The sequence below is a fragment of the Neospora caninum genome, chromosome XII (genome assembly GCF_000208865.1).
Source record: "Neospora caninum Liverpool complete genome, chromosome XII".
In the NCBI taxonomy this organism is placed as follows: domain Eukaryota; phylum Apicomplexa; class Conoidasida; order Eucoccidiorida; family Sarcocystidae; genus Neospora; species Neospora caninum.
The window spans coordinates 4,365,710-4,417,039 of record NC_018398.1 but is presented as its reverse complement, the minus strand read 5'-3'; the positions used below and the strand labels follow the sequence as shown (position 1 = coordinate 4,417,039).

The following is a 51,330-nucleotide window of genomic DNA, read 5'->3' as shown; positions in this document are numbered from 1 at the left end:
GGAGCAGGTGCGCCGCTTCCGATTGCTTCCGATAGAAAGTCCGAAAGGACGCTGGTCAGGGCTGCTCTCGGAAATCACAAGTCAAGAAACATCCCCCTTTCAACGAAGGGAAGGAGGGATTGTGATTTCGAGACAAAGCCTACACAGCTCATCTGCTGGAGCGCACCTGTGGTGCGTAGAGCTGAACAAACGCATTTCAGAATCCATCAAAATACGGGGAGAAAGCTTGTGTTAACACGGCGTGAATATCTGACGGCACCTAGACATACGCTTACTGGGAAAAATCTATAGTATGCCAGGTAGACAGTACTTCTTCAGGAGCTGTCCCGTGGAAATCTACTACCTTCGTGGTTTTTCCAGCAACGTTCGTTCTCGATGTGAGGCTTTCGCCAAGATGGCAGGAACCCGTTCTGTGCTGGGATTCCGGTGCGCCATGAATGGCAGCGCAGTGTATCCGGTGTACGGTAATAGTGGAGACAGCTTTCAGTCGCCTACGACAAATGCGTGCGTCTTCACGGTTGTCTTTACCCAAAAGCAGACCAACGTGCACAGGTCGCCAAACGTGCACGTGTATGCATGCATATAAGCCACAGGAGTTCGAAAACAATCGTGAATGTGTTTCTCAAGCTGGAGAAAACAGCTCTCAACACGGAAAAACAAGACAGACACATGCACCCACAGAACGGGGTTTTCCCCGCCTGATATGAGAATTTCCCCCCAGACTGCAAGCTATTCAATTCAGGAAACAGCGACGGGCAGTTGCCTACTTGGTTCGCGTGCGTCAACAGAACAATCGCCGACTCCACAGTCAACAGAAAGATGGAGTTCGTGGAGCTTAGCAGCAAGCTGTTTGGTTCGAATTTCAAGAAGAGTGGAAGCAGAAACTGCGACACTTGGGGGAGGGTCAACAAAAAGAGATCTCTGTCGAGAGGCAGACCAGAGTGCTAGCGTCAGAACGGCAATGCTGGCGAGGACGAGAATCGCAACACCGAAGGCACGGCCTGGACAACGCATGTCAAACACGCGATAGATGTACCCATGACCCCCATCACCATTTGGGAGGTCTAGGAGGAACACGACCACTTGCAGAGCCAGATATATCATGATGAAGATGTACTCGAAGACGACATGGCGAATCGGGATTGGAATACGCGAAAGAAGCAATGAATGCATGAGCGTGACAACCACAATCATAAGATGCTTCCATACGGAGTACCAGGACTCTGGAAATGTATTTCCGTTTTGATTCAGAAGGGAAAAGAAGATGACGCACACTCCCACAGATGCAACGAGGTGGACACTGTGAAGAACCCATACAATCGAAACCAGGAGGGGCGTGCGAGGTCGTTCCGAACACTCCGTGTCTGATTCTTGTTTGGACGCATCTGGTTTTGTTTCGGCATCCTGCTTCGCACTCGCATTTTTTTTTCGAAAACAGGTCCATGCCAAACTCTCTGGATATGAAGGATTTGGTGCCAAGAGGATTCCCTCCACACAGTAGACTTCATGTGACATGAGCTCGTGATATCCAGGAAGCAGTACACAATCTACAAGCTTGCGTCTTATGGTGGAATGAGGCGGAAGCGCGGGCGCAATGTGGCGGTGGTGGATACAGAAACATCCCCAAGGGCCTTTGCTTGGGTTGTAGTGCCGATGCGGATACTTGTGTCTTGACTGCTGGCTTTCTGTAGACGCCCGCGTTGAAATTCGACTTTTTGTGGTCCGTTTTTGCGACTGTCCAGTCACCTTTGCAGGCATCTCGAGCGAGGCGTTGACACTTGGCAGCTCATTCTCGTTCACCTCATCGGCCTGGTCAAGGTAGCATTGCGCGGAATGATCATCCGGTATTCTTTCTGTTTCTACGTCGCGAGAAATAAGTGGCGTTCTGAACGACCAGGCAGCCCTTACTGACAAGAAACAGAGAAGGCAAAAATAGATTGTCGTCAGGTACGAATTCCAGTTGGTGAAATACAGAAGCATAGGCCAGCCCAGATCCTTCTTTACGTCACGGGACGCAAGGACCTCGAGTACCAACAAAACAACACACAGAAAAAGTCGGATGACGACCAGCGAAGCTACATCAATTAAGTTGGGGAAGTATGAGGAAACAAAAACCTGCCGCCAGTCGCGGTGATGTAAATCACACGACCAAAAGCGCTTGGTGAGGCGGATCTCGTAGCGCAGGTGAGCACAGTAAGAAGGGTAGGATATCGCAAATGGAACTCGATCCAAAGCCGGGTTTTGCGAAATGGAGCTCGACTGTTCATTCTTTGTTACGTTTTCTTCTGGTGATCGTTCCACATCTCTTGCCCCTGCCCCATCGTCCTCGCCCTCATTGGCTGACCGGCTGAATCGCCGAGGACTCGCTTCCGTGGATGAATTTTTCGCAATATTCTCTTCCCAGCCCCAGAAAATCCTCGAAATATCCTGCAACGGCAATACGGGGTTGGCGTTTCTGCTTGCTTGGTCGCTGCAATCGACACCGCCGCCCAACGATCCGGGTTCGCCCTGTTGAGAAGAGGGAGTTCTTTCCTCCCGATAGCGTGACAATTGTTCAACTGGCTCTCCGTGTTCACACAGGCGCGAGGTGTTTAATTCTTCATCTGCCTCACTCTCCCCTATCTGTACCAGGCCGGAGTCTGTCGCAGGCATGCAAATCTCGGCAGCGGCCTCCAGCATTTGAGGTTGTGCCCCGAGCTCGTGTTCGCGATCCTCCATCGTCTAAAAAAGGTCGGTTCGTATGAGAAAAAACAACTCGGACAACGTGTTTCACGATAGAATGTCTCGTTTGGTAGGGAAGGCTTGTGAACGGTGTGGGTTCTCGCTAGTCGCCCAACACAGAAACCAGAAACCTGTATTCACTCGACAAGAACTGGATGTTGTGGGCTTTCTTTCCTGTTCAGCAGATTCTCATTCAAGTCACCTGCTGTCCAACCGACGTCTGTCTATGTAGACCGCAGGCGGATCGGTTAGAACAGTCTGATTAGATCAATCTGAGTGTTGCCTCAGGTGTTTTTCCAATTGGAGTCTAACGAACAGAACCGAAAAAACCAAGAGACAGGGAACGATTTTTTCCAGATAACAGTTTTCCGTATTGCTCTGCTTGCCAAGCAAATGACAAAAGATGACGGACAAAGAAAGAAAAAATGTTGAGGCAGATGGTGTAACACATTCGGAAGACAACGATCGATCCAAGACAAAGGCAGGAATGTTCAAAGCATTTTCCTCCAGACTACGTTTGGCTCGCGGTCGGTAGAGGCAAGCGTATTTACCAAAGAATGATATATATAATGCGGAAGACCACACATGTCAGCCAAGCAAATCCGGACCAAAAAGGTTAAGCTGTCGTTGCCTGGTGTCTTGCATCGTTGGTCAAAAATGCAGCCAAACACACATCGTTACTAGAACGGGATGTATATGTTGCACTGCCAATGCAGAATGTTCTCAAGACGCTCCCAGGCATCAGCAGCTAGAGAGACCGGAGAACGCTGAAACTGGAAAAAGAAAGACACAAAGTTGTTACCCAACGAATGCTGTTCTTCTTCTTTGGTTCACGATAACATTTTTGTCTAAAGGATGAGCGTCAGGGTGCCGTTCAAAATAGATGTTCGTTCTACCGTGGCCCGTCAGTGGCAGCTAGCCGACCGCAGATTCGACGGTCTCGCCACGCTGTGTTTTCTCTTTCTTCGATGCCCATCATTATGCCCGGTCACACTCCAGAAGTTCGAGAAACAGCCTGCTGATTGCGAATATGGTCCCCCAATCAAAACGGATGCGGTGGGAGCATCATCGTTTTTCCCCTCAACGCAGAGTCGAACGACTCCCGAGACTTCCTTGGAGAACTGGATTTCACGCTACCACTGTCTGCGATTCGGTTGGTGGAATATATTCAGAGAACAAGGGAATGTGCCTTAATAATTCGAAAAACCGCAGTTCGTACTAAACCTGTCTACCAGTTGACAGGGTACTGAGTGTGTTCGCTAAAGCAAAGCCGGTACGATTTGTTTTGTTTCCAGTTTTAGTTCCGGCAGCGACTGCTGCGCGAGCCACAGAACACAATCGTGCCTCAACACAACCGGGCTGGTTACCGCGTGCGACCGATACGAATGGAAAAAGGAAAAGAGTCAAACACTTGCCCCAGGCAAAGACATCCAGGATATCGCTTCACGAGAGTTTTGGCAAAACAACACCAGGGAAAGTGTAAACGAAGTGTGTGAGAGCCTATCTCGATTCGGTGGCCTTTCTTTCTTCTGCTCGTAGAACGGTTCTGCATCGTCACAGGCGCCGCTGTTTGGGTCACCACGCTTTTGCCACTGTTGAGTTCTGACCGATGAGGGAGTCGCTGGAATAGACTGAAGATGGATTGCCCTACGAGCCACGGGAATTCAAAGACTCGCGAGCGCAACCAGTTGCCGCACATAGAGCGGATCAAATGAAACTCACACTGCCGCCACACAGAAAGAATCTATCGCCAGTTGCACCAATGCGCCACAGCTCTCTTCTTTGCGGAAAACCATTTGACGTGTTCTGTCGGATCCAACAATGTCATTGGACACTAAGCGACGCACGGCTCGAACCTTCTGACCACGGATCCATGTGGTCTTCCGTCGGCGCGTGCGAATGATACGTGGTATTGCCAAGTCTTGGTCGACTCTTAGATGTTAACGCCATCCCCCCCTAGGTGTGGCAAGAGTGCGCGAGAAAGAAAGTGTGTCTCGTTTCCGCCCAGTACAGCTTGTGTCTCAGCGTCTCCCTCAAGCAGCTCAGAGTGAGCACCAGTGCCGTCGGTCAGTGCTTTTGTGAGGCCGAACGACAGAAACGTTCTCGGTGAATCCAACCGCGCTCACCCGCATTGCAGGTTCCCTTCCCAGCTGAACACGTAACTCTACCGGTACGAATACGCAGGGTAGTTGTGTTTCCACTGGTGCAAGCCGCATCTCCACGGATGCAAAGTGACAACGTCAACAGGCTGTGGACGTTCTGCGATCCGATGCCAGAACACCGGGACGGACGAAGCTGAACAGGACCTCTCAAAGTCTTGGGATGAGTACGACCCGAGAGCCAACACACCTGCATGCTCAATACCTACAGAGTTTCTCTATAGGTATACATTGAACTGCAGATCGTCGCGGCTCTTTGTATTTATATACGCAAGAGTAACCGTGCGCACCTAAACGTAGACGGAAAAGCACGAAGAAGGTCGTGCCGGTCTCCTGCCTTCAAAGCAAGCAGAAATGGAATATTGAACGATCGTGACTGAGCCGTCGGCTCCTGTAGAAGCGGGGACTGCACAGCATCACTCTTCGGTGCCTCAAACCTACAGAGCTCTACATGCATGCAAGCATCCACATACAGCTATCCATTCCGCTGTAAATGCACATATCAATACACACTAAGACATCGCAAAATGCCTGTTCCCTCCACACGGTCTGTAGACGGAATTACGTCCACAGATCGAGCTTGTTTTGATTTTGATCCGCAATGAAATAAGGGAATGTCGCGCGCAGGACCGGCCCCGCGAGATATTTCTACGTCCAGTCGTCGCGGAAAGAACCTTTAGCTCCCTATCAAGTTCCCGAGGGGGTGCGGCATTTGGGAAGAGGCACAAGCGTCAAACGATGTTTCGATTTCCTCGACAGTCAGAAGCTGAGACGCATCCCAAGTGTCTCGATTTGAGCAGCCGCCATCGGCTCGTCCGGGGCTACTTAGTCGATACGGACGACCCCCTGAATGCCTTCAAACACAACCCACAAGACAAGGACATTGATAAATTTCCTTCAGAGAGCCGTCTTTGTCCTGGCTGCTTACGCGTTCTCAGTGGGAGCGGCGATTGGCGTCCACTGCGTTTGAGGAGAGACGACTTCTACACCCCAGACCAAAAGTGAAACGAAGACAAATGCGGATCCCTCGATGGGAACCTTCATGCTCGCCGCGATTCAGGACACGAAGCTGGAAACATAATATGCCACAACGACATACGTGTCCGTGAACACATACATAGGAATAAGCGTATCGACATATATAATGTATATTGGCTTATGGCTACGGTTCCTGTATGCTCATGGATTAAACGGTTTCGGGCATCTACTGTAGATGTGCTGCTACGCATGTACAACGCGACACGCGATAAGAGCTCAGGCACTCGTCTCCCGGTGGACAGGGCAAGAGAGGGTAAGAGAGATGTGGAACAAGCGAGGGAGAGGCCTATCCGGGATGGTAGAGAGGCAAAACACCAGAGGAACTGCAAGAGAGAGCGCGGGAGAGAATCCAGAGAGACAGAGGTCCCAGGCGGCTGCACACGGTGGATTTGCCTCATGCCCTACCTGGGTAATCAGGCAGAACCAGCTGATACTTCTCGACCATGGACCTGGATGCATGAATGATGCACAAGACTCCGAATGTGTAGAGAAGACAGCCGGCCCCAAAACTCGATGAGGGTTTTGGAAACGGTTCCCGTTATGAGCATGCACATACCGGTCGCGGTCTCGCCGTGCTTTTCTACTTGCGCTGTTGTCGGTTTCTACGTCCCTAGGTCTGCTCGCCTGCATCGCTCCTTCCAGGCGTCCATCGGTCCCCCGTAGCCCGTTGTGTTGTTTCCCTGGCTCCACGCTCTGCATCTCCCTGGTGGTAGTCTTTTATTCGTGACGGGAAAAGACCTTTCGACACGAGACGGCGGTCTCACAGCACAAAGAGAGAACCGAAAACTCACTCGGGCACAAACCGGCCTCCAACAAAGTGGACTTTGCCGAAATGCTTTGCGCAAAGCTTCGGCGCGGTGAGCGAAATCAGGTACTGGGGCTCCAGGCCTTCTCCTCTCACATTGCCTGCTCCGAGAAGCAGAGGAAAGCGAAGGACGGGCAAAGAAGCAGTGACCCAGGGCCGGAGAGACAGGACAGGGAACCCGTTCCCACAGACTAGACAGCATCGCAAATCGTGGTAGGTTCGCACGCGAAAAGTTCCCGAGGGCCTCTCTCATTCATCCCTGCGCAACGTGAAGAAGGCAAGAGAGAGCGACTCTCGGCTTCCACCCTCGACACCGTGCGCTGCTCTACCAGAATCCGACTCTTCACCGCGTCGTTCGCCCCCCTATCTGCATGTGTTCGGTTTCCGCTTTGCCCTAGTCTCGTGTCCTCACGCGCCCTGCGACAGTTGCCACGACGCTTCGAACTCATCGCTGGTCGCGTTCGGATGGCAGCCTCACCCTTTTCCACGTCCCATCCCGAGGGAATGTCGACAGACAGAATTGGGATGTTTGACGCTTTCAGCCTTTGCAAAACCTCGTCAAAGGGAGGGCGCAGAGCGCCTTTGAAGCTGAACCCAAAGATGCTGTCGACAATCAAGTGAAAATCTGCCAGACCTACAGGCCAGCAGATTAAAAACCAAACAAGCAAAACCCTTCACGGTCTCTGTACGCCGCATGCGTCGACCCCGTACCCCGATATCTTCTTCACCCACTGCTCTCTCCATATATATATATGTATATATATCGCACGGGTTCACCGCTGGCGTGCCTGTCTCTTGCGTTCGTTTCTCGCTGTTTGCCGGTCTCTTGTGTTTGCGTCAGTCTCTGTTCGGCTCGGAGGGCTGTCCCGTCGCCAAACACACACACACACACACACACACACGCAATTGTTTCCTTTGCAGTCGCAAGTCCACGCGTCTACCTGGAGGCGCTTCGAAAGTCACTGGAACGCGATGGTTCTTCAGCTGCTTCATCAGGCCCTAAACAGAGAGAAGAGAGACCACCCGACAACCCAAAAAATGAGAACCGCCGCTACAAAGAAAAGAGGAACGCCACCTCGGGATCTTCCTCCAAATCGACGACAGCTCACCAAACAGATATATATACTCACATAAACATATATATATATATATACATTCACATAAACATATATATATATATATATATACACATTCACATAAACATATATATATATATATATACATATATATTCACATAGACACGCACATATATATATATATATATATATATATGCATATACGTATACAGGGAGAGATAACCGGCACCAGGGGGAAAAGCAAAGTGTCGAGGGTTTTCGACGAGTCTTGGTGACACTGTGTTGCGGTGGAACCACTCATGATTCGCCAGGTGTTTGGAGCTTCTTCCGATGCAAGCGCACACTCAAGAGACACATTCGATGATCTCCCACGGGTGTGCGTGAACTCCTGCCGACTCGCGCAATAGCAGGAAGTCTCTGTTGCCACCTTTGTCGATTTCTGTCGCCTGGTGCTAACTTTGCAGCCCAACATCCGCAGATCCTGAGCTGTTACCGTCCCTCCTGGAACCCCGCCTTTTCCCTTTTCCACGCATGCAGGGTTCACCTCAAACAGAGGCTTGGCTGTTGGGCGAGGGTACCAGACGTGGACCTGGTAGCCGAAGAGCTTCAAATGCCTCGCAGCAACAAGTCCGTCGCCGCCGTTGTTGCCTGGAAACACACGCGAGGGTCCAACCGCGTTCGTGAGTGGACGGGACCATTCCGACGGGCGGCCTCTCCTCAGTGGCACAGACAGTCCCAAGTCCTTTGTGATTGTGGTTTTGCCCCTAGAGTGCGGATCGCGAGTCTTGTGCTTCACGAAATTTCTTTCGCAACTGCTCGGCGCTTGTCAGATGTGGTCTGCACGCTGCCCCTAAGAGAGATCTCCAGAGAGAGGCGCGCGCGGCCTTGCTTCCTGCTTTGCATGCGGATTCTCAGAGCTCGAGAAGGCGCCTCACCGGGGCCAGCAACAACGAGCACGCGTGCGAGACGCGTGACTGCGGGCGAAAGCGGAATCGCCTCGGCCACTGCCTGGGCGACGCTGAGACCCGCCAGCTCCATCAGCTGCAAAAGCGCCGAAAAGAGAGAGACAGAAGCGTCGCGGGTTTGCCGCTCATGGAGCGACGCAAAGAGAGCGATGAGAAGGCAGAACCCGAGGCCGAGACCAAACGGAAACCGGTACAGCTGAGAGGGAGGAACCAAAAAAGGGGCGAGGTGCGCGACGAACGACGGCATAGAGAACCGGACACGGTTGGTGTCGTCGAGAACTTTCGCGCCTTGCCTGGTCAACAGAGTACCCCACCTCGGGGCCCATGAGGTCCTCGTCGAGCGCTTGAGCCTGCGACTGCGTTAAATACTGAAGGCATACACCCCGGGCGCATGGAAGCAGAGCGCATTTTGCAACACAGATATCCACCTGTATCTAACCATCATCGCTATCTATCTGCAAACACCTATCTGCATCTATTGACCCCGATCTGCCCATCCACTCGTATCCAGTTTCATGTAGTTACAGGTCAGCCTTAAACCGCCAGCTGATAGGCGCTGTACTTTCGGGCTCCTACTTGTGAGCACCTGGAGATGGGTTTGCACCTATTTGCCTACGGGGCTCGAAATCCCCCCCCCGCAAGCGTGTTTCAATATCGACGCCTGAGAGATGCCTTCGCAGCGAGGCCGACGGACAACGCAGTCAGAACTGAAGCGTGCACATCTGTCGCGCGCATGCGGCAGAGATCCCCTTTGTTTCGTCTCCACTAAAATTACAAAAAAACGGGAGAAAGGAAAACGCGACTTACAGTCAAATTGCAGTTCGCCTGTGCCATGGTGGACGGAGGTCGCGACGTCGACGAACAAAGAGAAGACGATACAGGTGATAAAGGAGAAGAGAGGGAAGAAGACCGGGAAGAAGACAGAGAGGAAGACAGAGAGAAAGGCAGAGACGATGACGGGAAGAGAAACGGGGAGACGAGGAAAGTGCTGCCTTTGTCTGGACGGGTGAGGCAGGCGCCGCGGGAACGCGGGTGGGGGCCTATATTGTTCGCCACAGAGTCACGTCCGGGCTTGGAGACGCCTAGGGCGACGGCGGTACGCGGGGACAGAGAGGAGTGGCTAGTTGGGCTCCAGACACCGGGAAGGAAGCTGAGGGAAGATACAGCGACACGGAGGAGCACGAAACGGCCGCGAGTTCTGCTCCTCGGCATCGTCTCATCCCAAAATGCGCGAGGGTTTCGCACATGCGAGACGAAGGCTACTGGTCTGGGGTTCCCCTCGACAGAGGGACTCCAGGTGGTTCTTCGAGTCAGAAAATGCGAAGGCGACATACAGCTGCCGTGGTTGTTCTCCCGCGGAAAAAGGCAAGAGAACAACAGAATTGAAAGTCTCCCAGGGAGGAGGACAGCACCCCTGAGACCAGGAAATACCCGCGAGTGCGTGACTGGAAGCCGAGAGGCGACGCGAAGCGAAGACCGAAGCACTGGTTTCGAAAAACGCAGCTCGATGCGCAACTACGTCCAGGGACTATCAGACGCTGAATAGGACACAGTCAAGAATGAGCACCGGAAAGAGAAGACAGAACAAGAGAGAAGGAGAGGGAGAACGACGACCAAGAGAGACGATGAGACGGGCGATGAAGTTTCAAAGGTGACGTCGGCTGAGGAACGGAGAACAGAGGCTGCACTGAAAGAGCTGTCGGGCAGTCTGAAAAGAACAGAACGGCAGCCGTGAATTTGTATGTGCGGAGACAAGAAGGGGAATTCGTCTTGCCACAAAGTCACGCGAGACGGCGCAATCGTCCGCCAGCCGTGCGAGTCAAGACGCGATTAAGCGCATCAAGTGACCCAGAGAAACCGGAGAAGGCCATCCAGTGTTGATGGTGAGAAAACTCTTTTCCCGTTTTCCGTTCCCTCTCCTTCATCTTCTCCGCGCTCTAACAAAACTTACGAAATGGGATGCGTTTCGCGACGGACGGCTGCCGTATTTTTTCTGTGCGGAGACGCGACAGGCGAAAACAGACAGCGTTCGCCTTGGCTTTTGCGGCAGCGGTCGCGGCTCTCCGCTCGGATTCTGTGTGACGCGAAAGGGCCGTGACGCAGGGAACCCCAGCCTGGCGACTCCTTGATATTTGGTCCTTCGGCGTTGCGTCCTGATTTCTCCGGAGCGCCTCAGAAAAAGCAGAAACGAAGATGAGGCGGGACGTTCCTTTGACGCTGTCAGGTGTACATACAGCTGAACGAGCGGCGGGTAAACTGCATGCAGTTCCGCGCAGCCCATCCGCAACGCTAACACACACGTGCCGAAAGAGAAGAGTGCTGGGTGTTTCTCCGCTTCCAGGCAGACCCTGAATTGGAGTCCCAAGAAGGTGTATCTCTGTCACGTGATTCTTCTCTTGTGGACGCGGGGTCTCCTTCCCAACCTGGCATCGCGTTTCAGGGATTTCTTCTCGCCGCCTGCTTCGGCTGTCTCCGCAGCGCCTGGGGGTCGAGACCGGCGCTCGCCGTAGCTTCTTCCTCCTGCGTCTCCTTCTTCTCTCTTTGTCCCTCGGCGATGATGGCATCCGCCTTCACGCCTCGCGTTTCCTCCAATCTTCTTTCTTGCGCCTCGGGGGGTAAAGCCTTCGTGCGCGGCAGGCAGGTTGCTGTCCAGCGTCTCGGCGGCAGGCAGCTGTCCCACGCAGGCCCCGCTGTCTGCGGCAGGAGACACCCCGCTCCCTCCCTCTCTTCCTTCCCCTCTGTCTCGTTCTCTCGCTCGCTCTCGCCTTTCTCGTTTTTCTCGTCAGGCGCTTCGTTCTCGCCTGCGTCTGCTCGTGTCGGAAAAGTGAGTTCCCGTACCTTTGCAACGGCGCAGGCGACAGGATCGCTCGAGACGACAGAGAAGGATGAGAAGGACGCAAGCGTCGCGACTCTCTTTCAGTTCACAGGTGAGCTCTTCGCCTCAAGCAGGAAAATCCTGTTCTTGCTTCACCCCCGCATGGCGAAACCAGGCTGGCAGTCCTGGGAATCTGTCGCGGTTCAAACGGAAATAACGACCGACGCACAGAGACTCAGGCCGCTTCTCCATATTGAAAGGAAAGCCTTGCCATGCCTCTGTGCCTGCCTGTGACTTGGGGGGGGAAAAGCCCTTCTTTGTATTCATCTCTTTCCCATTCTTTCTCATTCGCTCTCTCCCTCGCTCTGTCCTGGTCCCTTCGGTGTCACGCGAAATGTCTCGGAGACGTCTTGCCTCTTCTTCACCCCCTGTTTTCTGCTGTCTTCAGTTTGCCCGTATTGCACCGCCACGCGCACAGTGTTCGACTTCTTCTCTCTTCCCTACGAAGCCGTCGAGGTACGGAGTTTTCCGGACGCTCATAGGGAGGCGAATCTTTCAGCTGCGGCTGTTTCCTTCTTCTCTTCTTCCGGTGTCTACAGACATCTTTCTTGCCTCGTTCCTCTCCCTGTGTCCAGGACTGTCCCGCTGCATCTGCCGTCCTCTCTTCTCTCGCTTAGTCCCAACTTTTTGCCCCCGGTGTTGTCTTCTCTCTCTCCCTCTCTTTCTCTCTCTGTCCTTCTCTCTGTCTCTGTGGTTTGCTGCTCTCACGGCGCTGCTTCTTCCCTCCTTCCCCGCTGGCGTTCCGCCTGTCTGCCGCTTTGCCTGGTCTGCGCATGTGCGGGGTTCGCCCCTCGCTTTCCTCTCGCTTTCCCCTCGCTTTCTTCTGCTTTTTCAAATGAGTTGCGTCACGTTTTCCGCCTCGCAGGTACATCCCTTCAGCAAGAAGGAACTCCTCGACGCTCGCCTAGACCAAAACTACAAGAAGGTTCCCATCGCGCTGCTGGACGGGCAACAAGTGAGCCGCGAGAACTCCACAGGCAGACAGCGAAAAAACACACAAAATGCGAAACATCAACACCCTCTCAAACACTCCGACATTGGCATGCGTGCGTGCACACTGTTTCTGTCACTCTCTCCCTCCTCTCTCTCTCTCTGTATATATATATATATATATATATGTATATATATCGGCATCTATACAGCTGCATATAAATGTATGCGTATATATAGATATTTATATATAGATGAACATATGTGAAGTCTATCTCGTAGCTGCATTCCTGTTCAGATTGGATCCAGAGGCGTGTGCTGATGTGTCACAAATACGCGCTGTCTCGTTCATTGAAGCGCCTCGGATTATCTGCAAAGCAATGCTATCCGACAGTTGTCTTCGCCTCGTCGACGTTAGACGCCTCCTTCGTCGCTGCCCGCTCTCCGTCTCTCTTTCTATCTTGTTCTGTTTCTCGTTCTGTCTCTCAATCTCTCTCTCTGTCTTTTCCTCGCCTGCCAGGTCAATGACTCTCGAGAGATCATTCGGCGGGTGTGTGAACTCTGCAAGTACACCCCGCGGGCGGCTGAGGGCGAGACAGCTGTCTCCGGAAAGTTGAGCGACCGGGAGCAGCGCGACATCGATTGGGCGTACACACATCTCACGCCCATTTTCCCAGCTTGTCTTTATTCAACGCTTTTATCCAGGTGCGGCATGTCCACGTCTGGCCGGCACGAAAAACGCCCTCCGTCTTCCTCTCTCTCCCGTCCGTCTCTTCCCGTAGCGCTTCTCGTCCGTTTTCGCTCTCTCGCTTCACGTTCGTCTCCTTATCTTCTCATCTTCCCTCTCTTGCGTCGCGTCCTTTTCATCTTCTTTGGCGACGCTTTCTTGTCTTTCTGCGTCGTTCAGCTGGAAGGCCTTTAGTTCCATTTCGGCCCTCAGCAACTTCTCGCCACTCGAAAGACTCAGCGTTCGCATCGGTGGGCCGCTAGTGATGTTTGCAGGTACGCGCTATCGGGGATGTGTGTCGCCTCCCGGCTCTCTCCAGCGGCACAGGCGCTGCATTCCTTTTGCCTTTTTTTGCGTGTCTGTACACCGGCCGAGAGTACTGTGTCAACCTGGCTCTCGCTGTTGCTCAACAAAACGCGCAGAGCGCGACTTTCGCAGCGCGTCAGCGGATGGACTTGGCGCGCGCGCTGCTGCAACGCTGCCGGCAAGAGAGAAACAGATGAACGGATGGACGCTGAGGCGCCCTGCCCCAGCCAGTCGGCCAGCCCGTTCTGGGTCATCTGGTGCGACCTCGCGTGTTTGCCTCGTAGACAGTCTGTTTTTATCGGCGTGGGAACGTATCTGCTGAGGGGTGCCTTCCTGGAACTCTCTCGAACTTCGGCGATGTATACATGTCCCCGCGTGCTTCTGTGAGTCGGCGTGGTTCGAGGCATTTCCCGTCCTGTGGCGAGGGACAGCTGTACAGAGTGTACAGAGTGTACACCTGTCCCTCGCTAGCGCACCAGCCCGGTGACCAGAAAAGGATCTGTTTCCAAGCATGGCTTTTTCACTTTTGGGGGCGCTGTGAAGATTTTTTTGCTCGTGGGTCCACGTCCTCGTCGCGAGCAGTTGACGTCACGGTGTGTTAATCATCCTCGTGATCTCTGGACCTCCTGTCTCGCTCCTCTCTCCTCCCTCCTCGCGCCTTCTGCTAGCACGCACTCCACGCCTTCATTCGCGCAGCGTTGGTCTCCCTTGCTCTGCCTGTCGCTCCTTTTCTCTGCCGTGCTCTCCTTTCCGCTTCGTCGCAGTTACCCGGATGAAGAAGAAGAAGCTAGGCATCACGGACCCAGCTCAGGCGCTGGAGAGCGCATGCAGCGAATGGATGCAGCGCGTGCAAAACGCCGGCGGACAGTCGGGGCCTTTCCACGGGGGCCAGGAACCCGACATGGCCGACGTCGTCGTCTACGGCCTGTGCCAGTAAGGCAGTACAGAGACTCGATTTCGAAGCTCTCAAAATTCACACCGAGCCTGAGTTGAACGCCGCTGTGTGCGCGAGATTTCCGCTTCTCCCGCTTCTGGCCTTATTTTTGACTGCTCGAAAACAGAAGCTCCCACACACCGCAGGTCGAAACAACCACGTGTGCGCATGCAAAACAGCCATGGCCAGCGTCGCAATGCATGCAGGCGGTGGCCCCTATAGCAGATGTCCAGTTCTCAGCTTGAGCTCAGACCCCGGACAGACCTCAAGTTCCACGCGAAACGGAGGCCGAGTCTCTGCGTCCTCTGAGGTTTTTTCTCTGTCTCTGTCCTCTTCTTCTCAGGGCTCTCCGATCCGCAGAGGCGCTGCAGGCAGTGCGGCAGAAGAACCCTGCGCTGGACAACTGGTGAGACACGTTTGCTGCCGATTTGTCGATACACTTCCCGCCTTCAGTGGCAGATGTCGTCACGCTCGGTGACGGCGACGCTGCTTGCAGAGCCGTGGTTTGCAGCGTTCTGTAAATCGGAGTCGCCACGCCAATCACAAACGCTAGGTGTCCCCCTCCCGTCACGCATAGTCCCGCTGACGAAGCAACCTATAAACCAGTAGACGCATATTGGCACACTGATACATTCATATATCTGTATACGGAAAACCTTAGATTTACATCAATGTAGATTCCTATCGATATATATATATATATATATATACGTTGATGTGTAGACTGAGCGTGGTGCACTTGTGTCGCGCTACAAGAAGTGAAAATACTGTACGCAGAGATGGGTCACTGTCGCTGGTTCATCAGAGGCTCTTTTCTTCCTTTGGGCCCTTGATGGGGACGGACCGGTTTTGAGGGGTGTGAACAGTTTTTTTTTGTGAACAGCGCTCCCTACGGGGGGGGACGTGATTTGTGGCTGCGGGTGCATGCAGGCTTCTGAACACCGCGAACGCCGTGAGTCGGCGCGAAAAAGCAAGCGCACGTGCGTGAGAGAGGAACTTCTTCCTCTCGGAGCCAGCACGCCCTCTCTCTCCCTTCACACATGCATATTTTATTTATATATATATTTATATACATTATATATCTACGTGGTTGAGTCTGTTGAAAGACCCGGTTGTTCCTGCAGACACTCGGGTTTTTCTGTCCGTTCCTGCATCAAACGTGTCGCGACACAAGGGCCCTGGCTTGCTCCAGGGGAAGCTCTGAGCCCATTCTTGGCTTCGAGGATCTAGAAATGCTTTAAAATACGAATCATTTAGACCGGCGAAACGCGACCGTCGAGTTTTCTCGTGGCCGCCGCAACCCGTCGGTTAACTTTAGATGCACCCGCAGGCGAGTGCTACGCACTTTCCAGAAACATCAACATACAGTTATGTAGCTTCAGTGGATTCTAAAGAGAGAGGGATAAAGCGAGGTGGACCTGCATATAAATAGAGGTGTTTATATTGACACATATCGGTTGCTGGATAGTCTAGCTCCCGGTTTCCGTGGACCGCTGGCAGCATTTTGGCCGTTTTTCTGAGAGTGCGCTACCGGGATTCGATGCGAGAGGCCTTTTCCCGAGGTGGGTTGACCACGTCAACGGAGACACACCGTTTCCAGCAGTTAACGTTTCTGTCAGAAAAATTGATGGGCGTCTCGGCGTGTTTGCAAATAAGATCTGAGATTTCAACGTACGGATCGTCTGATCCAGGGCCGGAAAACCCGCGGCGCGGTTTTGAAGAGAAGGAAGAAAGTCGTTCGCTGAAAAGCAAAAGGCGCCCTTGATTCAACCACGCCGCCTCGCCTCTTCCAGCTCTCTGCCGCCCACCGCTGCAGGGTGCTCAGCGAACTTCGCCTTCAAATTCCCCCTTTTTTCGAATGCTTGTTCTTTTCCACGAGAAACCTGCGTTTTCTCGAGCCGTGACCAAGAAACGAAGAGCGGACAGACAGGCTAGAGACGTCATACCTTGCTTCCTCAAGCGCGCTTCACACTTCACCCGTCTTTCTCCTCACATTGAGTGTAGTTTCTCCTCACATTTAGTTAGTCCTGCCCATCAGACATGACCTCTTTCTTGTCTCCGTTCTCTTTGTTTTTTTCTCTCTGTTTTCCTCGCGCTACCCTGTTGTGATTTCCTGTCTTCTCGTCTGCGGCGTGTGAGGTGGGTTGTGCTGCGTCGCGCGCTTCGGCTGCCAGGCCCTCCCTTGTTCTATCCACGATTCCTGTTTGAGACGTCCTCGAAGAGCCCCACACCATCCGCCTCCTCGCCGTCTCCACTCGAGTCCACTGAGAAATAGCAGGCAGCGGCAAAACGTGCAACAAACAAAGACGTAGCAGAGAGAGCGACACGGCGAAAGAAGAAGAAGAGGCAGAGAGAATGCAGGGAAACAGAGAGAATGCAGGGGAGGAGACGACGGCCAAAAAGGTGATCAGGCACTCGAGCAGGCGGCAACAAAACAGAAAGCCAAGCGCATGCAGATATAGATGTAGACAGAAACGGATAGAAACGGATCCGGATAGAAAAGATACAGGTAGATAGCTGGATACAGACAGAAATAGATACGAATACAGGCAGACACGTCGAGAGCTGGTGAGACGAAGAGAGCGAGACGGGCAGACGCCGTCTCGGCAGGAAAGAGACGAGCGGCGCAGAGATGGACGTTTGTTTTTCCACGTACTCGCTTTCTCTTCCTCTTTGTCGGCGAGGAGTGCCCGAATTCGCTCGCCCTTATCCATGACGCTTTCGTCCAAGGAAAAGTCTAGAAAGGCACAGAAAGAGGAAACGCGATCTTCTGTCACCTTTTGTTCGATTCGTCCCACCAAACTGCGTATGCCTCTCTCTACAAATGTGCATACATATACGAACACATACAAATGCATGCACATATATCTATATATGAGTTGTGTTTCTGCAGGTATGCATATGGTTATGCATAAATGCACACACCGCTTCCTGTCTTGCAAGCGTTCATGCGCATGTCTTCGGTTTCCCGCACCCAGCGTTTCGACCGTCCCGCTTGCGTCTCCTTCAATGTGGGGGTCTATGCAAACAAAAGTATCCTCCTCTAACTTTTCCCCGCATTTCGTGTATTTCGTTTCTCCGCGCTTTTTTGTGCGTTGCGCGTCTTTTCTGTCTCCTCTACTCGGGTGTTCTTCCTCTCTAAGTTCTCCGTTATTTCCAGCCCCGTTGCTTTCCTCTCCCTTCACTGCTCGACTTACTGGCGCTGATCTGAGCGCCGACAGGACGAACGTGGTCCTTGAGCGTCTGCGATATTTTTTGCCTGAAAACGAAAGAGAAGAAACCAACTGTCGCCTGTCCAGAACGACGAGCAGAGACATCCAGAAAAAGAATCCACGCCACCCACAGCTCGGCGGGGCGCATGCAAACAGGAAATCTTGACGACACCAGGCGTCAACACAGGCCCTCTCCAACGCAATCGCGAAATCATACTCCCCATCAGCGATTACAGACAAAACCATCGCACCACAGTGTATACGTATATATATATATATATATGCGTGTTGCGTGCAGATGTATACACCTATCGCACGAAAGTGCGTATACATCGATTACGCAGAGACGCATGCATCTCTACACATAAATACACCCATCTACATACGTATCAGGTCACAGTTGAAGGCAGAGATAGACACCTAATACCCCTGACGGCGTCCTCCTACTCCCCCCCCCTACTCCATGCACAGAAGAGCAGAGAGACTGTTTGGTCGCATGGCATCCAAGGACGCCGGAGGGTGCTGCGCAAATGTGCATTCGCGCCTGCATTGCTGCTGTATATACACGCGAGTGGGACCTCGAGAAGAAGGAATTTCTGCACATGTGCCAGAGTGGCGCGGGTGGTGAGTCTCTCACACGACGTGTTGAATGTAGCCTTCTTCATTCCGATTTTCCATGTTCGAGGTCCGCACGTGAAGTGTTGAGTCTGGGCCGTAGTAGCCGACGTATTCGCTCTCTTCTGGGATATCTGCATTGGCGTTTTCCGCATGGCATTCCAACAGCCAGCAAGCGCGAGAGACATGTGCAGATGAGCGCGCAGAGAAAAGATGGAAGGTGCGAGGGGGGTAAAACCGTGGAAAGAGGGAGGGAAACAGTGAGGTCTTAACGTGCGACCCGACACACCACGCAAAGGGTAGCCCCTACTAGTAAAACGAGCGAGTAAAGGCGACAGCCGAAACCCCCTGCAGGCAACGCAGTCGCCGGCGCCTGGGGGTGTGATGTAGGACGCCTCGACGCTTCGTTTGTCGCGCATGCAAAAGGCAGTGTGGCGGGTTCTTCCGCGTCGAGCACCGGCAAAGAGGGCGCCGAGGCGAGAGACGAGATCGGCGGATGGGGTGAGAGGAAAAACAGGGAGCAAGGGGGAGACGCGGCAACCGAAAAGACGACAGAGACGGGACAGAGACGACAACGCGAACGAACACGAGCACACGCGCAAGGCGATTTGCACGCGAATTTTCTAAAAGGCGGGAAACATCGGTTGTTTTTTCGCGATGCAGCGGCGTTTCTAACGCGAAGACGCTTACTGGGATTCAGCGACACGCCAAGAACGTGGCCAGTCTCCGTCGCCCAGCACCGAGGGACATTGCGCAGCGTGTACCCCCCGCCGCCAAGGAAAACCGCTGGAATGTTTTTGCTGCGAAAGTACCGCACCGCTTCGCTATGGCCTACGTGTTTCCAAAAAACAGGCACAAAAGCGGTCTGTTTACGAACTGCCGAGCTGAGGGGCTCGCGCCGAAACGGACGGCACACGCATGCAGAATCACTCGAGATTTTAAACACAGCAGTATCCACGCATAGAGATGTATCTGAAGACTTTTCACATACAAATCACTACACACACATGTATATATACATATATATACATATATATATTCATATTTAAGAAGAGATGCATTCCTACGCTCGAGTATCACAAGTGTAGATATGTCGGGGACTGGAAGCCTTGTGCATGCTTGGACGGCTGGAAGATCTCTCCCCAGATGGGCAGATTTGCGTCTATTTGTAGGCGGGACACTCTATATAGAACTGTGTGTACGGGCCTGAGGGTTTCCTACCTTCGATGGAGAGGTTGAAGCAGCCGAGGCGGTCGCCTGAGAGCGAGTCCGCGCCGCACTGGAGGACGACGGCCTCCGGTCGGTATGTGTCTATCACCATGTCCATAACCTGCAGAGACAGATTTATCGACACGTGTCTCCGTTTTTTCCACGTTTTTCGTTTTGGTTCCGTATCTTCTTCGCGGCCCGAGTCGAGCTTTTCTTCCTACCTGTCGAAAGAGCCGCGTGTACATGGCGTCGTCGATGCCGTCGCTCAGCGGCACGTTGACTGAGTAGCCGAGACCCTCGTCGATTCCAACGTCGTCCAGCGCGCCGGTTCCCGGAAAGTAATCGCCGTACTTGTGGAAGGAACAGCACATGACTCTGCATCAAGAACGAGAAACGGTGAGAGAGCAACGGTGAGAGAGAAACGGAGAGAAGTTGAAGCACACATGACACAGGTCCGGGTGAGATTCAAGAAACGGGGCTTAACGGTACCGCCGCTGCTCAACTTCCGAGAGGGGGGGGGGGCCGCGCCGCCTACCGGCCTCACCTGGGAGAGGTGTAGAAGGCCTCTTCGACGCCGTCGCCATGGTGAATGTCGACGTCGACGTACAGGACGCGGTGTTTGAAGCGCAGAAACTCGAGAGCCGCCAAAACGCAGTCGTTGATGTAGCAAAAACCACTCGCTTCGTGCTTCTTCCCGTGGTGGAGACCGCCGGCCCTGCGGAGGAGACAGGCGCGAAGCATGAGCAACCCACCCTAGATGCACAGAAGGACATAAGTGTTCCTTGGCGACGAAAAGGAGGGGAAACGGCCAGACGAACGCACGAAGGCCGAACGTGAGACACCCGAACATTCTCCAAATTCTCCGACAGCCCTCTCCTGTTGGGTGATTTGCCTCCACAAGTCGAAAAAAGGCGTGGAAGCCAGTGCACACGGAAGGTACGCCGTCTCGGTGTTCACCTCGGCGTCTGTTTTTTTGTTTTTCATTTCCGCCACGTACCAGTTGATTGCCCAGTCGTACTCGCCGTTCACAACGCGGCGCGCTCCCTCTATGCTGCCGCCGCTGTACGTCTGACAGTATTCCCACAACCCGTCAAACACGGGACAGTCTTCGCCGACGTTGAATCGGGCCATCTGGTCAGCATACGACGACGAGACGGGCATCGGAGGCGCCTCCACCTCGTCGAAAGCGGCCGACGTGAGCAACCCATTGGTGTCTTCGCCCTTCCGTGGGGGCGGCCACGCGCCGGAGCCTCCGGGACCCCACGCCGGAGACTGCCGTCCCGTCCCGTCTGCCTCCTCGCCCGCGCCCAGGCCTTGGAGCCCAACGGGCCCGCGCGCCGCGCCGGCCGCCCCCTCGCCGGCCGCCTTCACGGCCTGCTTCTCGCCGCCCTCTCGGCTCCAACCGCCCGCTCCGAGGTCGATGGGCCGGTTCGTCGGCACCCCTGCTGGGGCGCCAAGCGCCGACGCCGGAGACGCCCGGCCCCTCGCGGTGGAGCCCAACGCACCCGTGGCCGTCTCCCGCGGCGCCGCAGCGTCGGACGGCACTGGCCGGGTCGCAGAGCGCGTGAGTTGGTGCGGAAGACTCAAGCGACTTCGCGGGCCGGAGCTGCTCTGAGCGTCGGCGACGGAGACGCTGGAGGGCGCGCCTGCGCTGGAAGAGGCTCTCGATGCCGGAGCGGTCTCCGACCGCGGTGGAGGCGAGGCCCGCAGCGTGGACCGCGTGGCAGCCGGCGAGGGAGAAAAGAAGAGAAAAGGACGAGGAGACAGAGAAGCCTCGAGACGCGACTGGGCGGATGAGCGGAGGAAGTCGACGTAGTCGTTCGCGTGGAACCGGGTCAGTTCCTCGACGGCGGGACGCAGCGGTTTCTGCAAAGCAGTGAAAGTGAGAAAAGACCCAGCAAAAAACCCATCGTTTACAGCGGCAAGAAAAAGTCGCCGAAAACGCTCTGTCGCCCCCGCGTGCGCTCGTTTCTTCCCACGGTTCGGCACACTCACACGCGCGTCTCTTCTTCACAAAAGCAGTCCCCCGTAGCTGCTGAGACAGAGGGACACACACATCGACAAACACATCTGCGCCTGTCCAGAGAAGAGCCTCTCTTCTCCCGTGAGGATTCTCCTTTCTAACCGCTCTTTTGCTCACCGCCATGTCCATTCTTCCAAGGAGGCCGTAGCACTGAATCAAGTCGTGCGTCATCCGCACTCTGTGGGGCTTCATCGGGTGCGATGGCCCATAATGGAAATTGCCGATGTTGTCTGAAAAGGACAGGCAAACACGGCCAAGGTATCCCTCACAGCGGGCCTCAACTCTCCAGTTAGGCAATCGCAGGGACGCAACACACGCAACTGTACCCTCGTATCTGCACTTTTTTTGGACACCCAGATAAAAAGAAGAGATGGAAAAGACAGATAGAGGTAGAGGGATACAGAAACGTAGAAAGGAAGAGTTACAGAGAGACAGCGGCAGAGAGAGATAGAAGTAGAGCGAGACAGATAGACAGGTCGACTGACACAAAGAGGGAGAGCTAAACGGTGACATAAATAGAAAGGTACATACACAGAAAAGACAGAGAGATAAAGAGAAGGAAATGGACAGGTGAGGAGATAAAGAGTCAGATAGATATGGGATAACCGAGAAGAAAAGCAGCGATACCGATACCGATACGACATGGTGTGTGTCTAGGGAGAGAGAGGTTGAGAGGTAGATGGAGACAGGCAGCTCGAGAGACGTGTAGAGGCAGATACAGGGAGCTAGATATCGGCATGGACGTCTGTGTGTGCATGCCTACACAGTCCAAAAATGTGGATGTATCCGTCTGTTTTGTTATAGCTGCGCGGGATAGATGTTTGAAGTGGGCAGTCAGGGGTAAAAACATTGACGCGTGCAAATGAAGACAACCACCTTGATGTGTGCATGCAAAGAGATACGTAGATGTACCACTAGAGTTGTCCTGTCGATGGTGTTGATGCGAAGTGTGCATGCGAGAGGCGTTTTCGATAAAAGCATCTCACCATCGTAGAAGTAAAGGACGCTTTTCCTCCTCCCCATGGTGGAGAATGCGAGGAAAGCGGCGGAAGAGAGCGAGGAAACGGAAAAAGAAGTGGCCAGAGAAAAGGGGCTGCGTCAGCGAAGAGAGGAAGAAAAGGGCGAGGCCAGAGCGCGAGGAAACGAAGACCTTCAGGGAAGGGGACTCTCAACGACGATCGGCTGAAAGAGAGGATCGAACAACCAGACTGGAGATTCCGGACAGAAGAGGAGAGAAAGAGAAGCGGGGAAGAGTCTCGGAAGAACCCAGAGACACAAGACACGGAGGCAAGGAGTGGCGACAACACGCGAAAAGGGAATTGGAAGGCCCTGCTCTGTCGGGACAGGACAGCCGAAGGAGGGGACAGAGGGAAAAAAAGGTAGGGACCGACAAAGGAAAGGTGTAGCAGGGAGGAAAGGGAGGACGAGAAACGAGTAAAGAGAGCCGTTCGAAAGAATCCGAGGTGACGGTTGCTGGATGGGCAGACGAGCAGGTCTTGTGCTGCGGCGCCCAAGGGAACGGGAAGAGCCTGAAATCCTCGAGCGGAGAAGGCGACAACGTGCAGAAAAGTTTTCCACTAAAGACACCGAGTAGGACGGCGAGAAGGGGAGAGAGCGGAGAAAAGACGCGGAGGCCGAGAGAGACAAAGGCGAAGGAGGGCCAGGGGCACAAGCCAGAAGCTGAGGAGTGAAGACGCGATAGGCTTCCCACCTTCGAGGGCAAGAGGGCCTGAAGATAGGCACACGAACGTGTGTTTGTTTCTTGCAAAAAAGCGCTTTTCCTGGAAAACCTGGAGTGAGAAGCGCCTTGCCGAGAGCAGCTGGCCGCCGGTGTCTCGCGAGAGGGCCGCTGTCTTGTTGGGGCTTTGAAGAGACGGGAGGCGAAGGAAGGCGCTTTCCGAGAGAAGAGACGAGGCTGTTCTCCAGAGTCTTTCTTCTTTCTGCTCGCCGAGGACCAACGCGAGAGAGAGATCCAGTCCTCGGCAGAAAATCGAGGAAACGCGCGTCTCGACTCGGCTTATAGAGAAAAAGGCCTGACCCGGAGCGTGTGAGCGCAGCCAGCGTGAGCTGCATGCAAAAAAAAGCGAGGCTGAGAAGAAGAGCGACAGCTTGAGTCGGCGCCGCCGATGCCGTGACACACAGGCGGTTCTCAGATTCCGTTCTTTTGTCTTTTTCCGCGCACCTACGTGGAAACGTGAACCCGCGGGGGCTCGGTCCGATACAGTGTCGGAGAAAAGAAGAGGCGAAAACGAACGCCCTCGCTCTGCGTTCCGGAAATCTACCGCCGGGGACCGCTCTCCCGTCGTTCTGCGGAGACAGCAAACTGTCGTCCCTTTCGGCCGACGAGAGTTCGTGCGTCTTCCAGCGACTGAAGAACGTTCTCGCCTTTTCCTTCCTTCGCTGGCTCTCGCTGTTCTCGCCGCTGCGACCGAGTCTTCTTCTCGCTCTTCCAGCACTCTCTTCCGGCGCTGGTGCATGCGCTGCCACGCGAGGCGCCCTTGGAAAAAACAGCTTCGTAGAGCGCGGTCCTCCTCTGCAAGTCACACCGGTCTGGAAACGTGCATCTTCCCTTTTTTTCTAGGTTCGGCTCGGCTGCAGGGCCAGCTAGGATTTTCGAGGTCTTCTTTCCGACTCCAACGCCTCTCTCTCCTTCCCCTCTTGTCTCCCTTTTTCTTCTCCTTTCGCTCTTCTACCTCCGCCTTTTCTCTCTCCTCTCTTCTGCCTCTCTCTCTGCCCTTCGCTCTCTCTTACTGTCTTCCCTCTCTTCCCTTCGCTCTCTCTTACTGTCTTCCCTCTCTTCCCTTCGCCCTCTCTTACTGTCTTCTCTCTCTTTGGTCTGTCGCTGTGCAGCCGAGTCCACCTCTGGTGTGTGCTGCCTTTCCTCCCTTCGGGTTGTGTAGCGTTTCTTTCCTGTTGCCCGCCTCAAGACTGTCGCTGCGCTTTCTCCGCGCCGTCCGTCTGCTTTCGCCTCCCGGGCGCATTTAAGCACCTTTCGCGTCTCGCGCGAGCCTCCTGCCGCCCCCTTCCGCTGCTTTCGCGATGGACTTCGCCGGAACTCCTCCGGTCGACGAGGAGGCGGACCCCACAAACTGTCTCTCCGAGGTCGCGGAGACAGTGGGGCGCGGGGACCCGGCCGAGCCAAGCCACGCGGAGGAGCAAGGCGGCGCCGCGCCGGAAGAGAAGGGCGAAGACGCCCTCGAGGCTGAAGGCGCGGCGACCGCAGAAAGTCGCGAACCAGGACAAGGCGGCGAAGAGCGAGGGCCATGGGCGCACATATTCCGGCGGGGAGGCGCCGAGAGGAGGCGCGGCGCGCCGCGGGGGGGTTCGCATCCCTACGCGCGTCGCCAGAGAGGAGACGGCTCGGGGCACGTCAATCGCCGGCGGAGTGATCGCGACTTGCCTCCCTGGTCGCAAAGCCGGGGGCCGAGCGGGGGCCGTGGCCGAGCGGGAGGCAGCCGCGATCCCCGCGAGGGCCGAGAAGCGCCGCTCAGCGTGAAGGAGAAACGCTGGGTGTGCGTGCGGACGCTGTTTGTGACGATTGGCGACGACGTCGCCCTCATTCCGCAGCAGATCCAGAAACTCGCACGCGAGTCGGAGAACGCGATTGTTCAGGAGCGGGAAGAAGACCGCGAGAGAGAAGAGAGGAAGTTGAAATTGAAGCAGCAAGCGGAGCGGCGAGACGTGGACGGGGATTTCGGTGCAATTGACGAGCTGAAGAACCCAGGCGACGCAGGTCACCGCGAAGAACTCGACGCGGATGGGGCGGTGGAGAGCCAGGGCGACTCCGCGAACCGCGGGAATGCTGCAGGCGCTGAAGAGAAGAATGAACAGAATTTGGAAGACCGCCTTGTCGAACTCCTCGTCGACTGTGCGAGCCTGCTTCCTCTCAAAGTCGGTACGTGCGAAACTTGGAACACGTCTCTTTTTCTCGTCGGCTCTCCATGGTTTCCCGTGCAACCCTTTAGTTTGTGGGTGTCCGTTGCCTCATCTGTCTTCTCGGTTCTCTTTTTCGAGGGGGGTGGTGTGGTGAAACTCTGCGACGCCGTGTCGCCTATGTCTCGCGCGCGCCTCTTTGGGGCCTCCTTATGCTGTCTCTTCAGGCATCTACTCGTGCGTCGTCGGGCTCTGGTTCAAGAAGACGCGCCTGCGACCGCTGTGCCTGCGCATCGTGGAACGGAGCTTCGAGCGCTTCGAGGAAGCCGTCAAGAAAGGAAACTTCTTGGACGCGAAGCTGCTCCTGCGGTTCTTCGTCGCTCTCGCTGGAAGCTTTGTTGTCTCGGCTGTACGTACACCCGTCGATGCTTGCGCAAAAAGCCGCCCACCGTTCCGCGACGGCCCCGCGCTTTTGTCAAGCGGTTTCCTCCACACAAAGTCACAGCGGGGACGCTGCGGAGCTGGGCGAAATCACCCGGGAGACCTTCCAACATTCCCTTTCTTTAGGTTTCCGCCTTCGCAGGCCAACGCGCGTCTCTTGCTCCCCGTATCTACCTCCTACACAAACCTGCGAAACCAACATGAGCGCAGGTCGATCTATACATACAACTGCATTCGTATTTTCATGTATTTTCATATATATATATATATGTAGGTATGGACAGCTGTATGCTTTGTATTCCGAAGCGAATGTGTCGAATTTTGGTTTCTTCCTCTCCTGTGAAGATGCACACTCTGTCGCCTTCCGCATGTGTGTCTTGATGCATGCGCACACGCATGCACACAGAGGATTTCGGGTGGCGGTGCTGTCTCCTCGTCTGTCGTGCGTTGCGCGGAGCCGTCACTGCGAGACTCGAGAGTGCATGCGCGGACCGTGTTTTCAGGAGAGCGTTTTTGAGACCATGACGGCGCTTCTGTCGCTCACTGCGGAACTCACGCCGAGCGCCGCGACGGAGCAGCTGCTTCTTCTCACTCTCGTAGGCGCACGGCGAAGGAAAACACGGCGTCGGAGGATTTCTGATTTTTAGTCAAAGGAAGGAAGGGCTCGCGGGGCGTGTGTGTGTGTGTGTGTGTGTGTGTGTGTGCGGGGACGCGATGCACTCACGGCGAGGGGGCGTGATTGAACGCCCCGTTTTGGGCCAGGCGTCTTTTTTGCGGGAACCAACCCGAGATGCGAGCAGTTCCTCGGCCGCTCTGAGCGGCTTCGTGCCTCGCAGGGTATATGCGACAAGGTCCACGCCGAGGTGTCTGCGTCGCTCTTTGGCTGCATGCGCGTCCGATGTCTCGCGTGTGTGCGCGCGTTTCCAGGCTGCCTTGCCGTGGCTGAGCTCGCGTTCCTGGGAGACGCACCGCCGTGCTGTGGAAGAACTTCTCGCTCTCGCTCACCAGATGTCGCCTGCTTCGCCAGAGGCGCTGCTTCTTCGCCACGCCACGCTGCCGATTCGCGTTTCCGCCGGGGGCGTCCTAGGCGGAGACGAGGCCGACTCGGCGATCCTGGCCTCCCTGGGCCTTGATAAGAACAGAGTCCAGTCCCTCTTGGAGGCGCTCGGGAGCATGGAACAGGTGCGATTCTGCTTAGTTTGCCCTTCGGGTTCGCGGGGACGGGCGAGTCGCCCGCGAAAGCCCAGGGTGTAGGTCGGGGTACCAAAGCAGGGATCACTTTCAGAGGCGTGAGACAGAGTCCCCTGCTCAAAACGAGCCGCTGCTGAGTCTATCCGACGAGCTTCTGGGTGTGAATGAGGTGCGTTTCCTTTGTCGCCTTTCCACTTGTTCGTTTCCGCCCGCAGAACCGATCCCTTTTTGGGCGTGTCAGCAGCAAGGCCACGGGTGCGTTGACCTGCGCAGCTCTCAGAGTGTTTCGGGGCGGGAGGTCTCCTGGCTTCGAGTTCTTGCACAGAGTAGGAGCGTTTGCGCTTTTCTTTTCTCAGGTCCAGTGGAAGTCGAAGGCTACCCTCCGCTTTTACCAGTCCGCGGATTTATTTCCTCTGCTGAAACCGCCCAGTGAAGCCGCAGCTGCACTCGCGCCCGCCTGTTCGCTTCCGGCTCTTACTCTCACGCTGGACGATTTGCGGCAGATCCGAGCGCTCCCGGTGGCGAGCGTCATTCGCCTGCCTGTTTCAATCGAAAAGGTCGACGTGCCTCTCTCGCCTCACGATCGATGGTAAGCGCTCGGGGGCTTCAGCGTTGAAAAAGCGCCGTGGAAACCAGAGGCAGGATCGCCCTTGCCGCGCGCGAGCGTGAGGCAAGCCAAGACAGCAGAGCAAATGGGGCGTGAAAGGAACCACGCCGCAAGTGTGGACGGACGAGCGGACCTCGCCGTTCTCTCGCCCTTGCGAGAGAGAGGTGCGTAAGAGCTGCTCGGGGGCATGAGGCGGGGGAGGAGACAAGAACCGTTAGGGTCAGGAGACAGAGTGGCGAGGAAGAAAAGAGCGAGAGGTCGGAGCGTCGCCGGAGGCAGGGAAGCACGCACAGAGAACGGATGCGTTCGAAGAAGAGGGGGAGATTCAGCAGACGACCGTTTCTTCCACCTGACCTGTTTTTTAGGGCCTTGCGATCCGTGTTCCTTGCTAGAGCGTGGGCAACGGGTCTGTCGCAAACCGCTGAGACTCCAAAGATGTGCTTTTCGGCTGGACACGGGAAGTGGGCAGAGTGTTGCTCCCGTTTTTTTTTGAAAGTCACGCGTACAGCCCAGTCGCCCCGCCGCGTTCTTCTCCTTCTTTCTCAGGATCCTCGAGGACCACTTCCTCACGATTCTCCACAACTTTCGAGACAACGTAACCCTGTGTGCTGAAGCCCTCTTGCGAGTGCCTGTTGACCACGACCAATTCGACTACGTCCTCGTCGAGGTGAGTTCGGAGGAACGAAAGGGGCGCCGCACAGAGAGAAGCACCAGCTGGAGACAAAGACTCGGGAACGCGTGGTCCTGACCCCGAAGGGGAGCCCGGTGTGCCTATCCTTTCCACGCGCAGCTGTGCGCATGGCCGTCACGGGGATGCAACCTATGCACAAGCGTGGCAAAATGTGTATGCGTGGAAACAGATAGGCATACCCGTGTAGACATGCCTGGATATCTAGCTATGCATCTGTCTATATATATATATATATATATATATATATACATATATATTTGCAGTCACCCAAAACTGTGCCTGCTGTGTGCAAATGTAGGTGTGCACGTGTGGTTCGGCTTTTGTTCTTCTGTTCTGTGTTTTCAGTGCCTGTTCAGCGCGATGCTGCGCCTGCCTCGCGCGCCGCTCGCCACGGACGTGGAGGACACCTCGTTCTTCGTCACGCGCGTCTTTCAGCGCGTGTGTCAAATGCAAAACTCGCTCGTGGGCGTCGTGGAAGCTGGCCTGACGTCGCTTCTGAAGCACGCAGCTCACCTTGATTTCCAGTCGATGCGTGTAAGCGAAGCCGCGAATCGCACGGGGCACGCTGGCAGGCACCCTGGAGAAACGAGAACACGGGAGGCGCTCGCGAGGTCGGCGGCCTCTCGCGTGTCTCCGGATCTGCGAACCTAGCCCTTTGACGAAGCACACGGCACCGTTTTAAATAGGGGTTCGGGGATGGTAAAAACCCTAGATCGGCAGGCTGCCGGGAATTTGCAGTCGGGTGTTTGTGTCTCTATATCCGGGTCTGTCTTGCTTCCAGGTTTTGGCGGATTTCTTCGCGTACTGGCTGAACCTGTGGGAGGGCCGCATGAGTTTGCTGGAGGACTGGCTCAGCTTGTCGATTCCGCCTGCATGCGTCAAAGTCTTCGTTCGGCATGCATTCGAGAAGGCCTTCCGCTTCCGGTACCGCCCGAACCTGGTAAGCCCCAACCAGGCGCTGCACGCGTGGCCGGGGCATGTGCCGGGTGACGGCTTTTCACGGCGCGCGAAGCCACCCGCAGCCCTCTCGCAGCAACACCCAGCGGGGACACGTGCATCTGCATGCGCGCACTTACATGCACCACACGCCGACACACAACGGAGGCGGGGACAGAACAGCCTTCTTCCGCGTCTTGGGGATCCAGTGAACGCGCTCGACCATGGAGCGCTGTGTGCCCCCAAACGCTGGGGAGATACTTTTTCCTATAGAACGACGAGCTCTTTTTCTCGCAGCGCATGTGCGTTCGCTGGACCGTGTTCTGGAACAAACCACATAGGTTATGTGGTTCTCTGTACACTTATCCTCGTATGTGTAGATACAGATATATATCTATATCTATATATATAGATAGATATAGCTGTATGTGAGAAACTAGCCAGCTCGCGTTTGCTCGAGAAACCCCGGGGTTTCGGCCTGTCCACCTGTCGACTGATTGTCGAGGGCCAGGCGTTTTCGTTCGCGCACGGGGGTGGGGCGCACTCTCCATGGATGTATGTTCGCTCTGCAGATTTGCAGATGCGTCTTGCAGGTGAAGACGTCGTGTCTGGTCGTCCACGAGGACTGACGTCTGACACACAAGCAAATGGGATCGGAAAGCGGCGAGCGCATGTCTTGTGTGTCGTTTTATCAGCTGGAGCTTCTGCCTGACTGCGTTCTTCCGTACATCCCGCCGGAGCCGACACCGGCGTGTCCGTACACTGCTGAGCCGCCGCAGCAAAATCTGCCGCTCCCCGGCGCGCCGCCGCCTCCGCCTGCAGCTGAGCTGCCGCTGACGGTCACTTCTTATCCTGGCCACTTGGAGTTTTTGGAAGTTCAGAAGCTACTGCTGTTTAGTTTCCGGAAGCGCGAAGGCGCTGGTCCCACCCATGCCCGTGCGCTCGGTGCGGGCGGGCGGGGCGTGCGCGACGGAGGCGCTGCGCGGCGACCGGCTCGAGGCGACGCAGACGAGGAGACCGAGGAGGACAGCAAGCCGGACGGGGAGGAAGGCCATGAGGAAGGCGGCGATGGAGCGATGAACGAGGCGCACGACGACGAGGAGGCTGGCCAGGGGGGCGAGGGCGAGAAAGAGAGAGAAGAGACGGAGGGCGGCAAGCGCGACTGGATGCAGTACGGGTTGGCGCGTCTGTTGCGCAGTCGACTGCACCACAAAACGTGGCGAAAGCGAGATCCGCATGCGTTCTCGTCTTCCGACTCGGCCGAGGACCACGACGCGGCTGTTGACGCGTCGAAGCGGGGCACTGGCGAAGACCAGGACGGCGAGGAAGAGCCGAAGGCGAGCAAAGGCGGTGAAGGCGAGGCCTTTCGCGAGGGTGCGTTCCCGTACGAAGACGACGACGACGGCCACGTCTGGTCACTCACAGACCTCGCGCAGGTGCTTGTCTTTGCGCTGCTGGCTCGAGGCCTCAAGACGCTGACGCACTCCGAGCGACTGGTCGAGAACTACTTCCCCGTCTTTCGATTCCTCAAGGAGGGCGCGACGCAGAAGGCGCTGCGCGAGATGCAGCCGGCGGCGCTGAAGGCCCGAGGCGACACGCGCGAAGAATGCGGCGAAGAGAGCGATGTCGAGATGGACGACGAAGAGGAAGACGAGGATCCCGCTGACGAGGAAGGCCTGACCAAGGCGGAGCGCCGCGCGCAAGAAGTCGAGGAAGCGTTCCTCAAAGCCGTGTTCGACTTCTGGAAACACTCGCGGCAAAAGTGGGTTCCGGAAAACGCAATCCCTGGAGCCGAGGCAGATCCGCGAATCGCGAGTTGCCGCGCAGAGCGGGAACCTCCGGGAAGCTTGAGGGGTGTTGCCCAGGGGGGGGATGTGCGACGTAGAAGAAATCTGCGGGGGGGTACATATACAGTTCTGGGTCGCGGATATCATTTGTACAGAGACAATATATCCTTATGATGCGATCATCGTAATACATGGTCTAGCGCCGCAGCGGCGTGTCAGGCTCGAAGCTTGGGGCCCGCTCACCAATCAGAGGTGCTGTCGAGGCGAGAACGGTGGGGTGTCTGCATGCACGTGTCTCGGTCGCAAATGCACAAAGGCAGAGCTTGAGCTGTCTCTCCATCTGTATCCATGTATGGCCCCATGTGAGTACGTGCGTTGACCCCGTCCCGATAGGTACATATTTGTATAAAGGTAGCTCGATGGACAGGTAGACGCCTAGGTCGACAGACAGATGGAGATCGATGAGTGTCGCGTGCACGGTCGTCGCTGTGTCAAACGCGCTCCCGTCTTGACTTGTTTGTCGGTCCTTCGTAGAACGGTTTTGACCGTCAGACACTTTGAGCGTTTTGGCGTCGTGTCGAAGGAGGGGGTGATTCGCTTCGTCTTTGAATCGCTTTCCCCCGGGGACCGAGGTGAGGACAGCACGCGGATTCGCCTTTTTAGCGCAAGAAGCTTCACGCAAGAGGGAGGCCAGGCCGAGGCGGCCAGGAGACCGGAGCGAAGCGAACTGTGGAGGCATGCGCACCAAAGAGGTGAAAGAGACTCGCACGCACGCGTCAACAGGGTCTGTTTTGACCTCGACACTCTCGCCAAATTCTGCATGCGCGAGGACAGTTCCCCTCGGTTCTTTCTCTCTCTGTGTGTGCAGACGACAGCCGCGTCATGGAGCTCTTTGACCTCCTCGCACAGCTAAGCATCCAGGATTTTGATGTCAAGTGAGTCTTTTGCGAGGGTGTCCGTAAAACCGGTCGTTTTCTCTGTCTGTCGGCCTGGAGGCGTTGCACTCTGCCGAGTTTTCGTTCACCGTTGCGTGCGTCTCTGCCTTCTTCGTTCTCCGCAGAAAAGAGACGGCTCTTCAGTTGAAAGACGCTTGCGGAGAAGACGCGGAGAAGATCGCTGAGGCCGCGCAGGCTGCGACCGCTGCCGCCGAGGCCCTCGAGGGCGTTCATACTGTAAGTGGGGCGAGACCCAAGGGACAACGCGAGACTTTTGGAGGCCCAACGCGGACCCGGAAGACGGCGCCGAGTTGTTCGCTTTCTGTGTGTCTGTGTGTTTGTGTGTGCAGCTGTTGCACTTCATTTTGATCGGCTTCATGCGCGAACTGCTGAGAGAAGAACAAGATGCGCGACGTTTGACGCTTCGGGCGAGGCTGCTCTACCTCGCGCGGGACTACGGAAAATTCATCGATGTACCGCGGCTGCAGGGTCAGGTGAGTCCCAGAGCCACCAGCGGGAACGGACACGCGAACAAACAACAGCACATGCAGAGTCAAGGCCGTTTTCGCATCTCGTCCTGGTGCATGTACTGCCACCCCACGTGTTTATACGCATGTCTGATGCATAAAGGAGCGGAACTGCAGAGTGGAGGAGGCAGGACAGTGGCCCCGTACGTGTATATATATATACATATGTATACATATGTATACGTATGTGCACTTAAGAGGGTGTTGAGAGGTCAGTGGAGCTGTGGGCACAGACGGAGATGACGGTGAATTTGCAGAGGTACTCGCTTGTGGATGTGTGCATTTAGAACAAGGTGTTTTTCGAGAGAAAGAACAGGGGAGAGGGCGGACAGTCGACGGGCAGACGGACACGTGGATGTGCAGGGCTCACCGGTGTGCGTCGCTGTGGAGATACGTGTGGAACGCGTTACACGCGTTTGTGGAAGACTCTGGGGAAACGCGGCTGTGGCACGGGAAAGCGTTTTCGTTGCGAGCGGTGCGTGTCTGATGCCGAAGGCGCACGCCGTGCAAATACGCCTGAAACACTGTAGAGTGGGAATGGAAACGTGCTACCTGTGTGCATTTGCGTAGGGCTCTTCGTGGTGTGTGCCTGAAACTGTTTTTTCTGTTTTTCCTATCCGTGTGCATCGGTCGCTGTGTGCATCAAGTGTGCATTTCACCGAGTCTCGGGAGGCGGGTCTGAAAGTCCTTTTTTGTCTCGTTGATCCTCGGTTGCCTTCAGATTGGCGATTCGATGACAGACGAATTGAATCAGCTTCTGACAGTGAGCAGCCAAGTCCAAACGCAGATTTTCTTCCTGGATCGCGAACCGGGAGGCCTTCTCGGACCTCTCGGAGACCTCGAAGAGACTCGCGAAGCTTTCCACGCGAAGGGCGGCGAAAACGGAGTTTAAGAAATGCCGCGCCTTCAAGGCGAAGACGTGCGAGCGTGTGTTGGACCGGTCAAGGGAAAACGGTGCACCAGACGTTTCGGTGTCTTCTTTTTCGTGAGTCGACCGGTTCGTCTGTGGCCGCAGCCGCCGCGGGCGGCGCGCTGTGCTTCCGCTTTACGCGCCGAGGGTCTATACCAGAGTGCGTACGCGGTCGGACTGCAACTGTTGTTTTCCCGACGGCTTCTCGGTGAATTTTCAACGTCGTCGGCCTCCTCATGCGTAGTGGTGCCGCGTTACATGGAACGTGGTTCGATGGTCTTTTTGCCTGGCCTGCGGGGGAAAGCCGCCAATGGATCGCCAACGTGTTTCGCGCTCTCTGTGCATCGTCAGGGTTGTGTTTTCTCGTTTGTCTGTGTGGTGTTTCCTTCTCGCTGTCGTGTGTATCTGCTGTTTCCACCGTTGAGATGCCGGACACGAAAAACGAATTTAGGGCAAGTCGAGAAGGCTCGGTTTCCCGGTCTCTCTGAGAGTGTCGCGGAAACTCGGAGCCGCGATTCGAAAGCCAAAGACCCGCCGCTGCATCAACCTTTTTTTTAAGGAACCCAGGAAGGAACACAGAATTTCCGCTCGCGCTTGCTTTCAGTGGACAGACAGTGCCACCGTTTTGCCCACGAAGAAACAGGTGCACAACAGGCAGCGAGTGTCTGTTTACCCCCCAGTTTTTCTGTCACTCTGAGACAAAGGATCGTCGTATTCACTTCCTTTTTGGGTTTTTATGGGTTGGGAAGGCGGCAGGAGCCCCGGGAATGTACGTCCTACTCGATGTCGACATGCGCGGATGGGAGTGTAGCCTCAGAACCTGGGCGTGGCGGCGGTAGAAGGCCCTTTCTACACGAGATGGAGATTCCACTCTGTGACACGCTCATTTTCGCTCTACAGATCAAAATTACCTGGCCTCCATTCCCCCAGATTGAGCAGTTCACCGTGGGCCGCGGTGGGCATCGCATCTGCTTGAGCTCTGTTTGCTCGTTTCTTTTCCGAGTGGGCAGCCTGCCTCACGTCGTAGGGTTCCCTGTTTCGTCACGATGACAGAATGCAGCAGTTCGCGTCTCCAACCCAAAACAAAGCTGCTTGTCTAATAGATTGCCCCGCCTCTTGCCTTCCGCATTTTTCTGTCTTCGGAGTGTGTTCGTGGCGGCACACGTCAGCTGTTTGCTGTCCAGTTTAAAAGTGTGAACGTTTCGGCGCAGAGAGACTCAAGACTTCGGCTGACTCTCTCCGTTACCTGAAGCGCGCATCGATGTGTCACGTTTCCTCTGAAAACCACGCTATCCAAGCAAACTTCGAACAGATCTGTCTCTCGCTTTCCCCCTCCCTCAAACGTCGCCTCGAGAAAGGATCCCAGGCACAGCAGAGTTCCTCATTGTTCTCCAAGCAAACATCGTTTGCCCCAGCCCCCCAGACCTCTGTGTCATGTACTTTTTGACGTCCATCGCGATGTGTCCCGTGTTTGCCCCTGGGGCGGTGTCCGAAAGTTCTCTACCTTTTCACGTCCCCACGTGAGCCACGGAAAAACCCAAAACCGCACTGTGGTGGCTGTCTGCCTCTCTCTTGCGCGCGCGCGCTGTTTTCGGGCCCCTGAATGTGCATCCGAACACGCGCCGGGAAAGGGTGCGAAGAACCCTGTAGCAAAAGATCGGCTGCGTCGTGCATCCTCTTTGCTGCGCGCTTTTGAGGCCCAACCCGGACAAACACATCGGTTTTTTTCCGGTGTTCTTCGTTTCCACAATGTGGAAAGTGGACCTGGAGTGGATTCCTTCCTACGGTCAGGGGCGTCCAAAGACCCCGTCCTTTGGGGGGAGGTTTATTCGCGTGGACACGTGCGTGCCCAGGCGATTTTTCTTGCAAAACCTCGCGGAGAAAAAGAGGCAAAGAGCTCGAACTTCCCGCAGCCCCACACACGCGACGAGGGCGGCCGGGATCGGCGACATAGTCGCCGTAGAGTCAAAATCGAAGCCGGTTCCTTTACAGAAGCAGAGCTGACTGCAGAAAAACGAGCGAAAAGCTCTAGAGGACAGTAGCTGTTCCGGATGGTTGTTTGCTACGCTTGTGCTCGACACAAGACGCCAGGAGTCGCGCGTCTGCCGGGAAATCGGTCTTTTTCCCTCCCTGTGTGGAAGGGAACCCAACCATACTGCCGCCAGCGTCGCACCTCGCACGAGAGCGGGGAGACCCTCTCTGTCCGGGCAAGCGGAGAACGAAGTTGGGGGTTGTTCGCGGTTCTTCCGCATGTGCCCGAGATTCTTTCTTGCGCGAGGGGGAGACCCTCTCTCCACGTCCCTCCTGTGCGGCGCCGCGCGTCCTCGTCTCTGTCTCCTTTGCGCCCACCGGAGGCTGCTGCTGGTTTTCCCCGCGAGGCGGTTCGTCTTCGCTGTTTTTGCGCTCGGACGCGGAACGTCCGTTTTCCCGTCCGAAATCTTTGCTTTCGCTGTTCTCTCGTGGTTTGCCTCCCCGTGCTCTCCCTTTTGTGTCCACGTCGGAAAAGGGTAGGGGCGAGCGGTTTTCCCCCTGGGACGCCGTGTTCTGGCCAAAGGGCTGCTTCGCGCGACAGCATGTGTCCGAAATTTCGGGGAAACAGCCATTTTCATATTGTTTTCTTCACTGCGTCGCCACCGGTGTCGAAGGAACGTCAACGCTCTCGAGGACCCGTCCTCATGCACTTTTCCCCCCCGAGCCTACCGACGGCCGACCGAAAAGGCGACACGAAAACGCGCACGCGGCACAAAAACGGGAGAGGCTGCGCCTGCGCTGTGTCGCGTTTCATCCGATCCCAGTTCCGTCGCGACATCTGTACCCGTTCCCCGAGAAACGCGCCGAATTTCGCGTGTCTGAACGTTTGTTTGCAGTCGCAGGGAACGCAGCCCGCGCCGTGCGGGTCACACAGCCTCCCAAAAAGAGCGTTCGGGAGGCGACCGGCCCCGCCACGCGACGCACGTGAAGCTCTCCACCTCGTGCATCGAAGCTTCTTTCTCTTCATCCCGTCTTCCACCGACTCCGAGATCCCCTCCAACATGTCCATCTCGCGTGTCTGACGCCGTGAAGCTCGGTCGGTCGGCGTCCCCTGCCGCGTCGTGTCACGTTCCCCTAAGAGAGAGCCGAGAGGCGTGCAGTCGGAAGACGTACCCACAGACGTACGCAAAGAAAGACGCGCGCACGCCGACTTGGACAGGTTTGTACTGGAGTGTAGCTTTAAAAGTGTGGCCGAAAATTAAGGCCGGAGAACTGCGAGCGCAGGGTGGCCTTCGAGTCGGTCGGATGGCAAAGACAACGCCTCCACGGCGATGCTCATGCGCCTTTTTCTCTCCAACCTGAGATCCTCGTACCAGAAACGCTTCTCTCCTTCTGCAAGCAGCTCGGCCTCTTCAGAGACCGCCTGCGTCTGCGACGCCCTCGCGAACCCCCCAAAGGTGGAGACTCGGCAACGGCCGATCCCCTTGTTTGTGTTTCCGCTTGAACGGGCTCTTCCCGTGACGACTCGCCTTTCCAGTTCTCAGCCCGTTTCTTCTCTGCGGCGCGTCTGGGAGACACTCAGCCGTCATGGACCGCATCTAACTGCAATCTGCGCAGAAACAAAGCCTTTCTGCGTCTACAGACGCGGTGTCTGTAGTTTGTCGACGGAGTCCCCGTGGGAAGGCGCGTCGTTTCCCAGTGCGCAAACAGCCGAGGTAACGCGCCTCTCCCTAAACAGCCGCAGTGAACCACCTCGGCAGCTACGCGCAGACTCGCACAATCTGACGCAAAAAAGGGTGCATGACATCCTTCGACGCATGTAGACATACGCATGCATGTGCATGTGCGAATTCTCAAACGGAGACACGTGCGTCCCAGGCGTCTGGGATCCCCTTAACTTTCGTGTATCAGCGGAAAGCACGGCCGACGGCGCGTAGCCCCGCCGTCGCGCACCTGGTGATTCTGCGTTCCGTAGCAGCGTCAAGAAAGTCGTGGACGCGCGGCGTTGGTGACTTGTCCAGGCAGTAGAAGCCGGGACCAGGCACACGTGCGTTCTCTTTCGAGGGGCGTCGGCCGGGTATCTTCTTTTTTCGTCTGTTCTCCGCCGAAAAATGGAAGCATCTCCCCTTGCTGGGCATTCCGAAGGCCTCTCGTCCGGCGATGCCCGGGGACAGTCTGCGTCCCGTTTGTCTTTGTCGGCGTTTCCCTCGGAGGCGAGCGCCGGCGCGCCTGCGCAGGCATCGGGAGGCGAGGCGACGCCTGCGCGGCTACGTCGTCCAACCTTGTCCCGCTCTCAACTCGCCGAGAACTTTGCGCTGGCTGCGGCGCGCCGCTTCGAGGACGGACGGCCGGAAAAGGAAAAGGCTGCATGCGCAGCGGAGCGAATCGACGGATCGTCCTCGGTGGTCTCGACACCGAGCACGCTGGAGGCCCAGCTCTCCGGAGCGTCGGAGCCGAGTCCACTTTCTGCGGCGTCTCCGGTCCCCCCTGTGGCCATCGGCGGTCCGTGGGTAGGTTGGAGCGCCGGCAGCCAAGTCAGCGACGTGTATCCGGCCTCGGAGTCAAATGCAGTCCTTCAGAGATGCCCGAATCGCCCCGAGGATGTCCCTGGAGACGAGACGCCGCGCGGAGACAGGGGAGGGACGTCTTCGGCGCCCGCGACGAGTCCGCGTTTGCCCCTCGGGGCGACTGTCTCGAATAAGCCTTCCGACGCCTCGGCGGCCAAGGGCCAAAGGACAGGGGACAGGACAGGCGCGGCGAGGTTTTTGGGGCGCATGCAGCGGAGCGGCAGCTGGTTGCCGAAGCGGGGGAGTGGTCCGGCAACCGACCAGAGCACGGTCTCGGCTCCCGCGAGTCGGGACCCGTCGCGGTCGCGGCGGCGGGGGTCAGGATGGCCTTCCGTCAGCCGCAGTTTGTCGCTCACGCTGACCATCAAGCGACTCTTCACGCGCCGCGTGAACCGGAAAGACGGAGCGCTCGTGCCTGCCGAGTTGCCCGACGGCGTAGCCGGCGCGCCGGGCGGCTCCACGAAGGCAGGCGGCGAGACGACTCCGGCCTGCGGAACAGAGGCAGAGACGGACGCGAGCGGTACCGTGCGGACGGGCATCGCCTCAGACACTGTCAGAGGCTCCAGCAGATGGCGGAAGCGGCCGTCGGGGCATCTTTTTTTGCGAGGCCTGTACCGCTCGCGGGCTCGCGCGCCCGGACGGCTGCGGGCGCATCCGCGGCCGGTCCAGGAGGCGAAGGGACCGTCCCTCGGAGCGCCTGAGGGTGGTGTGGCCCCGCCGCCTTTGCACGCCGGCGCAGGCAAGGGAGCGAAGGGCGCGTCGTTGAGTGCGCGCCAGGAGGACGTGGAAAACGAGGACGCGAAACGGGCCACGCACGCGGCGACGACTGCTGGCGGGGACACCGGTTCGACGTCGGCGCCGGGGGGCGACTTCTCCCTCGCGAGTTCTCGCCAGACGAGTTTTCTGGAGCCGCCGGCGCACGCGCTGACGGACTCGAACGTGGAGCGCAGCGAGCGAGAGTCGCTCTTGCGGCAGGCAGACTCCGACTGCTCGAGCGGCCGACCCAGCCAGGCGGCGCAGGGCGGCTTCGATCTCTCGAAGGTCGACGTTTTTCCCGATGTGCTTGAGGACGAGGACGGCGAATGCAGCCAGGTGGTCAGTGTGACGCAGCCGGGCGACGACGAGGCCTGCGCTGCGGAGAAGCCGTTCGCGAAGCTCGACAGAGACCAAAAGAAGACGAGGGGACCGGACGGCGAGGCGAAAGCGGAGGGAACGCCTCGCATGGACCACGGCCAGGACCCAAAGAACGCAAAGGTCGAGAAGGCAATGCCCGCTCAGAAAGGCCCTCGAAACGAAAAGCCGGCAGGCGCGCCAAACAGGAAGGTTCCCTCAAAGAGAGACGGCCGAAAAGTGAACAAGTTCTCGAGGCGGACCATGCATCGACTGGTCATGAAGCAATTCAAAGTGACCACACTCGATGTGTCAGATCTCCGCCTCGTGCTCCGGTACAAATCTGTATACCTTGACGACGTCACAGGCCTTCTCGAGGTGGACCGTCTTCCCGGATTCTCAGGTACGCATCCCCGCTGTGTTTGGCCTTCCCAGAATACCTGTGTTCACACAAAACGATCGGCGCGCCGGTGTACGGAGGGGCGCGCGCACCTCCCCTTGAGAGCACTTCGCTGTCGCGACAGAACAAGGCAGACAGAGACACGCCCCGTCAGCGAAAGCTCGAGCTCATCGCTACAACTGGGCCGTCGAATGGCCCCTATATATATATATATATATGTATATATGTATATATAGGTGATTGTCTCTCGTATGTTTTCTGTGTTTCCTTTGTTTCAGGGCACGTCCATACAGCCCCAACAGAGAAGAACAGATGGCTGAATCGCCCGCGGTGGAGTTCCCGCTTCTTCGTGTTGCACCACGGCCACTGGTTTTGGTTCCGCGACGAGCGCTCGTTCCGGACGGGGGGTCTGAGTGCGTCTCTGGGCTCCATTTCGCTTCTCATCAATCCCTTCACCATCGATCTTCATCCCAAGTGCACGACGCGGTTCTGTGTGAGGTTCGGAGACTGGTATGCCGTGCAAATCGACACCAGCATCGAAAAGAAGGACCGAGGCGAATGGGCGGTCCTCTTTCTGGCGGCAGGGAATCTGGTAAGGCACGCGTCTGGGTGGAAGGTGAACGGTTTTACCACCTTGGAGAGAGGGTTTTTTTGCTAGCAGGCGATGCCGGCGCTGTGTAAGTGAAAGCGCGCGCTCGCATCTGTGCATCCGAGCAACACGCATGCGGATGTCTTGGAGGTACGTGGCGGGCGACGGGTCCATTTGTTTCATGGAGGCATGCGGGAAACGCTTCGTTCCATGGTGCACCGGGAGATGTGGAGGGGAGATGCATACACTCTTCATTGCGTCGGGCGCCTTTTTCGTACCGTTTTTTCGGCCGACAGCATCGCTTCTATCTGTTGCTGGTCTGTTTTCTCAGGGCGAGCAAATTCGCATGTGCTTTCTCGACATCGACTGGCAAGACGTCCAAGATCGCGGGCGTCTCACAGCCAAACAGAACGGCCTGGCGCCTTGAGCGTTCGTCACCTCGCGCCCTGGTTCCCTTCGTTGTCCTTGTCGCTCTTGAGACGTCTGTCCCCGTGTGGGCTTTCTGCGTCTCCCCGTTCGCCGGCTTTGCGTGGCACACACAGGTTTGAAATGCCTTGTTTGAATCAGGATGCTGTTCCACGCGCCGACCGGGTTTGCCCTGGGGCGAGGGAACCAGATTTGTTCATCCTTTTCGTGTTCGCTCTTTGTTGCCGGGTGTATCCCTTTACGAGCATGTGGCGATTAACAAGCCTTTTTTCCCACGATTCCCTTTTGGCGATTAACAAGCCTTTTTTCCCACGATTCCCTTTTCTCGAGGTAGATCTCTCGCACGTAGGCTGTTAAATCAGCCGTGCCGTTTCAGCCATGTGAGGGTAGGCTGCCTCCCTATTTTTCCACTTGAGGTATCCTTGGTTATTTCCGGTGTTAGATCGGTTGGTACAGAATACGAACCGAACACGAAGTAACTGAGTTGAAACAAACAAGTGCCTGCAGGGTGGATGGTTGGCCGCGATTTTCCTTCAGAACCTTCCTTTTCGTTACTTTTGATAACGCGGAAGGATCGACGTTTGGAAGTTGGCGTGTATTTTTCCGCCTCGTTGGGCATCGACATTGGAAGGCGTGTCCGTCTCTCCTCGAATCTGTTTCCCATATCCCGTGGCCTGTCTCGAGGCACAGCCTGGAGAGGACTGTTGCCCCGCATTTCCAACTGGCGTCTGGGCTTCGAGTTGACCGATCCTGCCTTTTTTCTCTCCGAGTATTGAAGTCATCTGTATCGGACCTCATGTCCCAACGGGAAGCCGGCGTCTGGGTTCTAGCTCGATGAGTCTGCTCGGCTCTGTGTTCGTACGCGACACATGCTGTACCTGTTTGTCGGGTCGGGAGTGTCAATTTGGGCAGCGGCGCTGTGCTCTCCGTCTCTGTACTATGTGTCGCGGCGCACGCAACCTTTCTTTGCAGGAGGCGATAAAAGGTTGCGTCGTTTCTGTCGTGGTTTTTGCCTCGCCTTTTACCTCGCGCGCAGGCACCGTCTTCCGTGCGCCCTTGCCATCCGAAGAGTGGCGTCTCGCCCAGTGGTCCGCGGCGTTCCCTTCGTGCTCTGTACAGCTGGCGTACGGAAGACTCTAGGTCTTTCAGTTTGGACAGGGAATTCGGGAATCGTGTTTTCTCTCTTCCTCTCCCGAACCTTTGACGGCTTGTCCCCCCGGCACCGCTTGGCTGCCGTCGCGTGACTGCCTTTCGCCTTTGTTTCTCACCCGTAGATTTGTCCTCCGGTTCTCTGTCAGGATCAGCCGCGCCCCCGCTGCTGTCATGTGTAGTGCATGCACCTCAGGCCTGTTGGAAGCCTGTTGCTTCCGTGCCTTTTTTCTTGAGTGTCGATGTGTCTACGGGAACGGCATGTGTATATGTTTGTTTATGGGTGGAGCGGACGCACGCGAGACAGACTCAGGAGATGCAGTTCGAACGGGGGCCGCGGGCGGGTTTCCTCGTCGTTCTCTACCGTTTCGTCACTCCCTTGGGACGGAAGCAAGCGGCGCAAGTCGCTGAGTGAGCGTGGGGGAAGTTGGCGTCATTACCGACTCTGCTGCGTGTCCAGCGGAAAAAGCGTACTCACCGGGCTCGCAGACAGTGAACAGCTTTTCTCCCGTTTTTCGCTATTGTTGGTTTCTCGTCTGTGAGCGTTTGGGATTTGCGGAGGCGCTGTTGGGGCAGCTTTCTTGCGGCTTTGTGTTGCGGTCCGTGCATGAACGTTTTTCACTTTTGTATTTGTTAAGGAAGGTTTTGCTTTGTCACATTCGTCATAGGCATTCGCAGTGTCGGTCACCCTTCTTTTTTTGTCGCGTCGTAGACACAGAAACGGCGACTGCAGTCGTACCAGTTATCCGCGCATACCTCGCTCTGTCGATCAACGGGGAAGGCGTTGGGCGGAGTGATTTGCTGTACGGTTTCTTTTCCCTGCGCCCATTTCCGTGCTTTTCGGGGACTGTTTCAATACCCGTGCACGCGGACGCTGGACTGGGCGAGGTTCTCTTCTTTTTCGTGTACCAGTTGCGTCTTGCCTTCTGTTTTCGCGCTGCCCAAGAGGTTCCTCCTGCGTGTTGGTCCTCGGTACACCCCAACTGTCAAGAAATGTATCTAAGCGATTATAAAGAGCTGCGCGCTCCCCGCGTTCCGGCAGACAGGCCACAGAGAAAGGTGCACTCGTCGAACGGCCGCATCCGCGTTCGCAGCCCCCCGGCGGCCCTGACTAGGCCCGAAAGAGACCCAGCTAGAGAGAGAGTGACAGAAAGCTCCAGGCAGTCCAGAATACCGAGGAAGCGGTAGAAAGAAGACAGGGAGAGTCTGACAGATTGTGGGCTAGAGGGACGGATGGACGTATTTGTAAAAACAGGAAAGGTTTCGAGGCCCCTATCCCCGGGTGTCCATCAGGAGACTCGAAATCGCGATACCTGAGCAAGGAAAACGTGTTGAGCGACGTTTGCGCGTACCTAGGATACTGAATATGACATCCACTAGTGAGAGACAGCCAAGTTCTGTGTGACTGCTATACACCGCCTCACGAGCGATTAACACGGCGTTGCGCGCGTTTTGTCACTGTGAATTCCTTTAGAGATTTCGTCTCTCGGGAAGAGCAGGAGCATTTCTTTTTCCTGCCGCCGAAGCGTCACACGCCCGTACGTGATGCCCGTAGTTGCGCCTACCGATTTTACTTCGCGCTGCCCGTGGCCTTCACTAACGTACCCGGCGGCTGACGCAAAGAAGTGTTATCTTTCCACCGGGAGGACTATTCACGTTTATCCAGAAGTGGGACGAGTGGACGAGAGTGTCCTCTCGGGTCAGCGGGGAGGCGCTCTCCCTTTCAGTTTTTGCAAGCTGCGGAGCGCCGATTCACTGTCAACAACGCAGTTCATCAACCGCATGCGAGGTCCACGATTCGATACCTGCAGCCACGCGACAGGGCGGGCGTTGCAGCGGCGAACGCTGTTCTCTTTCCTCCAATACGGTGGCCCCTGGCCCCACCAATCGGCACTTCTAAGCTGTTGGTTCTGTGACAGGAAGAAAAATTCGAGGGGCGTTCCCCATCGTTCCGGTTGCTTTAAGAGGCAGAGTTCTGGGCAGACGGGCCTCAATCTCTAGGCACGCGCGGCTGACGCGGATTGTTTGAAACAAACCGACTTGAGGGCCCTGGAGCAGCTTCGGGCGGCGGATTCGAGCCTGTGCTGGAGACGCGTAATTTTCTGCGGATGCAGTATGCGTTTTCCCTTCACGTTCTGCGCCTGTAAGAAACTGCCTCGGTTCCACCGAAGAAAAGGTTCGCATCGATTGGTCTCTCGTCTCTCACGATGCTTCGTTCTGGGTGTTTCTTCTGTCGAGACTGAGACGTGAACTTCGCGAGTGGGGCGCTTCTCGACAGGCCGCAATGGGACACTCACTAACGTTTTGTCAGATTCAGCAGGCGCTGTGACAAGTCGGATCTCAGCCTCGCTGCAGGCGCCACGCCAAGTGGCGTGCACCCGCTACTGAGACCGGTTTTGCTGTGTGCACTGAGGGAAGTCGTTACCGTCTGTGTGGCAAAAATAAAAAGGAGTATAGACTCGACCAGGAATAACCACTTTTGTCGGCCCCCTTTTATCCTCTTGGCAGCTGCTGCTCTCGGGGTCGTTCCTACTGCGCGTCCACGGCCTCGCGAGAGACCGGTCCAGTGAAGAGAACTGCGAAAGAAAGAAGTGGAAAGTCTCTCTTGTTAGAGGCAACGACTGAAGGCGGTCGACGACCAGCAGCCATAGGATCAGACGGCGACGCGTGTCTGTCGACCGAACTTCTCTCGGATGTGATAGCAGCCCGATACCGGCGTGGCCGCTCCTGGACTGCGTCTGCGGAGCCATCAGCGCAGCGGGTCAGTACGAGCGGGGCGGAGGAGAAGCACAAGGTGAGGAAAACGAAGACAAGTCGCTCTGGGGCGGAAACGTGGGTGGGAGGCAAGGTCGAGAAACGGAGGGGAGCCGCTTCACAGCTCGGTCAATCGGCTGCACTGCCCTCCAAGGAACCCGCCCAGGTTTGTGCTCTCTGCGACTTCCAGTTCTAACATGGCGCACAGAACTGTCCCACACATCCTGTCTCTGAGAACATGTCTCCTCATTCCAGAAGAAAACAAACACGCAAAGACTTTTCTGGCGAAGGCAGTGCGAGGCAGAAGGCTTGGCAGTCGACGGAAAGAGACCGAACAAAGCGAGGCGGCGAAGAATCACGGAGGAAAGTCGCCGCCCACTATCCCGGCAACGAAGACGAGAACAAAGACGTCCACATCCCAGACGAGCCTTACACGGCCCGTGCACGCCGGTGCCTCTCGCGCGTGCTGAGAGAGCCAGCGGCAGCAAAAAGGAACAACGCTCGGCACACGTGGCCCAGGTTCATGGGTGTTCTTTGCGCCTGCATGGCGCACAGTTAAATGAGGGAGCGCAGCTCAGGCCGCGAGAGAAACAAAGACGCAACCTCGCGGAAAGACTGGCAAAAGACTGCCCCGTCTACGCGGACGAGAGATCGGTAGCGGTGGGGATTGTCGGCGCTGGCAGCCGGTCGATCAACACCTGAAGCTCTTCCGAGGAATACTGGTGGTACCTGAAGCAAAGAATGGGGAAATTCACAGGCATCCACCTCCACGTGCGTTGTCTACCACACATCCGGAGAGGAGTGGTCACACAGAGCAACCAGTGCAAAATATGGTCCGTCCGCACGGACCACTTAGCAGCGGGCATAGATCTCCCTATATACAACCATGTCTACCTACAAATCCGCATACACACATAAGGATATGGATAACATACAAGCATCGACACCCATGTATACGTATCGCGTGCGAGCTTGGTGTGACCTTACTTGCGATCACTCGTTTTCACGCAGGCGACCTCGACATTATTGCAGTTGAGTTTCTCCTCCATCACTTGCCGCAGGACGACGAGAACGAGTGCCTCGGCATCTGTTCACAACGGCAAAAACGGTGCGGGAGGAATCGAGACGACGGCGCAAAATACACAAGTCGCACCAAGCACCGCAACACACACTCTCTGCACGGCTCAACTGGAAGCGTATTCAATATCCGACGTACTACAGTGCATCTGTTTATTCGATTTGAGCTATACAGTTCTGGATCGCGGATCGTGTATACAGAAATGATACCATATATATATATATATATGCGGAAACCAGGAAAACCAAAAACTTCATATGTCTGTGTGAAAAAAGTCGCTTGCGCTTGCACGTCTGCGCGAAGGCAGACCTTCTCGTTCTCTTTTCACTGTAAAAGGTTCGTCCCTCCGGGTTGCTTCCACCGGGAAACTGTTGTCCAAACGACACCTACCCCCGTCCCCCGATTTGGCTTTTTACCTTCGAAACTCATCGACTGACTGTACTGCTCCTGCAGCATTGTCTCGGCGCCTTCCTGGGCGGAGCCAAGAGCCACAGCCTGGTACTTGGTGACAGTGCCTAGCAACGAGGTAAAAAGGCGCGAACAAACCCGGAAGATTTGACAGGTGCATGCAGTCGGGGGAGCAACCTCTGCAGTGCACTAGGAAAATGAAAACAAGCTGCAGTGGAGGAATGAAAACGCATGCGAAAGTGCACCCCGCCTTTCTCCACGCAGCAGCTAAAGACACACAGCCACCAACGGGACGGTCGCCCGGAGACCGGTTTCCCCGGCATGCAGTTGTGGAACAGGTGCCGGATAGTTTCTGAACACTCGCCCACTCGACGCAGGCTAATTGGAAATTCGACAGGTACATGCTTACGCGTGCTTCCATAAACTGCAGGAAGTCGCGTCTGAACCACAGTGTTTGTAGAGCGGAAACCTAAATGTCATCAAGGGACTCTTTACACGTTGTGGGCAGACCTGCGGCAAAACGCGGCTGGGTCTTAGGTCTCCGTTTCCCGTTTTTCCGAGGTCAGCGTAAAGCTCCTGCGGAGACGCTGCTGCTCACCAGACGGATCTGCACACCACAGAGAGGGCCCTTGGTCGTCGACGCCGGCGACAAGAAGCGCCACCCCAAAGGGTCGGCTCATCATCTTCTTCCTGCGGCCATCGCTCACATCTGCAAAAAAAGAAAAAGAGAAGCAGTTGGGCAGCGCAACGTCCCTCACGCGCGAAGCCGCGACAGAACAGAAAGCTTGGGGCGAGAGCGCGTCGACAGCCACCGGCTGCTCTGTCCCGCCCGCCCCCCTTCACTCGCCCGCCGCGTCTCCTTTCCATGCAGGTGAGACGCAGGGAGAAGAGGCTACGATCGAACAGCAGCGAGAGACGAGAAAAGCAGAAAACAGAGCGGGACGGCGAGTAGCGGAAGCGAAGCTTTCCTCTCCAGAGCCGAAAGACGCGCGACAAGAGCCCCCCCGGAAGGTCGCGCGGAACCCATGCACGTGCCGTCTTCGACGGGTTTGCGCCTGGCTCGGCAGTTCGCAGACGCGAGCATGGCAGACCAGCACGTGTTTTGAATAAGGAAACCCCAGCAACTTGGGGACGCTTTGGGGCAGCTTCTGGAAGCGCTGAGCCACTTGAGACTCATCAATGGAGCGCGTCATCAGCGTGCTTATCCTGTTTGTGTTTACCGGAGAAATCTAGAGCGAGATCGGCGACGGAATCGATGCAGCTGTGAATGGACATTTTTTCGTTGTAGGTGAAGAAATGGTTCGCACACTCCACGCGGGCGTGATCAATGAGAGTCCTGGGAACAAAGCAAAAGCCAGACAACCGCGGGTATGCACCCCCTCTAGCAAGGGCTTGAAAATGGAGATGACAGAACCTTGCTCGAGGCAAGCGTCACCGCATTCTGACGTGTGCGCTGCGTACGGATACTGCGCGGCACGCGTGGACCACACAGGCACACACAGAGGCGACGCTCCGTTCGGGCGGTGTATATCCTTGGATGCACAAGAAGCGCACAGATGAAAGAAGTCTGGAAGGATCAGACAAGAATGGAACTGGAACGACTGAGCAGGAAGACGAGCGACCTGGAGCCACGGCAGGTGCTGCGAGGAAGGCGACAGACGCCAAGGCGCCGAGAAGACAATGTGGCGAATTTGTGGCAGGAGAGCAGAAACTGGAGACAGCGTAAGATGAGGAAGAGATACGGAAGCAGAGACGAAAGAACGAGCAGACACGGCAAGACAGTCTGTGCATGAGTGTGGAGCCTCGTACCTGGCATCGGCAATAAGTCCACTCATGGCACATGCAATGTGGTCATCGATTTCGACGATCTTTTGAATCGATTGATGGTCCAACAAGCACGAGGTGATCCTTCTTTCTGAGGCAAGAATGACTCCATCTTTGGTCTGGATGCCGACAGCTGTGCTGCCGAGCTTGATTGCACCGAGTGCATACTCAACTTGAAACAGCCGGCCCTCCGGAGAAAAGGTGTTCACACCTCGATCGTATTCGCTTCTGAAAAGCCCCACGAGAGAACACATACCGAGGATGCAGGCAGCTAAAGGTGAATTCCCAGCAGCACTCAAAACATCTATACGTGCACACATGTGTGATTAGGCACACGCACAGAGATACGTCTATACATGCCGTTCGAGAGACGCCGTGTTTCTGAAAATGAGTCACTCCGCCAGACGAACCGTCTCGGACGTCTTCTTTACCCTTCCGTTACAATGAGTCCTCTCCTCTCTCTCCGTCCGGCTTTCCTCGTTCCGTGTTTCTTGCTGGCGCCGTTCGCGGCGTGCGACCCGCGAAATCCACTCCTCACTTCCTCGACTTCCACGTCCCTTCTTGTTTCCGTCATCACCGGATCGTCTATCTCCGTTGTGTGTGTGTGTATGCGTCTATGCAGCTTCCATCGTTTCCTGTCTTCGCGCCGAACACCTCAACAAAAAGCTAGAGCCCCAGTATTCTTATAGTGTCGCGGAAAACCGCCCCGCGGGATCGCCTCTGCAGGGCGTGCAAAAGTGGTACGCCTGGAAAGGAATATCGCGGTTGCCACCGGGACAGACAGCAGAGCAGCCGCAGCCTACCTGGTGGAAAACATTTTGGCGACGATGCAAAACGTGAGACAGAGACCAAACGGGCCGGGATGGCGACAACGGCGAGACAAAATGGAAGTCTCGAAGAGAGAGAAGACGGAGGGAACAAAGGTACGTTAAGGAGACACGAAAACGAAGGAGGAGAAAAGAGTTAGGGACCGGGGCCAAATCGTGAACCCGGTTCAGGTGAGCAACTGCAGAGAGTCGTCTTCTGGACAGAGGGGGGGGGAGGGACCGCGGCAAGGAGACTTGGAAAAAGAAGACAGACGCCACACACTTGAGGAAACGGAAAACTGTAGGTCTGTCGCCCGAATGGAAGAAGAGAAAAGAGAAAGACACACAAGATAACACAAAAAAAGTACAACATTCAAGTTCTTGACGTGGCATGTGACGGCGATTTTTCAGGTGTAGAATCACACAGGATGGACCTTCCATCCAGGGCCTTCCGTTTCCTCCGTTCCGCTGGTGCGAGAGGATCTTCGCTCTCCCTTTAATTCACGTTGACTTCACGTCGACGAAAGGCAGACGTTTACCTTGCGAAAAAACAGAAAACGCCCTCTTGCCTTGGGCACCTGAAGAAAAGGGCGAATCACAGCGCACGGAAAGAAACCCTCCTCTCCAGGATCGGTGGCACACCCTCGTGGCCTGATGTCTCTCACGTGCATGCGTACCGAGAAAAAAAAACGCTGATGAGGAAAGTATGCCACGCGAAAGCGAAGAGGGGACGAGAAGCGGGTCTCTTTTAAGAAGGGCTACCTCGTCATTTCGCAGATAAACGTACACCTCTCATTCTTACTGAAGATCGAGCAGGCCAGCGAAAGAAGTTGGAAGGTAAGCGCGAACGTGGTCACCTGTGCCTGGGCTCTGGAGCAAAGCACGATCCCAGTACGGCACATCACGCGCAAGGCCATTCTTTTTTCAGCCTGTAACGGGCTCCGCAACTCGAAGGACGGGATCCTGTGCGATGCGAAGGTGCGAAGCTCGTACAGCTAGTGAAGCAAATTTACTTCCTTTGTTCTGGAGGAGACAAATGCCAACCCTCGGAGCAGGCACCAGAGAAGGGTTCGTCCGTCTACCAACGGTTCAGACACGCGTCTTCCCCGCTTCGGCAGGCCACACAGTTTGATGTGGCGGAAACAACCGGGCGCACCTGGTTCGACTGAAAAAAGTTGCGAAATGACGCTTGCCTGAGGCAGCTTCGCTGGGTGTCTTGCAGCTTTCGTTTCTTGTCCCTTCTCTCTGCGTAGAGGTTCTTTGGCTAGCATTTTCAGCTTCACCGTTCCGTCAGTTCAACTGAAGAAGCTCTCCTATATGCAGCTACTTAAGGACTGCCACGTTCTAGGGACGTCTCGAACGTGGTCCAGCTCACATGGAAGAGAAGGATGACGTGAAGCCGCTCCCGCAAAACAAATTTGCTGCGCTTCATGTGACACGCTAAAACGCCCGCTCGTCGCAGGGTCTATTTGCAGCAGCTGCTAGGGAAGTGCGGAATCAGCGGGAGTCTCAAGCACGTTATGCATTTTCCACGGTGTCGCTACAGCCTGGTCCATGGGAGACGCTACGGAGCTTCGGTGGACGGCTTCCCGTGCAGTAGCTGAATTCCTGTGTGGCTTGGCCGATAATTCGCGCCGTGGATGTTCTTCATACACCCACGGGTACGGGAACAAATACTGTGTTTGAGTAAGAGGAACTACGGACACCTCACTGGAGGATGACACAGTCCAAATCGAAAAAGGCACACGCTTTTCCTGCGGCGGACTTCGACCAGGAGGCAAGCGAATACTGACAGCAGGGCCCTTTGCCATTTACTCGACACGCACAAGTGCGAGAAGGCGTTTTTGCTCGTCAGACGGGAGTGGTGTGGCTCTGTATGTCGCAGTCGACACTGCGTACGAGAGACGAATTAAGAAAATGCTGGGGTCATCGGGCGTGAACTATATATACTCCGACAATAGATTACTGCATGCATCGAAATCACGTACATCCTTCACAACACACACACCATTCGGTAGGACACATGCGTGTTCGAACCCCGTTTTCTCCGAACAGGCTTCTGGGGACTTTACCTTTTCTCTCAAGTGGTTTCCGCGGGGAACGCCATCAACGCAAGAACTACGGTACAAGTGGGAAAGCAAATACGCAAAGGCGCCTTCTACACTCTCATGGTGCCAAGTTTCTTTATCGAAGGGGCCCACAGACGGGAAACGCCATGCATGAAAAGCTTGAAATACGACGTCTCGCCATTCGAAAGACTCTTTTCTGGCTTCCAACATCGTCATTCCTTCCACACGCTGCTCCTGCTCTACATCTTCGCAAGCGTTCCAGCCTGTCCGTTCAGATTCGGTGCCGGAAAAGAAATACCAACGAAAACCACGGCAATCCTGACAATATTGATGCGCGACCGTAGTTCGACCCGGACCACCGCTTCGCCCGCCTAACGAAATATCCCTGCTCCCTTCTCTCATTCATCTCTTTCTGTCAGGAGCCTCGAATCTAGTAACTTTCACCTTTGAGGGGTAGCCGGTTAACCGTAGGATTGTAAGTTTCTTGCCGTTTCTAGAAAGCAAGAAACAATCTGGAAGCATGTTCCCCTGATGGATCTGCCTGCGGAAACTCTCCGCCTTACTAGGGCCCGGAACAGAATAGCTTTCCTGTCTTCTGTTTCTCCTGCCATGGCCATGCCTGCATGCTTCTCCTAATTGACACTATTGTGTACGGAGCCGAGTCATTCCACAATGGGGGGGGGGGG

The 51,330-nt window shown here is 55.9% G+C and overlaps 7 protein-coding genes across 7 annotated transcripts; 3 read left to right on the top strand and 4 right to left on the bottom strand.

Annotated features, from left to right (window-relative positions):
- Positions 1 to 738: 738 nt before the first annotated feature.
- NCLIV_065810 (conserved hypothetical protein) lies at positions 739 to 2,718 on the bottom strand (the record flags this gene model as incomplete). Its single annotated transcript, XM_003886132.1, has 1 exon — positions 739 to 2,718. One exon carries the CDS (start codon positions 2,716 to 2,718, stop codon positions 739 to 741), a length of 1,980 nt encoding a protein of 659 aa, XP_003886181.1.
- A 2,987-nt stretch (positions 2,719 to 5,705) lies between these two features.
- On the bottom strand, positions 5,706 to 9,598 carry NCLIV_065800 (hypothetical protein; the record flags this gene model as incomplete). The annotated part of the gene is made up of 9 exons (XM_003886131.1): positions 5,706 to 5,734; positions 6,324 to 6,367; positions 6,710 to 6,824; positions 7,202 to 7,357; positions 7,665 to 7,722; positions 8,344 to 8,447; positions 8,735 to 8,840; positions 9,079 to 9,132; positions 9,572 to 9,598. 9 exons carry the CDS (start codon positions 9,596 to 9,598, stop codon positions 5,706 to 5,708), a joined length of 693 nt encoding a protein of 230 aa, XP_003886180.1.
- A 1,720-nt stretch (positions 9,599 to 11,318) lies between these two features.
- Positions 11,319 to 15,474, top strand: NCLIV_065790 (putative glutaredoxin domain containing protein; the record flags this gene model as incomplete). The annotated part of the gene is made up of 8 exons (XM_003886130.1): positions 11,319 to 11,691; positions 12,028 to 12,095; positions 12,505 to 12,594; positions 13,090 to 13,274; positions 13,477 to 13,571; positions 14,367 to 14,535; positions 14,880 to 14,942; positions 15,420 to 15,474. 8 exons carry the CDS (start codon positions 11,319 to 11,321, stop codon positions 15,472 to 15,474), a joined length of 1,098 nt encoding a protein of 365 aa, XP_003886179.1.
- Positions 15,475 to 16,723: 1,249 nt separating this feature from the next.
- NCLIV_065780 (putative histone deacetylase) lies at positions 16,724 to 22,618 on the bottom strand (the record flags this gene model as incomplete). Its single annotated transcript, XM_003886129.1, has 11 exons — positions 16,724 to 16,800; positions 17,193 to 17,273; positions 17,734 to 17,795; positions 18,386 to 18,497; positions 19,054 to 19,194; positions 19,585 to 19,693; positions 19,794 to 19,947; positions 20,117 to 20,287; positions 20,570 to 21,438; positions 21,713 to 21,825; positions 22,582 to 22,618. 11 exons carry the CDS (start codon positions 22,616 to 22,618, stop codon positions 16,724 to 16,726), a joined length of 1,926 nt encoding a protein of 641 aa, XP_003886178.1.
- Positions 22,619 to 24,634: 2,016 nt separating this feature from the next.
- On the top strand, positions 24,635 to 33,475 carry NCLIV_065770 (putative nuclear cap binding protein; the record flags this gene model as incomplete). The annotated part of the gene is made up of 13 exons (XM_003886128.1): positions 24,635 to 25,490; positions 25,696 to 25,877; positions 26,837 to 27,091; positions 27,457 to 27,689; positions 28,254 to 28,374; positions 28,744 to 28,932; positions 29,180 to 29,338; positions 30,030 to 31,096; positions 31,656 to 31,753; positions 31,990 to 32,056; positions 32,182 to 32,293; positions 32,407 to 32,550; positions 33,305 to 33,475. 13 exons carry the CDS (start codon positions 24,635 to 24,637, stop codon positions 33,473 to 33,475), a joined length of 3,654 nt encoding a protein of 1,217 aa, XP_003886177.1.
- A 4,100-nt stretch (positions 33,476 to 37,575) lies between these two features.
- NCLIV_065760 (conserved hypothetical protein) lies at positions 37,576 to 40,557 on the top strand (the record flags this gene model as incomplete). The annotated part of the gene is made up of 3 exons (XM_003886127.1): positions 37,576 to 39,544; positions 39,820 to 40,133; positions 40,462 to 40,557. 3 exons carry the CDS (start codon positions 37,576 to 37,578, stop codon positions 40,555 to 40,557), a joined length of 2,379 nt encoding a protein of 792 aa, XP_003886176.1.
- A 4,537-nt stretch (positions 40,558 to 45,094) lies between these two features.
- Positions 45,095 to 48,586, bottom strand: NCLIV_065750 (Alpha 2 subunit of 20S proteasome (ISS), related; the record flags this gene model as incomplete). The annotated part of the gene is made up of 7 exons (XM_003886126.1): positions 45,095 to 45,188; positions 45,447 to 45,546; positions 45,954 to 46,052; positions 46,544 to 46,654; positions 47,166 to 47,281; positions 47,755 to 47,997; positions 48,573 to 48,586. The coding sequence occupies 7 exons, from the start codon at positions 48,584 to 48,586 to the stop codon at positions 45,095 to 45,097; spliced, it is 777 nt and encodes a 258-aa protein (XP_003886175.1).
- Between the last annotated feature and the right edge of the window lie 2,744 nt (positions 48,587 to 51,330).